Here is a 72,089-nt window from a genome sequence, read left to right on the forward strand (position 1 = left end):
TGGATGCTTAGAGAAGAGAATGTTGTGCACCTGGTAATCAGGATTGTTCAGGGCAGAACAAACATTCCTGCATCAATACAGCAGTTCTCGGGGGACACCTCGTATCTAGACCATAACAGATTCTCTCACTAGTAGTCTATGAGTTCTCAGAATGTAGAGATAGAGCTTCACCCATGTCTGCTTTATCCCTGTGGGTGCTCACTGACTATCTGTTAAATGGAGTTCAGTGGCAAACTGGTATTTGTAGGTGGCAAGAAAGATTGACTTGCCCGCCCCCACAACAAATGTATTTAACAAAGAGGGGCTTGAGCCCTCTTGTATTGTAAACTCTCCTCCAGTATTTCATGACCGGTGTGGATCCATAGAAAATCTAGGTGTGACTCCTCTTTTTAAATGTCTTTATTAGGGCACTGTAGTTATACATAGTAATGTAACTCATCTTGACACACTCGTACCTGCATGGAAGGTAAGTCTCTCCATTTCATCCCCAGTCCTTCTTCCTTCCCGCCCCTCCTCCCTCACCCTGTTTCCCTTCCTCTACTCTTACCCATCTTCCTTGTTGTTGTTTTTAATTTTTTTTTTTTTAAATACATGAAGGTGGAATTCACTGTGGTATATGCAAGGGAGGAACTGCAGAATGCGATGGACCAAATTATGCCGTGTCATTGCTGAGCTCCAAGAATGATAGTCCTGGGTGACTGTCCTCCAGGGACAGACAAGTGCATCCTGACTAGATAAAGAGTGGGGAAGTTGTTGATGGGTGAATAGCCTCTGCAATCACCTTTTCGCCGAGTAAAGAATTAACCAATTGGGGAAATAGAGGCCAGATTGGGGTGTAGAGGCCCCAGTGTACATAATTCTGGGTGAGCAAGAACCTTTGGTGTCACAGAGGAGAGAGTCTTACAAGGGCTGGCACTGGTGATAAATGGTGGCCGGCAGGCCAGGTGGGGAGTTGTGGCGTTTAACTCAAGCACACGATGTCTGGCAGCTGAGGGGTGGGTCAGAGAGTGGCCACGTGATATTCAGGATGTCCTGTATGCCACAGGTGGTGCTTTCTTCCTTGATGCTACCTGGAGCTCTCATGCAGTGTCAAGAGGTGATACGTGTGACCACAGCAGCATGCAGTTTCATACCCAGCTGTGCTCGGCACCCAGTGTGGGTGCGTGAAGCACTAGAGACAGGGTGGCTGGTCATCTGCCTGGGCACATGGCTTCAGCTTGAACAGGGTCAGGCTGTGCCATTTTGCTTGCCTGCTGCTCCTGATCATTTTTCTCTTCTGCCTTTTATTTTCCCCCCAGACCTTTTGGTACCCAATGATTTTTGATTAATTTATTTACCATCGCTGGGTGATTGATGCTGTTTGGTGCTGGTACTTTGTGACTTTCCAATTCTTCTAGTTGTCAACGTGCCAGCTACTTGATGATGAATTAGACCCGTCCCTCGTTCCTTCCATTCTCCCTGTGTGCCAAGGCTCTTGGTTTTCTACAAATAAAAGTATTTCTCAATGCAGATTTAATGATTGAGGGTACCCAATGAAATCTAGAAAGATCTATGATACCTTCCTCCTCCTTTACTTCTACACTGAAATTTAATGTGTTGTTTTTTCTTTACATGTTCTATTTTAGATTTAGGGAATGCTCTTCCTTTTTAGAATCCTGCAAGGTATTTTCCTGCTCTTCTGATGCCTCCTTCTGTGCATGGTTCACCTTACTTACCTTTTCACCTTCTGTTCATCTTGTTGCTTTAGGTGGACTCACTTTCTTTGTGATATATAAGTTTGGGATGATAAGAAAGGAACTTATATATAAGCCCTTACTCTTTGTCTCACAATATGAGATGCACTTTTCTATTAAGGTCATTAAATATTTATCGAGGATTTATTATGTGCCAGAAAAGCTCCTAGAACCTGCATATAAGGTAGTTATGTTTATTTCTATTTCATAAGACAAGGAAGCTGAGGCTCTAGGGAGGGTAATCAATATGTTTTAAGTCATACAAATAGGAAATGACAGAGCCAGGATTTGAGCCCAGTCTTTCTAACTAGATCACTTGTATTATTTTCCCCGACACTAGTTTGAAGATGACCAAGGGCAGACAAAGAAACTCCTAGAGCTTCAAAATTTGGAAGAAATCTGTATTAGTTCATTATGCATTACTATAACAACATCCCTGAGGCAGGTAAATTATTACAAGTTATTACAAAACAGGAAGATTTTGGTTTTGGTTCAAGTTTGATTAACTTATTCCTGGAAGAGTCTCAATGAGGTGCAAGACATCACACAGCAAGTGGCAGGGGGCATGCATGTATGTGTGTGTCTTCTGGTCCTCCCCTTTAAAAAATAAAGCCACAAGTATTAAGTGACGAGGGCTTTACCCTAATGACCTCATCTCATCCTAATCACCTTCCAAAGGCCCCGTCTCTGAACACCATCACTGGAATAAGTTTCTACCCTCTTCATACTTCATGGTGGGTATGAAATTTCAATGCGTGAACCCTTGGGGAATACACTCAAACTTTATCCAAACCACAGAAGATCCATAAACTTTCTCTACACCAGTCATTCTCAAACCTACGTAATTAGATGCCTGATTGACCAGCTACATAAAATCTACTTGGAATGCTTATTAAAACACAGGTCTGGAGGCCTTCCACGATTGCTAAAGAAGCCTAGATTGGCCCAGAACGCTATATTTTAAAAATACTTCCGATGTTATTCTGACTTTCTGCCAGCTTAATGAACAGTGGCTCAGTATCTTGGGAGATGACCATCCAGCCTCTGGAATGGGGGCTCTGCCCAGCAGGTACTTGCCCTTAGTGGGCAATCCTGGAAAATTCTGGAAAATTCTTCCTCATGTTGATTTGCCATCAGTGTCTCTTGACTGCAATCTGTGACACTTATCCTGTGAATGATGGGCATTGCTCACTGGGGCTCACCGTGAATCAGAGACGTGCTGAATGCTGCCTACTTGGCATGCCCCTCAGGTACCACGGCCACTCTCAGAAGTTGGTCTTTTTATTGTTCCCACTTTGCAGATGAGATCATTTCATTCTGGAGCTATATTAATATATTCTTCCTATTTGTTTTGTATCAGTGTTTTAGATTTTTGCAGGTAACATTCCTTTCAGTAACTCTGAGTTTTCAAAATTTAATGTAACAACTGTAACAAATTACCAGTTACAGACATTTTTAAAGGTTAGGTGCACTGATGAAGATCCCTCTTCATAAAGGTCTATAAACTAGTGGGAACATCCATGTGACCTTGAACTCTAACCTGCTTTTGTATGTGAGCCTTGCCTTTTTTAACTGGATCACATTCTTGTGGGAAGAACCTGTAGTTCTCCCCTTTTCTTTCCTACAGTGGAAAGGATTGAATATATAACAGGGACTCAGGAAAGATGTATTGTCGTGGATGGATCTATGAACATATCATGGAGCAAGTCAAGTGATGGAACAGAGAGGAGGTTATGACGTTCTTCTTGGATTCTTAAGTCAATGCCTTCGAGGTACTTTATGAATTTCTCTGAAGTTTCAGCAGCTGTTCTGTGGGGAAATATCTCCCTGGGATATTATAGCTGCCCATGGTATCCTCACCAGGAGGGAATAAAACAGCAGATAAAAATGCAGGACTTATAAGCAAGAACATTGTGGGCATCTTATCTATACATTAACATCTTCCATGATCTCCTTATGCTATGCCTTGACTTTGCCCATCTGCCAAGTGGAAATACCAATTCCTTATTAGTTCTTATGGCTATGTAGAAGGAAAGTATTAGCTAATATTAATGTCCTACAAACTCCTTGGTGACACTAGCTGCATAAATATAGATCTTTTTTGTTTTAAACAAGTGATGCTAAACAAAACTAAGGAATATTAAATTATGAATTTACAGAAGAGATAAATTACAGAGGTAGTTATTATTTAAATTGCAGAAATATTTCTCATTTTCAGCCCAGGGTTCCCCTACAAGGCAATCTGTCTTGTGCTTTTAAAAAAGTAATTCAATTTTAAAAAAATTTGATTTGCATGCAACTTTTTAGAAACATTTATCATGTAAAGTGAGACATCATCTGACTAAATTAGAGAATTTACCAATATATTTTGGCTTAGGATGAATATAAGTTCCTCCAAGAATGTGAATATTGGCAAATTGAATTTCACTTCTCCCTTTCTTAAACTGAGACTATCCAAGTCCATTTTGAGGCATCTGGTCTGAGAATTAGTAGTCTTGGTGGAAATACTTGGATCCATGCTCTGGATCAGTCAATAAATCAATCATGACCCCAGTGAAGTTATCTTCACAAGGTCTCATTATTCTCATCTGGAGAATGGGATTGTTGAAGCCCATGGTCTTGTCTAGCCTTAGAGTTTATTGCTAAAAGAAGTGATCTGAAATCACAAAGCACAAGAGTGGACATAGTCTCAAAAACTCAATGCATCCTTGGATGCATAAAGTCATGATTTTCATTTCTTTCCAAGAGATTCTCAAAATTCCAAACATCAGCTCCAGGCTGATGTTAAAGAAAACAAAAGTGGTTCAGAAAACCCTTTCCCTTCTTTGTGGACTTGACCTCTCTTTACCATTTCTTACATCTTTAAGTCTCGTGAGGAAAAGATTGATTCTATGAACGGATTGGGATCTTGCCGACTGTAATGTGGAGTTAATCCTAGGAGATCGTTCGTGTGACTTTTAAGTTTTGATTTATGCGATTGCACAGGATAGGTGTGAGAAGTGAAGAGGTTCCCGGACAAGGCGGCAGCTCACCCCTTTTCCTCTCCCCGGGTTCCCCACTCGGGCCAGCGCCTACCTTTGCACTGCGCCAGTGAGCTCCAGCCTCCCATCAGCCTCTGATGCCGGCCTCCTGCAAAAGCCCTGAATCTTCAGAGGTCCCGAGAGACTTCTCCAGCTTCAGCTCCTGGCAGAGGGGCTGTTTCTTCCTCAACGTGGAGGGGAGAGTTGCTAAGGAACACCATTAACATGCTGACAGCACAACAATCCGCAGAGTTTTGGCCTCAGCCGTTTGACTCTAATCAGAAAATCATTTTTAGAAAGATTTGTCGGTGTAAGAAAACAAGCTCCTGAACTAAATTAGGATCTGGATTATTTTCCCGTCCTCTCTCGATCCGCGGAGGCATCCCGGTTTGGTGTGCGGTTCATCTGCTTCTGCTGCCCATTTCCTCTCCCCTCCTGTGTCTCCAAGGGCTCCTGTGGTTTTCTTGGGAACAGCCCTCGGAGGTTGGGTGCTGTCTCTCTTCCCCTCAGGCTGGTTGGCTGTGTTGGCAGCCTTGGCTTCAGGACTCTCGAATATGATTTACCACCCTCGCACCCCGCCACCCCCAGAGATGAATTCTCTGTGTATCTCCAGGAAATGAAGGTAATTCATTATACTATTGTCTCGCTATCTCTGCAGCTGGGTGATCGTCGTTAACCCACCTTTGCAGTATACTGAGTGGCCTGTCAGGGCCTTTTTTTTTTTGAAGGACAACTTGAAAACATTTTAATAAATACTCCTTAACTGGATGCTTTAAAAATACACCGGGCCCCATGGCAAACTGCTCAGTAATGACTAGTTCTGCAAGCAAGCTGCCTACTGATCACTCTCTCTACTGCTTCTGTTTTCTCCTCTTCCTTCTTCTATATGTTCCATTGCCCCAGGGACATAGTTACCTCCACCTGGGGCCAGTCTTTGGGAGAACCTCGAATTCAGGTTGTTAAGAGCAGTCCCTGCAAACCCGACCATCTCTCAGGTGGGACTGGGGGAGAGTCCCCCCATGTGGTGTTGTCACTGGACAGTGCTAAAGGACAGAGAAGCAGAGGCTCATTTGCAGGGTGTGCACAAAGGACTGTGTAGAACTGGACTTCTGTCATCCATTATGTGCCTGTGTTTTCATTTCCAAAGCAATTAGGGACCTAATCACACTTGGGGAAGTCCACCTGTCATGTCAGGCTGATTTACTCACCATCGCTCCTGATCTCACCAACCACAGGCCTGAGGCCTGCATGGAATTCCTGGGGAATGGGGGTCCTGTTCAATGCACACATTTTATCTTCTTGCCTCTTGTTCTGTGAAGATAAAGGGAACGTGAACAGTCTCTGGCATGGGGAAGGTGCTCACCCGAGTGCAGTGTGAACCCATCCTAGGGATCAGAAGACAAAGTCAAGGCCAAGTCCTGTGTTCTGACACAGAGGCTTTGGGTATTCCTCTTCTCTGCACTGTTTCCTGTTGCTTAAACACACACACACACACACACACACACACACACACACGCACGCAGTCAGAATTCACTAACCTGGATAGTCTCTGAAGTCCAGGTCTCTCATCTTTCTGTGGAGAGGAAAGAAGCCCTCATTCGATGGCCCGCAGCTTGGTCACAGAGCTCAGATGCTCTGGGGTCCATATCCCAGGAGTTGAGACTATAAAATGTCAAGTATCGTGTTTCATGGGAGAGTCAGGGTGGACCTGTTGCATGCGACGGCTCGAAGCACAACAACACTGTTTTCTGGATCATACTTTTCATGAATAACTCATCGAAACTCATCATTTCCCAACTCCTTTCTATACCCAAATAATAGTTCTTGTGGAATCCAAAAATATCAAACATGTACAAGTGGGGCCATCCCACTAAAGTGGCGTGGGAGATGGGAGATGGGAACCTTGCCTTTGGGTCCTCTCCTTCTCTGTCCCACCCTATGTGGACCCCACCCCGGCAGCTCCCCAGGCCCTTCTGTGAAATCCTAAGACTCAAATGGTGCTTCACCCTTGAACTTCACAGATGAAATCTCTGAGGCTCAAAAAGGTGGTTAAGTCTTATATTATACCAGGCACATAGACTATGGCCAATATATAAATGAAACATATTAATCTTTTTAATTATGAGGAGGAAAAGTTATACTAAAAGAGCCAGGAATGTGCTGTGGATACAGATTTTGGCCTTCAGGTCAAAGGGGAAGGACTTTTGCTCTCCTGTTGATTTTCCCTGCTCCACAATCCCACTCCCTTCCTCTGGGCTCGCCTGCTGCTTACACAGTGTAGCTGGGCCTGGGATGAGCCACAGGAAGGGACCTTCCTTTGGTGCTAATGCAGGAAGGAACATGGCATCGATCTATCTGCAATTATAAGCTCAATGTGTTTCTCTTGAATTTTTAGAAAAACCAAAGGTACTTTGCAAGTGCAATAGAGCTTCCAATTAGGCATTTAAGTTCCCCATTTCTATTTCCCTAATGACTTGCCTTGCTCTCTTGCTTTATGAAATGAAAATAGCTTTATTTGGGCACGAGAATGCTGCTGATTGCATGCTTAATGTGCTTTTGCAACAAGTTCCTGCCTGTTCCTAGTATATGCAACGGACAAAATAATACATTTCCATACTTCTCTCTCCTACATATTCATGTCCATTTCCTGGAGAAATGACCATAGGCTTCAGGCCTCTGCTGACTGCGGGTAGTGCAGTCTGGGTAGAAATGTCTAGAAGGCGGGAGTACTAAGCCTCGAGAAGGAAAGCTGTCCCCAAGACCTTGTTTGTGGACTTGCAGAATGCCACAGGGTGGGAGACACGATGGTGCTAGGGCAAATCCAGCAGAAGACTTGGCCAGAAAGATGGAGAACAAGGGAGAAGGACCAAAGGACATCTGCTGTGCATTAAGAAAGACATAGGAGGAAGAACCTCTCCAGATTCCTCAGAGGTACAACGTTAGGTGTTAAGTGGGAGAAAATAAAAGAAGTGCCTATTTCCAGCATCATCTGTGTAAGGAAAATGCAGCTCAGCTGGGGACCCGCGGCAGTTCCAGCCCTTCCAGCAGAGCTGGCACTCCATATGCCACTCTCTGTTGTGGCTCAACAATGGCTCCCAGAAAATCCACGACGGACACAGGGCCTCATGCAAGAGACTTTATTATGTGGACAACTAACTCCAGGGTTGAAAAGAAGGGAAAAGAGAAAGGTGGCGTGGAGGCTTCTCCCAGATATTGGAATCTCCTGGGCTGGAAGGAACCAATAGCAGAGGAGAATACTTGCAAGCTGACTGATGAACCAATAGCTAGCTAGCATGTTCAGACTGACAAGCTAGGACGTAACATGGGAAGCAGGAAATGGCTATAGCGTAGGCCGGAAATTCCTGTAACGTAAGAGGCGGGGGAGCACAGATTGACAAGTGGTTGGGAGGCGGGAAGAAATGGCTGCACCTGAAAGGGCAGGGTATCGGCTTTGTATTACAATCTATAGCTTTGAATACTGCATGGAGCCGACGGTAGTTTCCAGGAAGTCAAAGGGCATCCCTTTCTTGGCTTTCTGGATTATTGAGAGCTCAGCCTACATCTTCTCGGTCCTCTGAGCCCTGTATAAGCCTGGAGCCGCCCAAAGACACTGCAGTCAGTGCCCTGCAGGCCCATGAACTGTTTCAGTCAGCACTGCGGCTCCAGGGCACTGCCCAGGTAAGGCAGATGCTCCTGTAGTGAACTGCGGGGCACAGGCTAGTATCCCAGAGGCTTGTCACTGGACTGTCAGGAACTAGAAGTGAAATGCGGGGAACACTGGAGCCAGCTCTTCCTTTCTGCCGTGGTGGCTGGCAGCAGCAGTTTGGGAACACCCTCAGATTTCCTGTTGGGTCACATGGCTTGTTAAGGGCAGAGTCACAACCACCGTGTCTGGGGTGCTTTGCAGAGTGGAGCAATCTCTCTCTGCTCTGGTCTACGGCTCCTCTTGCTTTTCTTGTCTAAAACACCCTTGATTAGATCTGAGATTATAAAGGCCCTTGGCCCTTGCTGCAAGACAGCTGTGACTAAAAAAAAGTAGAAAAAGGAAAGGAGATCACACCTGGTTCAGCGCCTCCTTATTCCTGGGAACGCTCTGGGCCTTCCTTAAAGCGCATTACCTGCTCAGCAGTGCTGGCTGGCCTGCTGATGGGAAGGCCTGCTTTACAAGTCTGAAGGAGACCCCGAGGTCATTGTGTCCATTCCCCTGTCTTCAGGCAGGATTAGAGATAAGCTGCCCCTGCCAGAGGATAATCTCTTCTACTTGTAAAAGCTTCCAGAGCAGTCCTGAATCTCTCTCGAGACCATTCATTGCAACTTTTAACAACTTTCACCATCAGGAAATTCTCCCCCATAGCTATCCTAAATCCCTTATGCTGGGGATTAAGCTCCTTTTCTTATTCTATCCTCAGTAGCCACTGCCAAGACTTAGCCTGCACTGCCTAAGAACTCTTCTGATACCTGAAGATTGGATGAAATCCTGCCTGCCTGTCTTTCCCCGATGAATAATCCCATCTTTTTTTCCTCCCAGGCTCTGCTGTCGGCCTGCTTATCACCTTGGAGGATGCCCTCTGATTCCCTCAGAGTGCCAGCCTTGCTGTTGGGGAGCCCAGCTGGGGCAAGGAGTCTAGTAAGTTTCTGGCCCATCTTGGAGGGAGTGAGAGTCTCCTGGAACCTGTGCATGAACCCTACCTTACTGCTCATGCACCCGAGTGGGGCTTGTGTGTTAATGACAGTCCTATTTGTGGTCACCTTGTTTAGCTAGGAGACTGTTCTTATTTACTCCCATTGGATGTTCAGGGCAAATGTGTCTCCTCAATCTAATATTTCTGCATGATTCATCTGCACCAGTACTGATCACTGGCACCCCTGGAAATCAGGCGAAGGGAGAATGAGGACAATTCTGAATGCCTGTGACTTTTGGGTCAGGATTTGATGAAGTAAATACTTTGTAGTTACAGACACGTCAACTTGGTTGAGTGGGGAACTCATGTTCCTCCGGTGGAGACCAGCATTAGGCAGAAGCGCCTGCTTGGTCTGGTTGATCTTCCCTCTCTTTCTCTATGCGTTTTCTCACCTACTGGTCTTTCTGTCCCCTTTTCACAGGTTCCAGGAACCTCAGACCATGTTCTTCCTGTACCGGTGAGTCCCTCTATCCCTATCCACCCCTTCTCCTGCATACTTGGCCTCAATCCTGCCTCATCCCTGGCTAATTCACATTCGCTGTTTGTGACAGATCTCAATTCCAAATCACTAAGGAGTCCTGAGGGATCTGCAGAGTCAGAATGTGCTCACTCCTTACTAGGTGGGGACAAAGATGGTGAGACAACCAACTTCCTTAAAGGAGTGTAGGAATATACAGGCACAGAACTGACCAACTGGCCCATAATAGGAAATGAATGTCAAAAGGAAGATCTCTGAAGGGGGCCACTGGGCTAGGTAGGCATTCAGTGCAGAGGAGCCTGGTTGCATGTGAGTTGGGCCTTGGGCACAGGTGGGTACTGGATGAGCAGAGGAGAGAAGGTGAACTTGATTGGCTTGCAGTTGCTATTTTAATCTTGCCACACCCCAGTCCATCAAATTCTTTCCATCTTTCATTTCTAGAAGAGACCATTTTCTTTCTTTTCTTTTCATTAATAAACCACAATAACAAAATACCCAGTGAGCATCTTCTCAGTGCTGGACTATTCTAATCCCCAGGTTTCTAGTAATGTGCTATGGACACTGGTGGACCGTGATTTCATTCAGGTGTGTGGGATTTGGATTCCCTTGGTCCCTAGACTGGATTGCTGAAAATACCTGAGCTGGCCACAGCTCTGGGGTGCTGGTCATCTCTAATTGCTGAGCAGTCCTGCTGTTTTATCCCACTGTGCTGTGCAGCAGTATCTTTTGCATGTGCTCTGTGTGGCTGGAGGCCCCATTTCTAGGCCTGGGTTTGCAGAGACAACAGGCAAGCAAAGAGCTGAAGGTGCTTGGTAGGCAGAATTCTAAGATGACCCTAAGGTTCCCACCCGCTGGTATAGATGCCCCTGTGGCCTCCTCCCCTTGAATGTGGCTACGAACTGGGAATATGATTAGTTTGTTATGTGGCAGTGTTGACCTTCGTGGTGTGTCTCCTGGGTGTGCCTGGCATATTCAGGTGGGATAGGGATAGGCATTCAGTGCAGAGAACCCTGGTTGCATGTGAGCTCTTCTTGGTGGAAGATACTCAAACTGTGAGCAGAGTTCCGTGTGGGGAAAGTTCTCTGCTTCTGGTTTTGAAGTTGGAGGGGTCTCTTGGCTTGGAATGTGGACACCCTTATGGAGCTCATGGAAACCTTAGTCCTGTGACCACAAGGAACTGAATTCTGCCTTCTGTGGTTTGAATATTTTTTTTTTTTTTCTTCTAAAGTGTAGGTTGCACTTTAATCTCCATTTTGAGGTCTTAAGAGAGTGGGTACTAAATCCAACTATGTTGTTTAGAGGTGGTACCTTCAGGAGGGGATGAGGAAATCAGGTCAGCGAGATGAAGTCCCATGTTGAACCCTGGTTGCTTTATAAGAAGAAGGAGAGAGAGCAGTAAGATACACGTGCTCCCTGTCTCTTGCCACGTGAAGCTCCACACCACCTTGGGGCTCTGCCAGCTAGAAGGCCATGCCTCTTGACCTTGGACCAGGACCATGAGCCAAAATAAATCTCTTTCCCTCATAGCTTACCCAGTCTGTGGAGTTGTGTTACTAGCAACTGCAAATGAACTAAGACACTTCCACAGCCATTGGAGCTTGGACGAGGACCCCAGGCTGGAAAGGAGAACACAGCCATTCCCTGCCTTCATTTAGCCTTAGGAATCCTGAGCAGAGAACTCGGCAGCTCGGTGTCTGGACTTCTGACCTACAGAACTGAGAGGTGATGAGTGGGCCTTGTTCTCAGCTGCTCAGTGTGTGGCAGTTTGTTTTGCAGCAATAGGAAATGAAAACACAAGGGAATGGAGAAAAGGTAAACAGGGAAAATTCAATTGTGGGAAGACTTGTGCCAAAGATTCAAAGTCAGAAATGCAATGGAGAGTGGACTCTGGATACGTTACAAGGGAAGGTCACAGGAGGCCTTGCTGAGGTGCTACTGAGGTTGAAGGACAAGAAGGACCTGCCTGGCCTGGCGAGGATGAGGAGAAAGAGCCATCCAGGCAGAAGGAACAACCAGGGCAAAGGCACCGAGGCTGCGACAGACCTGGTGTTTTTCAGATACAAAAAAGCAGGTCAGTGTGGTTGGAGCCAGTCTGCAGAGGGAGGGCTTTCTAGACCAGACATGAATTTGGAGTTTATTTTTAGTGTGGAAAAAGCCAAGGAGAATATTAAGCAGGGGAGCAACACATCTGAACAATCTGATCTGTGTTTCTCTTTTTAAATGTATTTAAATTTTTAAATTTTTGCTCTTTTTAGTTATATATGACAGTGAAATATAATTTGACTTTTTTGCACAAGCATGGAGTACATCTTATTTTAATTGGAATTCCAGTCGTATGGTTATACATGATGTAGAGATTTACTGTGGTGTGTTCATATATGTATATAGAAAGTAATGTCAGAATCATTCCACAGTCTTTTCTATTCCTGTCCTCCCTCCTTTCCCTTCATTCCCCTTTGTCTACTCCCCTCCTCTCCCTTGTTGTGTGTTAGCATTCACATATCAGAGAGAACATTCAACCTTTGGTTTTGGGGGATTGGCTTATTTTACTTAGCACAATACTTTCCTGATCCATCCATTTTCCAGCCAAGTCATGAAGTCTTTCTTTTTTATGACTGAGTAATATTCCATTTTCTTTATCTATTTGTCTGTTGTAGGACACCTAGATCGGTCCTATAGCTTAGTTGCTGTGAACTGAGCTGCTATAAACATCCATGTGGCTACGTCACTATAGTATGCTGATTTTAAGACCTTTGGGTATATACTGAGGAGTAGGATAACTGGTTCAAATGGTGGTTCCATTCCATACTGCTTTCCAGAGTGGTTGCACCAATTTGCATTCCCACCAGCAATGTATGAGTATACCTCTTCCCCCACATCCTTGCCAACATTTATTTTATTTATTATTGTTGCTTGTATTCTTGATTATTGCCATTCTGACTGGAGTGAGGTGAATCTCAGTGTAGTTTTAATTTGCATTTCTCTAATTGCTAGAGATGGTGAACATTTTTTTCATGTATTTTTAGACTGTGAAGTGTATTTTGAGTTCCTTTGCCACTTATTAATTGAGTTATTTGTTTTTTGATGTTAAGTTTTTTGAGTTCTTTATATATCCTGGAGATTAATGCTCTCTCTGAGGTGCAGGTGGCAAAGATTTTCTCTCATTCTGTAGTCTATCTCTTCATGTTCTTCATGTTGATTGTTTCCTTTGCTATGAAGAAGCGTTTTAGTTTTATATCATTCCATTTATTGGTTCTTGATTTTATTTCTTGCACGTTAGAAGTCTTGTTGAAGAGGTCAGTTCCCAAGCTGACATGGTGGAGTGTTGGGCTTACTTTTTCTTGTAGCACATGTAGGATCTCTGATCTAATGTCTAGCTCTTTGATCCACTTGGAGTTGAGTTTTTTGTAGGGCGAGTGATAGGGGTTTAATTTCATTTGCTGGATATGGATTTCTAGTTTCCAGCACCATTTGTCTAAGAGGCTGTCTTTCCTCCAGTGTACGTTTATGGCACCTTTGTCTAGTTTGAGATAACAGCATTTATGTGGGTTTGTTTCAGGGCATTCGTTCTGTCCCATTGGTCTTTATGTCTGTTTTGGTATTGATACCATGCTGTTTTTGTTACTATAGCTCTGTAGTATAATTTAAGGTCTGGTATTGTGATGCCTCCTGCTTCACTTTCCTCCCTAAGGATTGCTTTGGTTATTTTGGGCATCTTATTTTTTCAAATGAATTTCATGATTCATTTTTCTATTTCTATGAAAAATGTCATTGGATTATTAATGGGAATTGCATTAAATCTGTATAGTGCTTTTAGTAGTATGGCCATTTTGAAAACATTAATTCTGTTTAAGAACTTGGGAGATTTTTCCATTTTCTAAGACCTTCTTCAATTTCATTCTTTAGTGTTTCATAGTTTTCATTATAGAGGTCTTTCACCTCCTTTGTTAGATTGAGTCCCAGGTTTTGTTTTTTTAATTTTTATTTTTGAGGCTATTGTGAATGGGATAGTTTTCCTGATTTCTCTTTTGGCTGATTCATTGGTGTATAGGAACACAATTGCTCTATGGCTATTAATTTTATATCCTGCTACTTTGCTGAATTCGTTTATGAGTTCTAGAATTTTTCTGGTGAAGTTTTTTGTGTCTTCTAAATATAGGATCATGTAGTCTACAAATAGAGATTTTTTTTGGGTGGGTACTGGGATTGAACTCAGGGGCACTTGACCCCTGAGCCACATTTCCAGTACTATTTTGTGTTTTATTTCAAGGTAGCATCTCACTGAGTAGCTTAGTGCCTCGCTTTTACTGAGGCTGGCTTTGAACTTGAGATACTCCTGCCTTAGCCTCCTGAGATGCTGGGATTATAGGCATGTGCCGCCTTATCCAGCAAGAGGGAACATTTTTAGCTCATCTTTTCCTATTTGTATTCCTTTAAAATCTTTCTTTTTCCTAATGATCTGGCTAGAGTTTCAAGGACTATGTTAAATTGAAGTGGTAAAAGCAGGCATCCCTGTCTTGTTCCAGTTTTTAGAGGGAATGCTTTCAGTTTTTCTTCATTTATAATTATGTTGGCCTTGGGTTTTGCATATATAACTTTTACAATGTTGAGGAATGTTGCTACTATCCCTAGTTTTTCTAGTGTTTTGAACATGAATGGATGCTGTATTTTGTCAAATGCTTTTTCTGCATCTATTGAGATAGTCGCGTGATTCTTGTCTTTATGTTTATTGATTTTGTGTTGAACCAAGCTTGCATTCATAGAATGAAACCCACTTAATCGTGGTGCACTATCTTTTCAATGTGCTTTTTTTTTTTTTGTATGAAATTTTCCAGTATTTTATTAAGAATTTTTGCATCTATGTTTATCAGGGATATTAGTCTGAAATTTTTCTTTCCTTCATGTCTCTTTGGGTTTGGAATCAAGGCAATACTAGCTTCATTGAATGAGTTTGGAAAGGTTCCATTCTTTTCTATCTCACAGAATATTTTGAGGAGGATATGGTGTTAGTTCTTCTTTGAAGGGCTGGTAGAACTCAGGTGAGAATCTGCTGGTCCTGGGTTTGCCTTTCCTGGTAGGCTTTTCATGGTGTCTTCAACTTCATTGCTTGAAATTGATCTGTTTAAATTTTGTGTCCTCCTGGTTCAATTTGGGCAGGTCATATGTCTCTATAAACTTGTTGATGTCTTCAAGATTTTCTATTTCATTAGAGTATAAATTTTCCAAATAGTTTCTGACTTTTATTTGTATTCTAGTAGCATCTGTTATGATATTTCCTTTTCCATAATGAATTTTAGCCACATGATTTTTCTCTCTCTTCATTAGCATGGCTAAGGGTTTGTCAATGTTATTGGTTTTTTTCAAAGAACCAACTTTTTGTTTTGTTGATTTTTTTTGAAATTTTTTTGTTTCAATTTCATTGATTTGTCTGTGATTTTAATTACTTCCTCTGATCTATCGTTGTTAGTGTTGATTTGTTCTTTTTTTCCCCAGGGACTTGAGATGTAATGTTAGGTTATTTATTTGGGGACTTATTTATTTATTTTCTGTTTTTTTAATGAAAGATCTCAGTGCTGTGAACTTTTCTCTTGGAACTGCCTTCATAGTGTCCCAGAGATTTTGATATGTTGTGTCACAATTCTCATTTACCTCTAAGTATTTTTTTTATTTCTTCCCTGATTTCTTCTGCTAGCTATTGATCATTCAGTAGCATGCTATTTGGTCTCCAGGTGTTAGACTAGCTTCTATTTTTTATTATATCATTGATTTCTCATTTTATTTTGTTATGATCTGACAGAAATGCAAGGTATTATCTCTGTTTGTTTGTATTTGTTAGGCATTGCTTTGTGGCCTAAGATGTGGCCTATTTTAGAGAAGGATTTGTGTGCTGCTGAGAAGAAAGTGTATTCATTCATTCATGGATGAAATATTCCATATATGTCTATTAAGTTTAAATGATTAATTGTGTATTTTAGTTCTATTGCTTCTTTGTTTAATTTTTGTTTGGACAGTCTATCCAGTGATGAGAAAGGCATATTAAAGTCACCCAGTACTATGGTGTGGTGTTGTGGTCTATTTGATTCTTGAAATTGAGAAGAGTTTTTTTGATGTATGTAGACGCTTCATTCTTTGGGGCATAAACATTTACAATTGTTATGTCTTCTTGGTGTATAATTCTCTTAAGCAGTATGAAATGACCTTCTTGGTGCCTTCTTTGGTTTGAAGTCCACTTTTCCTAATATGAAACCCCTGCTTATTTATAAGATCCATGTGTCCATGTGAATGGTATGTTTTCTTCCCATCCTTTTACCTTCAATCTGTGGATGTCCTTGCCTATGAGGTGAGTCTCTTGGGTCTTGTTTTTTTTTTTTTTTTCCTTTATAATGGAGGTAACAGGGATTGAATTTAGGGGCACTCAGTCACTGAGCCACATCCCCAGCCCTAATTTGTATTTTATTTAGAGACAGGGTCTCTAAATAAAACTCCTTTCTTTTGCCAAGGCTGGCTTTGAATTTGCGATCCTCTTGTTTCAGCCTCCCAAGCCACTGGGATTATAGTCATGTGCCACTGTACCTGGCCTTGGGTCTGCTTTTAAATCCAATCTGCCAGTCTATGTCTTTTGATTGAGGGGTTTAGGCTACTTAAATTCAGTGTTATTATTGATAAATATTTTTATTCTCTGTCATTTTGATTTATTTCTGGTTTTTAGTTCAAATTAGTTTCTCTTTTGATTGACCATTCTTCTACTGTATTTCCTCCCTTTTCTGGTTTTTCATTTCTTCTTCACCAAATATTTTGTTATGTTTTTTAGTGTAGCCTTCCTGGTTGTGAATTCTTTTAACTTTTGTTTATTGTGTAAGGTTTTTACTGCATCATCAAAGCTGAAGCTTAATTTTGTCAGATAGAGTACTCTTGGCTGGCGTCCATTTTTTTTCAGGGCTTGGTATGTATTATTACAAGACCTCTTAGCTTTCAGGGTCTTGGTTGAGAAATCAGCTGAGATCTGGGTTGGTTTCCCTCTAATTGTGACCTGTCATTTTTCTCTAGCAGTCTTTAAAATTTTATCGTTATTCTGTATGTTGGGTATTTTCATCATGATGTGCCTTGTTGTAGGTCTGTTGCAATTTTGTATGTTTGAAGTACTGTAAGCCACCTGTATTTGATTTTTTATTTCATTCTTGGGAAACTTTCTGACACTATTTCATTGAAAAGGTTGCACATTCCTTTCGTTTGTATCTCTGAGCCTTCATCCATCGCCATAAATTTTAAATTTGGTCTTTTCATGTTAGCCCATATTTCTTGAAAGTTCCGTTCCTGCTCTTTTAACATCTTTTCTTCATGGTCAACTTTGTATTTTCAGATTACATAATTTGTCTTCATAGCAAGTGATCTTGTATTCTGGTGTTGCTTTCCACTAAATATTAAATTTGGTTTACTAATTTCTTCATTTTGAGAATTTCTGATTGATTCTTTTTCATGATTTCTATCTCCTTATTGAAGTGATCTTTCACTTCTTGGATTTTCTCTGATTTCACTCCTTATATAGTCTTTTATCTTGCAGATTAGTTTAATTATGAAGTTTGTAAATTCCTTCTCTGACATTTCCTCCACTATGATATCATTGGATTCTGTTAATGAGGCATTTTGATTTATTTGGCATGGTGTGTTCCCTTGCCTTTTCATGCTGTTTGTATGTCTGCCCACTTATCAGTAAGGATCTGAGATGACAGAGCTTCTACTTTTTGACTTTATAGTTTTTCTGAAGATTTCTAATACCTCGTGTTTTAGGGGGAGACAAATAATAACCACCACCAATGCAATCAATATTCACCATTAAACTAAATGCTTAGTTCTACAATGTTAATTGGTACTAGAAACAGGAATGGTATGGTAGACAATTGCCGACAGTAGAGATATTTTGTTTAAAAAAGGGTTTGCTATTTCAAAAAGGTGAAGAGGGAGAATGCAGAGGAGATGTAGGATGAATAATTGAGAGGGAGTATGAGAGAGAGTAGTGGTAAAGAGTTAAAGGAAAAGTGAAAGAGAGAACAATAGAATTTGTTCACAAAGAAAAGAGAGGAAGAGAATCAAGGGAAATATGGGAAAATCAATAAAAGGAAACAATAACAACAACAAAAACTGTAAAACCAAGCTATACTAATCAAATATCCTAATCTTAAAAGACAGAGTCATAAAAATAATTACCTTCAAGGAATGCTAGAAATAAGAAGACTGAGACAAATATGTATATGTACAGATGTCCAGGGACCATTCAGCACATAAAAATTAGAAAAATAAAAGGTTCTGGATGGAAGATTAAGGAATTGTTTCCATTGCAATGGTCAAAAAGTTGTAATATTTTGTCTATAATATTACATGTTGGTTGTTAGTTCTCAATTGTCTTTCTCTTTTTTTCTTGAGAAAATATATTGCACACAAGGGTAGTAGTTAGTCCGGGACTGTTAATTCTTTCTGTGGTGCTAATCAGGTTGCCGAATCCCAACTTCCCTTCTCAGCAGTATGAGTTGGGGTGGGTTGTAGGGTATTGTCTACTCCACTCACAGTGAGGAGTTGCTGTAGAGCTCTGAGAAATGGGTTCCCAGAGGCAGAGCTCCTAGAGAGAGGGTTTGGGTCTAGCTAAACCCCTGGTTCTTGGCCGAATGATGTTTGATGAAGCTTTTAAATCAGTACACCTCCAGAGCCCGGCTGCTTCCATTTGGCTGTGTCATTATTGCTTGAATCTCCCCTGGGTTCCACTTGAATGGGGGTAAGCCAGTCCTTTATCCCCACCCCATGGCTTCTATATCTCAGCCACCTGGGCTCAGTACTAAAGTGAACATTCACTCCCTACACCCCCACCTGATCAAGTCCCCGGGCATCCCCTGCTGGTCCTGTGAACAGTGAGATGCAAAGAGTGAGAGACATCTAGGATCTTGCAGGTCTGAGCATCTTGAATTCCTCTGGGTGCAATACTTTCCAGGTCTGAATTTCACCTGGTTTTCTAGTCACACTCTGGGTCACGTAGTGGGTCTCTGCCAGGTTAGGTTTTTGGACCCAGCTAGAATTACACAGGTCTGATGTCTGGGTTTGCAGCCACACCTGCCTCCATCGCACAGTGGGGAAAGAAGGCAGCTGTCTTTGTTCTCTGCAGGTCACCAGAAGATGCTCAGGGTCTCTCTCATACAAGAACAAAGTGAAGCTCACCTACTGGATCAGCTCAACAATGTCCCTGATCACTGTCCTCTCTGCTTCAAGACATACCTTAGTGCCACCTGAAATGCAGGTTCTGTCTCTTTCTCTGACCTGCCTGCGGTGAAGCCCTATTGGCAGTCCTGCTGGTGGTGGTTTCTTTCTTTCTTTTATATTTAAAAATTTTATTCTCTCCAAATTTCTGAGTCCCTAGTCCATTCTGAGAGTTCAGTATTAAATCTCAGTAGGACTTTTAAAATTTTTTTAGTTTTTACTTTTTTACTGACTTCAAAGAGAAACTGTTCATCCACTTTCCTGGTCCAGGGCCACAGAGCAGTTTGGAAAGTAATCTTTACTCCACCATCTTGACCCCCTTCTGATCTGTGTTTTTAAAAGATCACTCCAGAGCTTGGCATGGGTTTGCACTGTGACTGGGCAGATCAGGGAATCTGGTGGGAAGGACTTTCCAAGTGAGCACTGCTGGGGTCTGGGACCAGGAAGGTAAAAGAGAGATGGTAAACATAGACTCAGATGTTTTTTCCTTATCCCCTTTCTCGACTTCCTTTTTAGTCCACTCCTGTTCTCCATCCCTTCTCCCCTCATACATTTGTGCACCTCCCTCATGTTTGCTGGGTAAGGATATAGAATAGCCTCATCTGATCAGAGTGGGAGGCACATTCCTGTTCCTGCTCAAGGATGAGCAGATGCAATGGGTGGGTTCTCCATTAACATAAGGCAGAGGAGCAAGGGCATTCCTCAAGGGCAAACTCCTTTGGACTGGGGCAGTTCCAACCCAAAGACTGGCAACTCCAGTGAACACAGCCCCAGCTGTGCCAGCCACTGGGCATAGAGAACTCTGATCTCACAGTGCTGGTGGTTTTCCCTTTGTACCTTAGTATTATCCTTCCCCAGAGGAATTTGAGGGTGGAAACTGTACCTTCTGATCAGCGTATCTGTTCCTCACCCATTCCACCTGTACTTTGAGCATGGGAGGTATTTGGTGAATGCTTGGTGGTAGATGGTGGCAAAATTTGTTCTCCAGCTAGTGTTGGTTGAACTGCCTTGGGTCAGAAACTACCATGTGCCAATTTGATTCACTCATTCCTTGTTTATTCTGCAGATATTTCTTGAATATCTACTGTGTGCTTTACCTTGTTTGAGGCTATGGATATCTCGTTCCATGGACTAAATGTTTGTGTACAACCCCTCTGATTTACATGGTGATGTTCTAACCCCCAATGAGATGGTATTAGGAGGTGGGACCTTTGGGAGATAATTATATCATGAAGGTGAAGATGGGATTATGGCCCTTAGAAGAAAAGAGAGAGCTTGCTTCCTCTCCTTCTGCTTTGTGAAGACACAAAGAGAAGGCACCTGTAAACCTGGAACATGATCCTCATTAGACACCAGATTTGCTGGCACCTGATCTTGGACTTCTCAGCTCCAGGACCATGACAAATAAACTTTTATTGTTTAAGCTGCGTGGTCTATGGAATCTTGGTATTATCAACCTGATCTTACTCAGACACCATATCAAATAGACAGTCTACTTTTTCTGAGGAACTTAGATTTTTAAAGTAAAAAACAGTGAATCAAAGAAAATAATAACAAATGGAGGTGAATGCTATGAGGGAAATAAAGAAGAAAACAAAGTGCATGGGCGTGGAGATTCTCCAAAGGACTAACTCCAAGTTTTGAAGGTATAATTTAATAAACAAACAAATGTATGGATCAATAATTTCCCTGTCCCTGGATTTTCTGTATTCTACTCAAATCCTGTGAGGAGGGTGGGCAGATTTGAGGGAACGGGTTTCAGGAGAGAGTAGCAAGCTCCCTGTGCCTTAGGGCCAACTGGCTGCACAGGGTTAGGTGGTCATGTGCTAGGGTCCATGTAAGAGGGTGAGATGGGGAGGAAGATGGATTCGAGGGACACTTAGGGGACATAAGAGGCAGAGATTCACTGGTTAAGGGAGAAGGTGGTAAATGGTGGAGTGTTAAGGGTCCTTTCTGGGTCTTTCTGATTTGGGCAAGTGGCTAGCTAGAAGTGGTAATTTACCTGAGACATTAAGGGTAAAGAACAAAGGTGGGGAACCAAGGGGATTTTAGTTTGGGATAGGTTTTGTTGAATGTTCTCGAAGCTTGTTGTACCTAAGATGTGCTTACAGTCAAGAGTGGGACTGGGGTTCCAGGTGTCATGGTGATTAGCATGTAGTTGACGGAAGCCAGGAAAGTGAGCAAACAAACAGGACAGAAGGACTGATTTAAAAATAGAAAGAGAATGGACCTGGCAAAGGAAAAAAGTTAAATACTCAGAAGAGAGTACAATTGGGGAAAAAGTGACTCTCCTGGGGAGGCTGTGGAGGGGGTTCTGGATCACTGGGGAGGCTGTTCCGGGAGGCTCCTTGCTCTGTGGGGAGGTGGCGGAGGTGCCCATCTGACACTTCCTGCACTCACTGCAAGGAGGATGCGAGCTAATCTGATGATGTGACTCTTCCAATTTTCCTTTTTTTAAAGAAGCGAACTTCAGCACAATACAGGGCTCTCAGGAGGAACCTGCAGCACCAGTCGGTGAAGGTGTGGGAGAGAAGGACAGCACAGGAGGAGGGCCACCTCTTCCATCTTTTCAGAGGAAAGGGTACGTGGGGGTACGTGTGTATATGTGACCTGTGCTTTGTGTTGTGTGTGCTTCTTGTTGTGCTGTGAGCTACACGTGGGTCTCTGCATTCTCAGGGCTGCTACTAGTGTCTTGGCCGTTGCCCTTGGGCAGTGTACAGAGGGGAGGTCTGATGACACTGAGTTTGGGGCAGGAGGTGGATGGCAGGGTGGAGCAATTTCAGTGGAGGTGGAGGAGCCCCATGTGGGACACTACACGGCATGTTTTGTAAGTATGATGTCGTAGACCAGGACCCCCAGAAGCAGGGCGAGAAGGGGATTCCTGAGAAAGTGACTTCCCGAGGGAGTGCTCTTGGAGCAAGGGAAGACAGGGCAGGGGAAGAGAGCCAAGGCTGGGTGTGTTCTCAAGGCATACCAGCCTCCCCGGTCCCGCAGCGGCTCTGGAGCAGGTCATGCCCCAGTGTTGGGCGCTCCTTGCCCAGCTTTGCCTGGGGAGGCCCTGTTGTAATTTTCTCAGTTGTCCCCAGTGGGTCCCACTGCTCTGTGTGCTGAGCTTTCTTTATCTACTGACCTTGTTCATTCATTCAACAGTGCACATGGTGACCGACTCTTCTTTTTATTCTTGCACTTCTAGTTGTTTTAGGACATATTTTCTGTAAATTCTGAACTAGTCACCAACAGCCAAAGGATTTATTCTTCCAACAGCACCAGGAAAACACTCTTTTGTCTTTGAGTATCTGCTGGCCCTAGCTCACCAATGTATCATTGGCATTTGCGCCCCATCTAAATAAGTCAATGGAGTGGGAAATAAGAGAACAGGAGAGAACCGGCTGCCTCAGGAAGAGTGAGAAAGAAGGAAAGGGTGAGGGAAGGGGCAGGATACGGTCCCTGGGCAGGCTTCCCGATCCTTCCAGTTGCTATGAGTGGTACCCTCAGGGTGGGAAAGGTAAAGAATTCATGAACTTTGTGGATGGAGCTCACGTGTCCTTCATGAATAATGGCAAATTCAGGTTTTGGATTGGTCCATTGAGGCCAAGGCCACCTAGAAGCTTGTTAACTATGGAACTCCCACTCAAAGCAGAGAGGCTGTTTTCAGGATGTGAGCATCATCTATGTTCTGTGAGTAAGACTTATGAACTCATTGTATGGTGTCAAGGAGAGGTCACCATGTGTCAGTTACCCCATTGTGGACCCAGAACCCCCTTCTATACCATGGAAATGCCTGGCCACTTGATCTTCAAGCTCCTTTCCAGGACTGACAGCCTCTGTCTCAATGATTTGAGGCAAATGATTTAGGACAGTTGTTCTAGGCCAGAGGGGACATATCTGTTGGCATGTCAGGAAGTTCTCTGTGTTCAATATTTATCAACGACTTGGATGATGGAATGATGGCAAGCTGCCCTGGTTTTGGGGGAATTGACACAAGGTTGAGAAGATCTGCAATTGTGTCTCAACCAAGACACACTAAACCTGAAAGGCTGGAAAATAAACCAAAACCCAAAAGATAATATGCTGCATTTTTAAGCGAAACACTCCCAAGTGCACAAATACAGACCAGGTAATCCTGGCCCATAAGCAGTTTAAGTGAGAAGACTTAAGAGTTTTAGTTCAGGATATACTGTATTTATTTATAAGTTCAATAAATATTTATGGAGTCCCAGGCACTGATCCAGAAGCAAGGGACCCAGCGGTAAATAATATGACATCATCCTCACACGGCTGCTGTTCTAGTACTGCCACATGATGCAATCCACAATCTACGATACGCAACCCAAGTGACCTGGTTCCATAACTAGTGTTGGCAATAGCGAGTGGCGGGAGCCGCAGGTGAGGGGGGCAGAGGGTAGTGTGCAGTGGGTGGTGAGGTGCTCTTTCAGATGGGGATTTGGGGAAGACTTCTGTGAGTCCATGTCTGTCTGAGTAGCTATTTGACATGGCTGCTGAACAATGCAGAAATCCTGGATTCTATGAATCATTAGTTCCGCTAATTGGAGTGACCTGTTGGAGGCTACCACCTACCTAAGTACAATGACTCCCCAGCTGCAGGCTCAGCCCTACAGGCCAGTCTGGGTCTTTCAAGAAATTACCAAGCCAGTCTGTCTGACCTTGGCCTCATTTCAGTAATTCTTCATCTCTGGGTCTCTCATGAGCCACTGCCCATGTGGGATCCCCTGTCACAGGCCACCTCCAACATTGCCACCCGTTTTCTGTGGGAAGGCTCCAGGTACATCTGTCTGGATTTCTTCTGGCCACAACCTGGGGCCACCACGGTGCCCACCCGGCACAACCCGACCTGACCATCCACTCCTTCTTTGTTTCAAAGTCCTCTGCTGGCATTGGCTGCCAGATAAAACTCAAAGGGAACATTTTCTGTTTTATTAATGTTCATCTTCCTAAGTTTGCACAGTGTGTGGGATAAATGCTAATTTTTCTAGGTGGGAAAAAAGTTTTCTCCCCAACTTCTTACAATTTTATTAATAATGTAGCAAATGAGACAACATATTCTGAGGGTTTAGTCAATCCCGGGGAGGTGGCCTGGGCCTCTGAGCACCTGCGTTGTTCCTCCTGCTGGCTCTGTCTCTCTCTCAGGCGGGTAGCTGCAGCACTGAAGAGCAGAGGGCAGGGAATTATGCATGAGCAGAGAGAGGAGACGCTGACCTTCTGTGTTTAAAGGTTAAAATGATTTCTTGGGAAATGGAGCAAGCTCACTAATCAGAGGCTGTTCTGAATTTTTCTGCAAAAATTAGAAACTGTGGCTCTGCTCACGTGCTCTGTGTGTGAGGTTATATGCATATATATGCACCAATAAGGCAAATTCACTCTCAGTTTATTGAATACCTACTATGTTCCAAGTCCTAGCATGTTAGGCAAAAGGGAACACAAAGAAGTACACCAAAGCCTTTGGTCACCAACAACTCCAGTTACAAGAACACACAATTGACCAGCTTTTAACTTCATGCTGCTTGAAAGGAATGATAGATATTCTTATGCCAGGGATTTAGTAAAAGGCGAACATGATCAGGGCACATCATGGGGTCCGTCCTGCCTCCACAGCCATGGTGCAGATGGTAAAGTCATGCTCAGGATGAAGGTCACAGACCCTGAGATCTTAGCCATTTTGCTGAACTGAAGAGAATCAGGAGAAAGCGGTGGGACACAAAGTCATTGTTCATCCACTCACCCAGTCACTGTGCCCTGAGTGCATTCTCTGTGTCTAGAACTACAGGGGCCATTGGAGATGAATATAAGCAAGACATGCATCTACCTTCTAAAACACAAGCCCAATAAAGATAGGGATATTTTGCTCTGCTGTTTTCCCAGGATCTAGGGCAGTGTCTGGTGTTGAGCAGAAACATTATGCTTGATGAATGAATGCGAGTCTCTGGTGGAGAGGGTGGCAGAGAGGGAGACATGAATATGCGTGTCAGATGTGTCTTGTAGTTCTTAAACAGTGTGTTTGTGTGTGTGCGTTAGGGCATGGTGGGGCATGAAAGAGAGATTGGTTTTCCCTGTTGGGCGGAATAGGATGTGAGAAAAAACTTCACAGGTACATCTGGATTCTTAGGGTCAGAAAACTGAAATTAAGTCTGCTAGATTAAGCAGAAAAATGAATTTATTAAAGAACAGAGACTGGTAGAAGTTTTAGGAGATGGGGCCATGTTCAGAACTGCACAGCAGAGCTGCATCGTCCAGTGGAGGTGTCGGTACCCGTTAGCTGGACACAGTGACTGGCACAGCCACCAGAGCCTGGCAGTGGTGCTATGCTTACACCAGTGTGGATTCTAGGCTGTGCATCCTTCTTCAAGCTTCTAATCTCAGATTCAAAACCTCATCTGGGTTTCCGACTGGCGAGGCCGAGGTGAACCTCAGGAGACCTGCACCCTTGTTTCAAGGGAGGCTGGGAAAGTGAACATCCGGTTTATATTTCCTTCCCCCCATGCGGAAGTGAGGAATGTGTGAAATATGGAATGGCATCCAAAGGTGTCAGGTGGTCAAGAAGAAAATGAAATGTTACAATAGGACAGATGGTCCCAGTCTGTAGGGGATAGAGTTGGAGATATGGTAGGGGCAGATTATGTAGAGCTTTTTGTGCCTTGTTCAAAAGTTTGTATTCATTTTTTTTTTTCGATTCTTCCTTCAGCTTTATTTATTATTACTATTATTGTTTTATTCTTTACAGACTGCATTTTGGTTCATTGTACACAAATAGGGTACATGTTTTCATTTCTATGGTTGTGCACGATGTAGATTCATACCGTTCGTGTAATCATACATATACGTAGGGTAATGGTGTCTGTCTAGGTCCACCGAAAGTTTGTATTCTTATATGTACATAGGAAAATCATGTAAGATTTATTCCACTGTCTTTCCTATTCCTGTCCTGGCTCCCTTCCCTTCATTCCCCTTTGTCTAATCCTCTGAACGTGTTAGTATCCACACATCAGAGAGAACATTCAGCGTTCGTTTTTGGGGGATTGGCTTATTTCACTTAGCATGGCAGTCTCCAGATCCATCCACTTACTGGCAAATTTCATAAAGTCATTCTTTTTATGGCTGAGTAATTTTCCATTGTGTGTACATATCACATTTTCTTTATCCACATATAAATACATCACAGTAAATCTCCACATCATGTACAGCCACAAGATAGGGATCCTAATTAGAATATGATATACTACATGTTTGTATAAAATGTCAGAATATACTCTATTGTCATGTATAATTAAAAAGAACAAATTGACTGGCACAGTGGAGCACGCCTGTAATCCCAGCAGCTCAGGAGCCTGAGGCAGGAGGATCGCAAGTTCAAAGCCAGCCTCAGCAAAAGCAAGGCACTAAGAGACCCTGTCTTTAAACAAAATATGAAATAGTGCTGGGGATGTACCTCCATGGTTGAGGGCCCTGAGTTCAATCTCTGGTACTCCCTTTTGCCCCCCACAAAAGAACAAATTAAAAACCATTAAGTTTGTATTCTTATCCATAAGCAATTGGGAGGCATGGATGGGTTTTAGGCAGGAAAGCAACATGGTCAGATTTGCATGTTGGGATGATGACCCTGAAGGCAGAGTGGAGAGGATGGGTTGGAGGGACTGGTCCTGGAGGCGGGGTGACTGGTCGTGGGGAGGAGGGAGGAGGGAGAAGAGGAGACGGCCTTGGTAAGAACGGAGGATGGCCTGACTAGGCAGTGGACATGAAGTGAATGAGGGGCAGTGAGTGTTATGAAGCAGGGACTTGGGGGCTTGTGAAGGCGAAGGAGACACTGTTACCAATGACCCCGGAGAGGGAGGACGGGGCGGGGGCAGGACAGAGGGTGGGGTGAGATGGACGTCATGACCCTATCATGTACCCGTACGATTACACGAATGGCATGAATCTACATTGTGCACAACCATGGCAATGAAAAGTCGTACCCCATTTGTGTACAATGAGTCAAGATGCAGTCTGTAAAAATAAAAATAAATAAATAAAAAACTTTTAGACTTAAAAAAAAATGGCCCCTTGGTGTCTGTGGCCTGGGTGGCCTGGGAGGGAGATGGTGGCCCTGCCAGATAGAGGGAGTGAGTGAGGAAAGGGGCCAGGAGGGAGGATGAGAGCTGGAAGTCCAGGAGGGTAGCTGGGGGTGCTGGGGGGCATCCCGAGCAGGGCAGGGGATGTTGTCTGGAATCGGGAGGACTTGCCTTCCTCAGAGAGGAAGGGGATGTGAAGCCAGCGGCGTATGTCCATGCATTTTTAGACATGGGTTTGGAAGTAAAGGAGCTCATGCCTCACAGACTCATGTTTTCCAAGTTCCTTTGACCCCAGACCCACCTTCCTTCATCTTCTGTATGTAGTGTCTTCCTTTCCCTATTTGTCTGACTCGGGGTGAGCAAACTTTTTCTTAAAGAGCCAGAAGATAGATGTTTTTGGCTCGTGTGTGATGATGTCTTTGTCTTGAATTCTCATCTCTGTTGCTGTGGATTGGAAGCAGCTATAGATGGTCCATAGATGGAAGGGGAGGCTGTGCTCTATTTATTTATTACAACCAGCCAGGCTACAGTTTGCTGACCCCTGATCTCACTGGCTCTGACTCATCCTGACCCTTCGGGACATGCTCCCGTTGCACTTTGTACTTTTCCTTCGGAGAAGTCATCTCAACTCTAATTAATTATTTGTCTAATTATGTGTTTACATGGACTCCCCTGTCAGTCCTAAGGCAGGGGCCATGCTTGGCTTGTCTGGTGGATTCTGCGAGCTGCACAGGTGGGGGCCAGCTGGTGTCTTGTGCTCACTGTGTGCCTCTGTTCTAAGTGCCCCTCATTTACCAGCTCATTCAAACTGTCTGGCACCACCTATAGGTAGATGCTGCTATTCTGCCCATTTTACAGATAAAGACTCTGAGACGGAAAGAGGTGAAATGACTTGCTTGAAATCATACCACCAGAAATTGGAGGATCCAAGATTAAATTTATTGGAGATTAAATTTATTCAGGCTCTGCCGAGGGACTGTTTTATAATAAAACATTCTGCCTTTTGATTAGCTGTTGATGAAAAGCAAATCAGGCGAATTAGAAGCTAGCAAAGTAGGAAAGGGGGCAGGGTAAGATAGGATGCTCAAGGAGAATGATGGGAAACTGGCATTGTCTCTGGGACAAAGGGGCTGACTACAGGCAGGTGGCAGTTTTGCCCTGTCTCTGGGTAAGGGCAGAGGAATGGAATGGGGCTGCTTCCCAAGCTGTGGACTTAGCTTTCCAGATGTGTGTAGCAGCTGTGGCAAGGGAAGAGCAGGCTGGGGTCTGGGCGATGCAGATTGGGGGTTTGCCAAGAAGTTATCTGGGATCAGAGCAGCACCTTTGACAGTGTTTGGAGCCTTGGTCAGGAAGCCCTAGGATCAAGCTCAGGTTTGGGCGTTTACAACCTGTGACATGGACACGTGGCCTTGTCTGGGCCTTGATTTTATTAAATACAAAGTAAGTCCAAGAAGACCATTGCTACAGTGTTGGTGGTGACAGGATGGCAAATTCATCTGAAGTGCTAACCTGTAATAGAAGCTCCAGGTATTGGTTCTGCTGTCTTTCCAAGGGTGTTTTGCCCGGGTGTCCCCATGAGAACAGTATTCCTTGAGAAGATGCTCCCCCTGCTTCACTGTGGGACCCTCCCTTTCTGGCTCCAGCAAGAGTTCTCAGGTCTAACCAGACAGTGTGTGGCACAGATGATTTCCTGCCTGCTGTGTGCCGTGGGCCCATTTTAATGTTGTACTAAGGTGTGTACAGGTATGTATTAGGAGAAGCATGTACACTGTGCCTTTGCTTTCATGCAAGTGGACACATTCCTGTATGTGTCTTTGGGGATGCATTTATGTATACACATGTACATGTCATTCACATCGCAACCCTTGGATCTTGTGTTTGAGATGAATTCCTCTCATGATGTTATTGATAAGGAAAAATAAAAAGACAACCTGTGGGACCAAGTTGATCGAGTCTTTGGAGTGTAGGGATCACGCTGTATAATAAACCCAGGGATGAAACAGGTTGTAAAGAACCGAAAGGAGAGCGTGTATCTAATGAGATGAATATATCATTTTGTAAATGCAAAACCTACGTAAATATATACATGAGATCATAGAAATAATTGTTCAAGTCTATAGCAGAAGGAGAAAAGGCTGAGTAACTGTTTAGGTCAAGAAACCTTCAAGGTTTGGTTGACTGAAAGCTCAATAACGGTGGAAGACTGAGATTTGGGGTGAGCCTCTGTCTGCTTCACATGCTCCAAGCGATTCTGCCCAAGACAAGGTAGGAATGCCCAAGTAATGAAATTCCTGACATAGTGCTTTATTTCCTAGGTCATTTGCTCTTGGCAAAGAAACTGTTTTGAGTCTAGAGAGTCAAAGTAATACAACTCTACTGAAAGATTTTCTGTATCTCCGAAAATCACAGTCTGCAAATTAGCAGTGTGATCTTTGGCTGCATTGGTAAAGGTAGGTGTGAGACCTTGTAAGGGTGACAGTTCTAATATTCTGTACCAATCAAGCCCATCCAGAAAGGTACAACAGTGCATTGTTCAACCGAGGTGTCTGGAAAGAGTCAAGGAAATTGAGCAGATGCCTGTCAACAGACCATTCTCCATGGGTCTCCTGACTTGTGTCCATCTTTTGAAGAAAAGGCAGTGACAATTTTGTTGTGGACTAACTTTTTAAGGGTGTTGTATTATTGTAATAGTTTTGGAGTAGATATAGGGCATCGATCTGGGAGAAGGGAGCAGACTTGTTTCCTCCCTAGGAAAATAAAAATGATATCTCCCCATCCCAGGACAAACGTTGGAAAAGTTTTCTAACCTCGAATGGAGGTTTCTGGAGCTCAGGTTTCTTCAGCTGTGACAAACTTACAGTATGTACAGTGTTCACCTTACCCCATCTCCCATCTGGTGCCTTTTGAGACTTGACAAGCAAGGAGAGCTGATGCAAAATGAAACTCATGTTTCCTTCAGTGCCATGAGTAATAAAGCCCTTTGTCTCTGTCCCAGGGGTCTTATGTCTCTGGCCATCATCTTTGAAATTGTGGGAGGTTAGCTTGTTAACTTGTAAGCAGGGTAAGATCTCAGACTTTTCACAATTCTTAACCATGAGAAGATTCAGAATGTTACATAAAGAAGATTTTGTAGAAAGGAAGTTTAATTAAAGGAAAAAAAAAAAAAAAAAAAAAAAAAAAAGAGTGACAGAACAGCCAAGAATTGTTTTCAAATATCTTATGGATCACATGATGTAGCACTTGGATCTCTATTTGACTTCAGCGAACACTGGGACTCGGGGACAAAAATTTCATGAGAAATAGTCTGGTTGGCCTCAGGGGAGTACTTTCTAAAATGTGGAGCTGTGCAGCAGGATTTTGAGGGGTTTTTGTGTAATTTGCATTTGTCAGTCCATGTTGGAGATGCTTTAGAAGGGAATTCTTGACTGTGTCCAAGAGTGGAATAAACAATCCCTGAGACCTTTGTGGTTATGTGTTTTTGGAAGTTGATACTTATATTGTTTAGCAGTTCTTCAGCTGAGAGACATGATTTTGAACCTTTGGTCTCAAGTGAAAATGCTTCAGGAATCTCAGTGCCTTGCCATGAATTCCATGACCTTGCATCAGCACTGGCTTGGACTGAAATGCAGAGGGATGGGAGTAGCATGACAGTAAGTAACAGGGACTCCCCTGTGAGTGAGCTCCAGACCTCTGCCCCATCCAGCCCTTCCTATTTTATCACCACCAGCAAATAACAACTGAATGTCGTATTTGCAGCAGAAATTAATGAAATGTAAGGTTTACTCTATGACATTTTTGTATGTATGTTACTTTTTACATTCAATTTGCATACAATTATTGAAAACTTACATTGCACTAAAACACAAAGGCTAATAAAGCATAATTCATTCCTTAAAGAATTCATAATGTATTTGAAAAGACAGGATTGGTACACAGGAAAATATCTCAAATGCATGCTTATGGTTTGAGTGTATGATATATAAATTTATGAGATCTGTATGTTCACAGGCATTGCTCTTCCCCCAGAACTCCAAAGAGGAGCATATTGTTGCTCTCCTGATCTCCCCTCTGAAATAAAGGAAGAAAGCAAGCCTCATGGGCCGGACAAGAAGAGGTATTTTCTAGGGAGATATTGAAGAGTGTGCTGCTGGAGTATTTTCAGGATGGAAGGGAAATTGACAAAAGAGTGTTTTAACAGACATATCTATAAACTATGCATTTGGGAACTTTTTGATATCCTTTGAAAGATTTGAGTAGAGAATAAAATTTCTTTTTCATTACTTTGGTAGTTGAAGCTTTGCTTCTTGAAATTAACCCTACTCAGATAGAAGCTCCTGGCTACCAATGATGTACATAATATTGAACAAGTATCGTTATGGTAGACCTTAGGAACTGAACTGGAGCCTGGTGTCTGAAGATGTGTTTTAGAGGCCAGACAGACAGAAGGGACAAGGGAGGACATAGATGGTAGAGGGCCAGGGGATCATGTGAGGAAAATAACAGGGAAAGTACTGAGGAGAAAATCCCAGATTCCCTCCAGAGTCAGTGGAGATTTACGTAAAGGAGAGTTTGGGGAATGTAACTTGGCTCTCCACTTCTCTGAGGGCTGTCCTTATCTGTCAAGGCTTCCTCCTGTGCTTCCTACAGTATGTTGCCCACAGAGAATCAGCATGCAATGATGGTGGGTCTTTCTTGTCTTCCTGGCATTGTAATCCATTGACTAATGTCCTGTCCATCTTTCTTTACTTTCCTGGCTGTGGCCCTGGCTATAAGAATCCTTATGCCCTGTTTCATTCCTATGAATTTTCAAGTCTCATATCTAGGACTTTTTTCTAAGTGACAAAGACAGAATTGCAGAGTCACATAAATGGATGAAATATTTATGATGAACCTGGGAAGTTAGTTTAATCACATATATCTCTTTCCTCTTGTGTATTAATTAATCTGATAAATCCCCCACCTTTGTTCCCTCTGCTACATCAAAATTTCTCAGAATAGGCATGTATGTGGAAGACAAGCTGAGGGGGTTCAGATCATCTTAAATGAACAAGCTCTACATATTTCATGAGTATAGCAGATCTATCATCAGAGAATATAATTATGGTGATTTCATGGTAAACATGCATTTTTATGTCCTAGAAAACTGCCCTGAACTCACTCTGCTTGATTATTGAGAACTTGTCTGTTATTGCAGAAACCCCATAGGATGAGTCAGATTTGAATCCCTCAGCAGGAACCCTCTGTTCTGCAATTAGCACCTTCTAAGTCATTGTGTGGTCCAAACTGTGTGGTTATTTTATGCCAGAGAACTCGGAAACATTGGGAAGAGGCATCAGGAATTATGATTCTCTTTCATAGTCCCAGCAACTATGATAAAGAAAACCAACGCCACGTCCTACCTGCCACTCTGATGAACTGCTGCAGATGAATCTTAAGAACTTAATCTCTGTATTTTTTTCTTGTTTGGATTCATCAAAGTTCCTCTAATTTCCAGAGTGTTTTTTGATTTAGTGGAGAGGTGGTATTTTACACTGGTGATTTAATTCTTGATCAAAATAAAGCCATTTTGCCATCCATGCTCAAGGGAGGAAAAGAATCATTGACTTCAGGAGGCAACTGTGAAGCACAATGGGAAGATCTTGGGGCAACAAGTAACTAACACTATCCTTTACTTCAGGTTTCTGCAGATGTGGTCAGAGAGACATGGAATGTGGGAAGGCAAGGTCTGCCTGAGAAAGCCCCCGCTGTGATGTAGTCAGGGGAGGGTGTGATGGGTGAACACTGGCAGAGCGGCAGCAGAAGCAGTGCAGAGGGCTTCTTATGCCAGTAGTTCTCAAGCCAGGCTGCTCGTGAAAACCTCCCGGGAAGCTTTTTAAAAATACCATTGCCAAGTCCTATTTCAGACTGATGTATTTTTAATAATTTATGCCTTTGAGTGAATTAATTCAATTAGATTGCTTTCTCTCTCAACTCGAGTTGAGACCACTGAATAAATGGAAGTTTTGTTTGGGGGAGTTAATTAATCTTTGAGCGTGGATTAATTAATTAATTAATCATCTCCATGTTATTTTTCTAGGCGTTGTGCTAGAACGAAGACATAAGGAAGTTGTGCTGCCATACGTGGAAGAGCTCCCTCACCAGCAGTGGCTTTACGGTAGGCAGATACACAGATGTTTTAGGACACTGGTCTGACATCAACAAAGTCCTCTAGCCAGAGAGAATCCCAGGGCTTTTCAGCACACTGTCTTTTACAGTCACGTCGTCATCCTCATAATGATCCTATCTTGGGGTCTTTCAGGGCTGCATCCAGGTTCAGATACGGTGGGGAGAGGGAGGGTCTTTCCCTTAGTGTAAAGGCCGATACAGAAAGATACAGGAAGTCATGTTCCCAAGGGGTGACAAGGCCCATCCAAGGAACTGGATAGTGTATGGAAGCCAAGTTTGGAGTCAAAGAGAATGGAAGATAAATAGGAAATTAGTAAATGGAAGGGCCAGAACTGCCAGGCTGGAGGGCCAGGAGACACCCTGGAAGGTTTGCTTTTTAAGAGTTTCTCCTTACAGCTAATGTGGGCTTGTCAGGTGTATTTAAAAGACTGAAATAGAATGGGTAGTAATTACCACATATGTAACACTTTTCTTTAAGAGAAATGCATTTTGTATGAAGAAAGCAAGGTGGAAACCCACACAGTTGGATTCAAATAAAAATGGTAGCTATATTGATGTTTTTTCTTTGCTTCATTAAGTAAATGGAATTATGAAGTACCAACATGATATGCTTACTTGACTTTTCTGCATGTAGACGAGGAAAGGAGAACTCATTACTTCAATTACCGCTGAAAATATTTTAAGAATATGTTAATGTACTTTCTGCTTGGTGGTGGGGTAAGGTGGATATAATGGAATATTTGTTTCTCTGAACCTAAAAAGACTCACTGATGTTTTATTTACATACATCCTTGTGGTACTTTCTAATTACATCATGTATGAAACTTACCTTCCTGAGGAGTCTGTGAATTCCATGAGAAGCCATATACATTTCCTATTCATGTCTTCCCCTACATCCTCACTCATTAGCTTAGACATTAGCAGTGAGCCATAAAAAATCATGAATCAGATTGGAATGACAAAGTATCACCAGTTCTTGAGTTGTTTAGTTTTCTGATGAATGAGGTACTGTGGATGCTTGCTTATTAAGGGATGGTGATCACTGGAAGATGTTGCAGCTAACATATTATGAATATGAACCATAGCACATTAAAAACAGAACTTCTTAGTCTAGGCATGAGGTGAGCCTCTGAAAGTCAGGTTATTAAAATGTGTATCTTCCTCCATTAGAATGCTCATCTCTGAAGAGAAAGCATCGCTGGATGGTTCCTTTATTCAGTGGGCACCTAATGGAGATTTCTGGAGACAGGTTACCATGCAGTTATGATCCACTCAGGTGGCTCAGATACTGTTTGGGCAGAGGTTCAACTGCTTCGGCTCCCTCTTTGTTTGAATAGCACTCTTGCTGACAAAGGTTGGATTTAAGCAGCTAAGTCTAGACTTGGGAATCTGTAGGGAGGAAGGGGGAAACAAAGCTTCTGTAGGAAATATACATAGGCTCAGTATTTTGGCTCAGCATTCTTTTCCTGCTGAAGGAAGATAGGATTAGTACAAACCCATGTCCACAGTGTAATGATTTTATATCTAATACATATCACAGACCATACTGTGCAGAACTCACACACACACTTAGATGTGCATGCATACACACACAAAAATTCACACACACACACACACACACACGCACACACACACACAGCACATGCACACTCTCTAGAGTGAGTATAGGTGATTTGTCTTTGGGGCATAGGCAAGAATCACACTGTGGACTGGCGTTTACTAATCTGTTTTCATTTCCTTGCAAGAAAACTTTGTTACATCTAGTTTTGTTCACTTGAAATGCAGTTCTTGAATTTTGCCTGCATATCTAGAGGGTGGAAGGCCATGGAAAATGTATGCACTCTAACTAAATCCCAAAGCAAAATCACATCAACTGAGTCACAGACAGCTAGGGACCCTCTTTTTCTCCAAGAAAAAAACTAGATTGGAAAAGAGAGTTCTTTCTACTCTTGAGAAGATGAAAAAAATGTTAGAAGTGAAAACTCAAAGCAAAAATCTGGTATCCAAAAATATGACAAAAATCCCAGCAAAATGTTATAAGAAAACTTACTTTTGCATTAGTCCAGTTTCAAATTATCACATGACCCTTTATAGCTTTGCCTTCTCCTTTCTGTTTTTGTTAAATAAAGACTGTGCCTTATTCCCATATGATTTAAGTGATATGAATTGGGGTTTTCAATCATATCCAATGAAAACTTACTGTGATAAAAAGAAAGGGGTCGTCGAGAGTCTGACCATTAGGAACATTCCAAAGGGTTAGCTGTTCTGAGTTGACAGCAGTGCTTATGGAAAAGCCTTCCAATTAATTTAAAAGAATGATGAACCCACTCCTAAAATACTGCAGATAGTTTATAAGAACAGATTACTTTGTGAAGAGAACATCTAGTGATTGGAATTTATAGAAAGAAAAGCTAAAATATAAAGAAAAATAGGTTTGAGGTTTTTCTAATGTAGAAAATATGGGAAAGATTAAATTCAGCTTCTGAGAGGTCAAGTGAATCAGCATAGCACACAAAGCAACCAGTGATAAAATATCTTATGTTTTATGGGATTGGTATAATGCCCAGCAAACCAAATGTGCTTAATAAATTTTAAATGGTATCAATTATTCCCTGGCTGCTGATAGAAAGTTAATGTTATCACTTTGGGAAGCCTTATTAACCCTTTAACTATGGCTATTTCATTGAGTGAAGAGCGGGAAGGGTTCACTGGACAACAGTGGCATGGTGGAAATAATCTTTCCTCCCACAGTGAACGTATGTCTCGCCTCTCATCTGGATAATCGATTCTAATATTATTAAGCACAGGCCCAATAAATCTGCCCTTGTATTTTTCTGATACAAATACAATATACCTACCACTGCTCGATATCTTTCATATGTGAGGTAATAAAACTGATTCAATATGAAATCTTGTACTTTACATGTAAATTGGATTGCTATGGGCCATTAGACTCTTTACATAAACAATATATTTTGTTTAAAAGAAAAAAAAAACTGTTCTTGGTTTAACATTCTGAAAGTTCATAATGTGCAAAATCACATTAACAGAGTAAATGGTGTCGGGAAGGAATCTGTGGTGTGGCTAACAGAGGCACCCAGGAGAAAGGAACCTTAACTTCCAGTAAGGCAACTTTCTTCCTGTGGGTGGTTTTAAAAAGATGGCAGCCAACAGGTGAAAGCTCACTAATGTCAGATGTAATTAAAAACCTTAATTCCAGAAGCTTTCTCTGAAGCATACATAGTGTTCCATGCCCAGGGGCTGAAGCAGAGAAGCCTACCAAGGCAGCAAATGATTTGCCTCTCCTGGAAGACAGCAATGGCTACACAGAAAGGTGATGACATATTGAGGCCAGGTCCGGCCATGCAATATGAAGTCACAGGATCCATTTCTGATACTAGATTATAGCCTTCATCCTGCAAGGTCAGTATCTCATTCCTTGGCTTATTTATGTCCATTATGTACAAAAATCTGCAAACCAGAATTCAGTCCACAAGCCTTACCCAAGTGTACTGCGATATTTGCATCTTGGCCTCCTTGTAACACTGATCCTCCTGCTCTGCCACAGCTGTCAGAGTAATGGCTTTTTTCCCTTTTTATCTGGGTTGGCTTTATTCCCAGATTCCAAATGAAAGAGACAGCATTTTACTTGACCACCCCATTCCAACCGTTAAATACTGTGCCTTCAGGCTCCGATGCTCTAATGGTCGATTAAAGTTGATAACAGTCTGTCCAATTTCCATTTTTAACATTCAGTCTGCTGAAATTGTAATATTGTGAAAATCTGAAGTCTTCAGGACCTGCCTGAGAATCTGTCTGGATGTCAACACATAATAATAAGCAAGGGAAAAACAGTATTGTCAACAGACCTTCGCATTTGCAGAGCTTAGGTGGGCCATGCGGCCTGGCCACGTTAGTGTGGAGTTGAAATAGATGTTAGATCAACTGGCCTACCAAACAGGGTGTGGAGTGGAGCCACTCAGAGTGTGGTTTGCCTCTGCAGAAGCCAAACATTCTCAAAAACTCTTTAAAACACCGAACAACATGTACATTTCCCTTCCTACCTGCCTTACCAAGGGATCTGTCTTTCTTCGTCTTATTAAGAGCCTTCCTTAGCTTGTTTGGCAGATATATAACTCACAGCTCCTTGATTTTGTTGTTTGGGCTGAAGGGTCACAGAGGTACAAACCTAATTGAAATATTTTCAGAAATCTAATTTCTCAGTGGATTGGAATAAAATAGTTTGAATCCTTTTTATTTTCTTTGTGCTCCCCAACACACAGTGAGTTTCCTTGAGCTTTAGAAAAATAGAACTAAAACCAAAGATTCAGAGATGGATTTGTAGACCAGGAGAATTCTGAGCTAAGCAGTTTGATCCTAGTCTTCTAAGTGATGGGAAAAAATAATAACTTCACCACGAGCCCCACTCCCTGTATTTGTTGTATGCAGTCTCCACTCAGTTCCTTTCATTGTGCAAGTCAGCTTGCCTTTCTTAGCCATGCTTGGATTCTTTCTCTGAACCTGAATGATCTCCCAGAGTTCTCATCTTTGGTAGGCTTGCCTCATTTTTTTCAATCAATTGCTGAGCTCTAGGATGCTTTTTTCATGTTGGGGAAGCAATTGCCCATTTGCTGAGCCTTTGCTGCTAAAGTAAGTGCAGATGAGTCCTCCAGACTCTGCCAAATTTATCACCACCGATAAATATGACATTTCTGTGAATGTGGCTTCAATCTCCCTTTCTAGCCAGGCTGAAATGAAGACTGGGGAATTTGAAGGGCCAAATATTTGGTTCTCCATGTTATTACCACATCACAGAGGCTGTGCTTCTTTTCCTTAGAAAAAAATCTTTACAACTAAAAGCATGGATATTATTGCTAACCACCAGACCAGCCTTTACTCTTCCCCTGCCCAATAATTTGAACCCTAGCTCTGGCATACTTCATTCCTGTTACAGGGGAGGGGGGCATTCTCTTCAAGGGATAGGAAGATTCAAATTTTCTCATAAATAAATGAGCTAGAAGAAGAGCAGGTAGAAATTAACATTAAAAAAATTGATGTGACTAGAATTTACCTTTCTCCTGGTTTTGGAATATGGTAGCACAAAGATGGCCTCACATAAGTACCCATGAATCTTATCTTTTTTGTTCTGTTTTATGTTGATGAAGATGCTGGTGTTTGATGTTGGTTGCTAGAATGATTTTGAACATCAGGGTGCTCATGACAATGGGTATAAACAATGTGCATAAACTCAAGAGAAAAGAAATACTCCATCTTCCAGCACTGTCTTCATTTCCTACCATTAGCTATTAATATTTGCCAGTAGAAATTTTAGATAATTAATTTTCTGCCTCAGAACTTCTCCCTTTTTTGAATGTTTGCTTTAGTCTCATAAATTTTCTTCTACCTCTCCAGAAACTCGCAAAAAATACTGGCATTTCAGATGCTAATAAAAATAATATTATAATAATGATAATAATAACAATTTCAGCAGTTAACACCTGTATAGCACTTGAGCATGTGCCAGACACTCTTTTTGGCATGTTGCAATGATTAACTAACTTAATCCTTATGATGATTCTGTGAGATAAGTGCTGTTGTTCTTCCCATTATACAGAGGAAGACACTGAAGCACAGACGGGTTAACTGTTATGAAACTTGTCCAAGGTTGCATAGCTTGTATGTGGGGGAGGTGAGGTTTAAACCCAGAAACTGTGACTTGAGTGTCTTCTGCTTAGTTGTCCTGTGGGTGAACTTCTGAAGCCCTCCTGTTTTCCAGAACTTTGTCTGGGATGAGGGGCTGTCCTGAAACTGATGTTGGAACTACTGAGGGAAGTGTAGATCTTCTGTGTGTCTCTGGGTTGTAGCATTTCCCCAGTTTCTGTTGGGTGTGTTCAGCTTGTGAGGTTTTCTGACTCATTATCCCTCTACATTCCTTGCAGAATGTGAACAGTGGCTTCAGTGTGAGCTTTGTGTTGTGTTACTTCAAAAAGTTCATTATCCTCTGGTTTAGATCCATCTCTGAAGTGCCTTCTATAATTCTTTAAGGTGATGCTTGATCATGCAAAGTGAGTGGGAAAGAGAGAAATTACAATAGGAGTTTGGAAGAAAATAGAAAATAATTAGAATAATAAGTAGAAGAAAGCAGGGGGGGAAAGCCTGTTATGCAATGTCTTCTGAATTGGATAATTTATAGGAAAGTGTTTGAAAAGGCTTCAGTGCTCTCTGGTGGGAGGTGTCATTATTATGATAATTTTTGTTTTTGTTTTATTATTCTCACCTGGGGATTCTGATTTATGCTAAAATTGAACATAGAAATAAATCAGTAAGTGAACTGGAAATCCTGAAGACTGGGGTGCTGTTGAACAACCATGGGTTGGGGGAGCTGTTTTCTTGGGGCTTCTTCCTACCTAGTGAGCATCTTGAAGATCAAGGGATCATTCAGTCTGGTTCCTGAAGGAGCAATCAGAAGCTGAATGGAAAAGACACACCTCTGCTGAAATCTGGTGAGGGTAAGGTCCGATTCCCAAATCAAGACCAAGCTCCATCAGTTCAAATTGCAGGGAAAAGATACAGGCCACCAAAACAATTCCAACCTGGCAAAGGGGTTAGAGAGAATCAGAAACACTCTTGCAAATATAGCAGAGAAAGAGGAGAGGCTGGAGAAAAAATAGGCCAAGTAATAAGCGCAAAAGGGATTGAAGCTAGGAACGACTCAAAAATGGCTGAGCTGCCGAACCTATTTAAAAATCCTCTTAAAAACAGAAGCAGAGAAGAAAAGGAACATGGACAGGAGTGGCACAGGGATGACCTTGAAGAATAATTAAACCAAAACCAAGCAAGGGGCTATTTTGCTGCTCAGAACATAGAGAAATCAGTATTGGATGGCAGGATTCCGAAGGCATTAAGGGAGCTTGTGCTCTCTAAGCTAATTAGTTCACACACTTACAGTTATTTTGGGGAAAACTAATAGGGATCTAAAGATGCTAAGAAGAGAAAGGGGAGTAAAAGGTGGTTTAATCTTGAACCAAGACAGAAGCCTTATGGAAATACTGTTCAATACAGCTAATGTCAACACGCAATGGGGGATGTGAAGGAGGGACCCCAGCATCCAGAGGGTAATGGGATCATTGGCAAGAACCATGATTGATTTTTTTTTTTTTTTGAGAACAAAGCTGGTCCAACAATTGATTTTTTCTTGTGCACAGGAATTGGCTGAATTTTAAAAGATAGCATAAATCTTTGAACTTTGCTCACACATTTGGCACCGGGGTTTACGTCTTTTATTTCAGAGGTAGCTATATGGAGTCTTACCACATGGATTGAGAGTGGCCGAAAGATCATAGCAAAGGGTGAGGTAGATGTCAGTTCATAGCTCATGGTTAAGTGGAGAGTAAATAATTCAAGTTAATGAAACTTTCAGGCGAATCTCCATTGGAGGATTCTAAAAGATTCTTTGGGAATGTGAAATCCCGAACAATGAGATTAGGAGGGTGGGAAATGAGTTGGCTAACAGTAAACCTAGATACTCTATTAATAATGTCACTGGGTTTGAAAAGATTCTTGCCTTGGTTGGAGAACTGGAATGCATAAGTTCTCATGATCCTTACATGTTTGATAATTTATAATCCTAGGCATAGTAGTATCATAATTTTTTAACAGGGAGGGAGTTAGCAAAGAGAATATCTGAAAGTTTATTTGGAATGCCAAAGGAAGATGAGCTATCCCAGGGTATGGAAGATCACAGACTCCTCAATACTCTTCTTTCTTCATCTCACACTCTGCCTCAGTTCTGAGATTTAAGTGCTGTTTCTATGGTCCTGTTGGTCTCAGAGTCTTGTACTTTTAATCCTATAACCTATGACACATCTGACCCCTATGTGCTTATTATTCCCAGCATGAGCATGACTCCTTTTGAGGCAGTGTCTACCCTGATAGTGCTGCACAGGTAAAGTGTTAAGCCTCTAGAGACCAAAGGAATCCATAATCTAGTACTGCTACAACTTGATTCAGAAATTCTCACAGAAAAGGACACCTAAGACTATGAGATGATGAATGAGTGGAATGAAAATGGGATCAGTTTGGATGAAATACAAGAAAGGTAACAGATCACACAGAATGTCCTGTCTCATGATCCTCCAAGAATCCTTCTCTCTATACAAAAACCCCTGAGACAGTCTTTACCATTCTTTAGATGAGAATATTGAAGCATAAGCCAACAGACTTCTGGTTTCAGATCTGACCCATGAAAAACTTGAAAGTTGTTGTTTATATACTTACAAGAAGAAAACTAAACAAACTGAAAATCAGCAACTTTTCTTAGACTTATCAGAAAATGAGGTTGCAGAGTAAATCATCACTTTGGAGAGAGAGGTGAATACCAAAAAATCCCAGCTGAAATCTGCTTACCTGAAGTAAAAGACACACAAGTGGTAATTATGATAAATTTTCTGGAGGCTGATTGTAGACTAGTATAAAACTGAAAACTCACAGCCTTAGGGATGTCTTATGCTTCTGTGGGTTTTACTTCTATGAACCCTACCAGGTTCTCACAGTGAAGAATCAAGAGAGATCTCATGGCTTTGGCAGGTGGAGATGAAAAGTTGCCATTATGAACTCAATTCAAAGTATCCTTCATTGGAACAGCCTCATTTCCTGTGGTAAAGACTTAAGCAGTGACTTTTCTCACCTGGATGGAGAGCATTTAACTGACTTCAGAACCCTCTAGACTTCCTGTCTCACCAAGGAGAAAAAAAGGTTAAAAACAGTTGTGAATGTCACCACCCAGGGACACAAGCCTATGAAAAGCCCGAGATTTAGTCATAATATTATTCCTTCATATCTTCTTATTAAACCAACAGGGCTCCGGTATTACATTGGATTATAGTTGAAACAGCAAGAAGCAAGACGGAGTAGATAGAAAAGCCTGAAGACAATAGGGGAGACAAAAGCAATGTGGGATTTGAAGTCTCTATTATCTACAGATTAAAAAAAAACAAAAAACAAAAAACAACAACAACAAGAAAAAAAAAAAAAACAAAACATTAAACACAGGGTAAATTCTAGCCAGGATAACACAAAACCTCAAATTAAAAGCCAGTTTACTTCAGTTACTATTGTCCTACACATTATTCCTGACTTCCCACTAAACACTACAAGACATATTGAAAATCATGAAAAATCTAGAAAAGAAAAAAGTCAGAAGAGAAAAAACTAGTATTAGAGCATGCACAGCAGCATCAGATAACATGTAAGAACAGAGAGGTGGAAACATTAAGATGGAATCAAAGGGAAATATAAGTCAAAACTACTGTAATGCAAAGAATGGCTTCAGTGGGCTCATAAGTAGACAGGGCACTACCAAGGCAAGAATCAGTAAACCTGAAATACACCAATAGAAAATATTCAAACTGAAATGCAAAGAGAAATAGAATTAAAAAGCAAAGCAGACATCCAAAACCAAGGGCCAATTTCAAAAGTTGAACATGGACCTAAGTAGGATACTTAGGAAGAAGAATGAGAGTAAAGCTAAAGAAATATTTGAAGTAATAATGTCTAAGAATTTTTCAAAATTAGTGACAGATACTGAACTATAAACACATGAAGCCCATAGAATATCAAGCAGGATAAATACCCAAAAAATCTAAAGATGGATATATAGTCAAATTGTGGAAAACCAAAGAGATAGAAAAATCATGAAAGAAGTCAGAGGAAAGAAAATGTCCCCTCATTTATGGAAGAATGCAGATAAGACTATGGCAGACTTCTTGTTAGAAACACACGAGCAAAAAGAGAATGGAGATCAAAATGAAAGAAAAAATACCAGTCTACAAGTCTATATCCAGGGAAATTATCCTTCAAAATTGAAGAAGAAATAAAGGCTTAGGAGAACAAAAACAGAGAATTTATCATTGGTAGATATTTCCTGCAAAACAAAAAAGAAGTTGTTCAGGGGTAAGAAAACCCATAAAATAGGTTAGAAACCCATAAAATTCTTTATGTCTTTATTCTTAATTGATCTAAAACATAACTATATGTTGAGTTTATGGCTTCTGGATAAGCAAAGTAAATAACAGTAATGTTACAAGAGACAAACAAGAAAGAAATTGAAATTACTGTTATAAAGCAACTTTACTGAATGTGAAGCAGTACACTGTTATTTGAAAGTGGGCATAGATTAGTTAAAATATGCCCCTTGAACTCTAGGGTAACCATTAATATTTTTTTTAAAGAATAATTGATATACATGATTTGAATCATGTAACAGATTTGGTAAAAAAATCACAAAAAGGGGACAAAAAAAATAACAAGTGCAATGTATACAAACAGTTACAAAGATGGCAGATATAATTCAACTGTATCAATAATCACTTTAAGTGTCAATAGTCTAAATCTACCAATTAAAAGAATTCGTCAGACTGCCAAGGAAACAAAATTCAGACAAATAAACATCAACAACAACTCAAAAAAACCCCAAATATATTGGTCTGTAAGAAAGCCATTTTAAATATAATGAACTCTGATATGTTATAGCAAAGGAAAGAAGAGCAGGAAGAGAAAGCCTACAGTGTGGGGGATCTGATAGGGCATTAATATCCAGAGTATATAAAGAACTAAAAAAAAAAAAAACACCAAAAAATCTAATTAATAAATAGCAAAAGAACTAAATAGACACTTTGCAAAGGAAGAAATATAGTCAAAAATTTTATGAAACAATATTTAACGTCTCTAGCAATTAGAAAAATGCAAATCAAAACTAACATTGAGATTTCATCTTACTCCAGTCATAATTGCAATTGTTAAGTATACAAATAAGTGTTGGTGAGAAAGTGGGTAAATAGGTACACTCCTACATTGTTGGTGGAACTTCAAATGAGTACAAGCACTCTGGAAAGCAGTATGGAGATTCCCTAGAAAACTAGGAATGGAACCACCATATGACCCAGCTACCCCACTGCTTGGTATATATCCAAAGATGTAAAATCAGCACATTACAGGGATACAGCCACAACAATATTCATAGCAATAGACAAGCTATGGAACCAACCTAGGTGCCCTTCAGAAGAGGAATGGATAAAAAAAAAAAAAATATGGTATATATACACAATGGAGTATTACTCAGTCATAAAGAAGAATGAAATTATGGCATTTGTTGGTAAATGGGTAGAACTGGAGATTATCATGCTAAGTGAAACAAACCATACCCAAAACATCAAAGGTCAAATGTTTTCTCTGATATGAAGAAGCTAGTCCAAAATAAGGCAGGGAGAGAGAAAGGGGAAAAAAAATGTGTGTGTGTGTATGTGTGTTGGGAAGGCAGAATTTCATCAAAATAGAATAAATATGGGTGGACTAGAAAGGGGATTGAGGGGGAGGGAGGAGTGTTGGAATAGGGAAGAAATGTGGAATAAGTCTAACCTAACTTTCCTATGTATATGTATGAATATTCCACAGTCAATCTCACCATTATGTACATCCACAAGACACTAATTAAAAATAAACTAAGTAAATGGCAGAAAGATTAGTAGAGGGAAAGGAACGACGGGAGGCAGGAGGAAAGGGAAGGGGGAAGTACGGGGGACTGATTAGAGCAAATTATACTCCATGCTTTTATAATTATGCTAAAATGAATCCCAATGTTATGCATAACTACAAAGAACTAATATAAAAGTAAAGAGATAGAGAAAGATATACTATAGTAATATTGACCAAAGGACAGCTGGATTAACTATAGCAATTTCAAATCAGAGTACAGAACAAGAAGAATGGTTAAGAATAATAAAAGACAGTATATAATGATTAAGGAGTGAATTCTGTAAGAAGATGCAACAATCTGTACTGCAACTAACAAAAGATTACAACATTCATGAGGCAAAACTCATAGAACTCTAAGAAGAAATGGACAAATTCACTATTACAGTTGGAGACTTGACCACCCTTTTTCTGTCATTGAAAGATCAAGCAGGCTAAAAATTAGTAGGATATGGTAGACCTGAACAGCACCATCAATTGACTTGATCCAACTGACATTTATAAAAGAGTTCATCCAATGACACTATTATACATATTTTTCTCAAATTCACAGGTAAGGTTCATCAAACAGACTACATTCTTAGCTATCAGACATACCTTTACAAATTGAAAATAACAGAACTCAGACCAAGTATGTGCTCAGATCACAATGAAATTAAACTAGAAATCAATAACAGAAAAACAGCTGGAAAATACATTTGAAAAACTAAACAAACACTCATAAATAACCCATGAGTGAAGAAGTCTCCAGAGAAATTAAAAATTGTTTTGAACTGAATGAAAACGAAAATGGACTTTACCAAAATTTGTAGGATTTGGTGAAAGCAGTGCCTAGAGGGGAATTTCTAGCATTCAATGCCTATGTTAGAAAAGAATAATGATCTTAAATCAATAACCTCATGAAACTAGAGTAAAAAGAGCAGTCAAAGGCTACCAATCAGAGAAAAGAAAGAATAAAAATTAGAGCAGAAATCAATGGAATCAAAGACAGGAGAACAATAGAGAAAAACAATGAAACCAAAACCTGGATCTTTGAAAATATCAATAAGATTGGTAGAACACCTAGTCAGGTTGACAGTAAAAGAGTAGGCGGGGGGCAAGTGATCAAACTCAGAAAAAAAAAAAAAGGTGATTCTATCAACATTAAAAGGATAATAAAATAATACATGTATAACACTATGCCCACAAATCTGATAACTTAAATGGGCCAATTCTTTAAAAGACAGAAAATATCAAGGTCTCAGAAGAAAAATAAATAGATAATATGAATGATTCTATATCTATTAAAGAAATAGGTAATACTCTTCCAAAAATAAAGCACCAGGCCCAGACAGTTTCACAGGTGGATTCTACCAAGCACTTACGGTTGAAATTAGACTAATTTTCCACCATCTCATCAGAAAAACAGAAGCAGAAGAAACACGTAACTCATTCTATGAGGCCAGCATTACCTGAATAACAAAGCCAGATGAAGGCCTTATAAAAATGGGGACAGATGAAGAAGAAAAATCATATGATAATAGAAATGCGAAAAGCATTTGATCAAATCTGACAACCATTTATGATACAAATTCTCAGTAAACTGGGATTAGAGGAAAATTTCTTCAGTTTGAAAGAGAATACAAAAAACCCACAGCTGACATTATATGTGAGAAGCAGGATGCTTTCCACCCCAACGGAGAATGAGTCAAGAATCTCCAGTCTTATCATCTCTCTTTAACTTTGTATTGAAGTCGTGGTTCGTGCAGTGAGACAAGAAAAGGAAATAAAGTTCTACAGATGGGGTGGAATGAGAGAGAGCTGTCTTTGTTCACAGACACCATCCTTCTCTATGAGAGAATTCTCCAGAGAGTAGAAAACCGAACTAAAACCTTCTGGCTAAGAAGTGAACATACCCAAGTCACAGAACACAAGAGACAAATGCTTTTTTATATATCAGCAATGAATAATTGAAATTTGAAAAATTGCCCCCAGATGAAATGCTTAGGTATAAAAACAGAAAAGGAATATAAGACCTGTACAAGGAAATCTATAAATAAAAGATGTTCTGTGCTTATGAATTGGAAACAAGTTAGGGGCAAATTAAGAAAAGGGATGATTAGCTGAGCGAGGTGGCGCATACCTGTAATCCCAACAGCTCTGGAGGCTGAGGCAGGAGGATCGTGAGTTCAAAGCCAGCCTCAGCAACAGCGAGGTGCTAAGCAACTCAGTGAGACCTTGTCTCTAAATAAAATACAAAATAGGGCTGGGATGTGGCTTAGTGGTTGAGCAACCCTGAATTCAATCCCTGGTATTCCCCCAACCAAAAAAAAGAAAAAAAAAAAAAAAAGAAAGAAAGAAAAAGAAAAGGGACGCGATTCAAGCATTTTTAGATCCTTAGGCCAAAAAGCAAAAAAAAAAAAAAAAAAAAATTAAAAACAACTTTAAAAAATTAGTGAATGGAGGAAGGAAGCACTGTATAGAGGGAAAAGAGGGGTAGGAGGGGTGGGGGAGAGGGAAAAAAATAACAGAATGAGTCAAAAACTTTTACCGGATGTCAATGTATGATTACACAAATGGTATGCCTCTACTTCATGTACAGAGAAACAAGATGAATCCCATTTGTTTACAATAAAAATAAATTAAAAAAAAAAAACAAGAAACAAACTCCAAAAAAAAATTACATTGGAAATGAAAGTCATGAATATTTAAATCTTATGCCTTCTTAATTGTTTTTCCTAATTAAATTTATATTACTTAAAAAATTAGTTGGTGAATTGTCAGACTTGTTAAAAGGCAATGCCTGCTCAGGGTAAAAATTTCAAGCAGTATAAAAAGTTATGGAAAACAAGCTTTCCTTCATTTTAAGAAGCATCTATAGTTATCAATGTTGGGCATGTTTCTCCAGAAATGTTTAATCATACACAATCTGTCAGAAGGTAAATCAGAGTTTGTGGCTAAAGATGTTAAGGAGAATGCTGATTGCCCAGTTTGTGGAATCTTCGCAAACCATACCTAGATGGCACATTTTATTTTTTGGTTGGCGTCATTGTAACGTCATAGTTAATTAACTCATAGTTAACTGGTAAATACTAATGTTGTAGTTAACAGCTACAATTTATGGTTTCTACTGTTCTCTGTTCAGTTTGAGTGAATAACCCAAGAGTGGGATTGGGATTGATAAGGCTTGACCTGTTTTTCTAAAGTTGAAAAGAGTGGTTTTTAAGTGTGAGTGTGTACAAGGAGTTTGGAAAGGAGAAAACATCTAGAAAAGACCCTTCTGAGAGAGAAGGAAAGAAAGTGTTCTTCTCTTGGTCTGTCTCCAGGACTGTTTAATGGTTCCCAGGCCGTGAGGTCATCCCTGCGGGCAGCACTAATCTGGAAAGTGATTAGAAGCAGCAATCAGAGCCTTAAACCTGCCACAGGACTTGAGAGCCTAGCGTTGCGATTTGAGGCCTGAGCCTGTATAATTTTCTGGTTTGCTTGTGGCTGGAGAAATTCTACATCATGGAGAAGATCTTGCTGCCTCCCCACTTGGGGTCTCTTTGTCTCCTTCATTCAGCAACATGAGCACAAAGTGAAAAGTGACATGTTCAGAAAGTGGTAACACATTCTTATATTCATTATTTTCATTGACAATAATACCTGGTCTTGATGAAAACCCATTCTGTCTTTCTATTTACTGTGTTTTGAAATTTTTTGCAAACCATCGCTAACATTTCACACTTAGGAAAGCAAATTACATGCCATTTTAATGAATTTAACAAATCAGTTCCTTACGTAGAAGTGGGATATGCAAGAATGAACATTCTGGCAATACTGGTGCATGACAGTTGCCTTGACCAGTGTCACAGATGGACACTTTCTCCTGGGAATTCTGCATGCTCCGTAGTTGAAAGCAGACATGAACCTGTTCCCTCAGTCACAACACAAGCATTAGTGTGGGGTCCTCAGGCATAGTGCTCTGTGCTGAGACCAGGCTGAAGCTAGGTTTGGGGCAGGGATTTGAAGGAGTAGAAGGCACAAGTAATTGGAGAATTACTTTCTGCTGCCTGAAGACTTAAAAGTCAGGAAGCGACACAGATCACTTGAATAACCTTAACAGCATTATCTCAATAAAAATCAAGTCATGCATCGATAGCAGGTAGAACCTTAAATCTGTGTGGGAATACAGAGAAGCTCTGGGGATGTGGTTGGGAGACATCACACTGCACAGGGGTCCCCAGGGAAACTTTTATTTTGTGATTGTCAGGCTGTCGTCAATTCTCTATTCAGAGCCTCCCTATAGCAAGGTCATGTTCCCGAATGGCTCTGCTTTTGGAGTTTAGCCAGATGTGGCCACCAGTTTTTGCTTGGAATTTGCTCGGAATCAGGTGCCCTTTGGCTTAGTGACATTTCCTGTAATGTGGCACTCTGTGTCTATACAGTCACGTGCAGCCCCTGACAGGAGCTCCAGGGGGATTCTGGTGGTTCTTGCGTTTTAGCCTAACCGGCTTGAAAAACAATATGCCTCTCTTCCTAGACAATGCTGGCCTTCATCTTTCTGCTGCTCTTGTTTTGGCGAAGATAATATAATTGTTATTTTTGGTGCTCATCCTTTCTCATAGGAGTAATTGTGTTTTCTCTGCCTTGTAAAGAATGCCCTGGACTGTTCTGAAATAGCATGATCTGAGGCCAGTTGTCCATCATATCTGGGGATGTGTGAGAGGGCAGGCTCGGTGAGTCAGAAGCCTCCCGTCACCAAATGAATCACCAGGAAACCTTATTAGGAACTTTCCAGTGACAGGCTCAAATATATTTACTTGACATTACTAGGTTCTTCTGACTTGAGCTGGCTCATCTCAGAAAGCAGAAGGGTGCTGTTGAGTGCTGCCAGCTGTCTTTGTTTGTCTGTTCTGGGGAGCTCGCGGCTGTGGAAGCATTAATCTGTTACCAATGCATTTGTATAGTGTAAAGTTCAGAGAGGGAAGGGAGCTGATGTATCTAAGCCATACCACAGCTTCCAGGTGGGAAGCTGCTCCTGTCTCCACACTGAAGTATTAGATGAAGACCTACTACTTATGTCATGCCTACCTACCCTGGGCCAGGCACAGCGCTTCACCTTTAGCTCTTAACATTTGACATTAAGCCCATCTTACAGACAGTGAAACTGAGGGGAAATGTAAAGACAGCTGACTTAGTTAACTGACCTAGCATATGAACACCAGAATGCATCAGAACAGCAAAATCACCTGAACTCAGTCTCTAAGTGAGATGTTGACTTTGTTACTCTTTGCAAATGCTTAATGTGGGTTCATTTTAAAGAGCTCAGTTCAGGCTTATTATCCTTAAGCAGCATGTGCTGCATATGGGGTATAGATTGATTAAATCACCACTGAAGATGTTTGAGGACAGAGAGATTTCGATTCGCTCTTCACCTCTTTCTCCTTTTTTTGAAAGCACAATAGTTCACCAACTTTATCCACCACCTATGACCTCTCTGAAACATTTATCATCAAAGCTTCCACTTTTATCTACTGTTCTAACTCATCTGTGGGCTCATATACAACCATTATTTCTGTTTTTCTCAAATTGAACACTTGTTATTTGCCTCCAAACTGGAGTTCCTGTATGATTAAGCTGTTTTTGCATGTTATAAGGTTACCCTGGGGATTGACGTTTTCCTGCTCTGTGACATCAATAAAGCTCAGCTATATTCAGTACCAAAAACAAAGCGATGGCTTTGTTGTTCCTTCACTAAGATCTTCACCCTTGCACTAATGTAGTTTGATTAAGACAAGTTCAGGTCCATGCCAGCCTTTTTCATGTATTTCTCTGGGCCTTAGTTTTGATCTCTATAAAGCAGGGATTGTTATGAAACAGATGGGTCCTATCAGCTCAATGCTGTTGTCAGGACAAAAGAAGATCTATCTGTCTATCTATCTATCTATCTATCTATCTATCTATCTATCTATCTATCATCTATCTATGTAATGAATGAATGTGCTTTCAGAGAACTTGGGATATATACTACTTTAAGGTCTTATTGGGAATAGTAGCATTAATCCCTCTCTTTTGGTCTCCTGCCTTTTGCTCTCACCCATTCTTTCCTGCTCTTCCTTCAGTCTCAGATACATCGTTACATTTCTCTGAAGCCTTTCATTGACTCACTGCATGTATTAGTTTGCTAGGCCTGCTGTAACAAGCACCTCAGCCTGGAGAGCCTAAACAGTAGAGATTTACATCGTCACAATTCCAGAGTCTGCAAGTCTCACATCAAGGTATCTGTAGGGTTATTTTCTTCTGTGGCCTCACTCCTTGGCTTGTGGATGGCCATTTTACCTGTGTCTTCACATGATTTCCCTCTGTGCATCTGTGTCTCTTCTTATAAGGGCGCCAGCCATATTGGATTAAGGCACATTCATATGAATTTGGGGGATTTGGGGGTGGAAAAATTCAGCTGATAACACCCCATGTTTTTCATTTTCCATCCTTCTAAGATTCTCTTCCTGTGGGTTTCAGTGCATCCTTTATTTTTTCCCTACCTTGGCACATACCACTGCTATAATTTCCTATTTACTTGTTCAGATTTCATATTAGATTCTAATAAATCCCAGACTAGATCTCTTTTGTGTTCTCTTTGTATCACTCCTTGCTGAGGCCAATGGATCCCTATTAATTCTTGAATATTTGTTGGTTGATTGAATTCTCATATTATGTGAGATAAAACCAAATATTTAGTCCATATTCATCATGTCTCAGATAGTTGATATAGCCTGCTTTATGTAAAAATCATGAGTTCTATAAGGTAAATATTGTTGCTAAAATCCTTGTTTTATAGTTGAGGAATTTGAAGCATAGGGAGGTGGAATAATTAACCTAAGGACAAAGAAAATGTGATACTGGCGAACATGGGACTTGAACCCAGAAAGTATGGCTTCAGAGCCTTCATGCTTAAATATAATACTGAGATGTTTCTTGGTAGAACAATAGTGTGTTTTACAGTTTTCCCAGCATTTCTGAGCTTGGCCTAGGTCTCCATCTAACGCATGTCCTAATAAAAGGATTTCTCACAGTTGTGTGAGGGACAACATGGAGATCAAGTGAGGGGTGGAGAGAGAGACAGCTGGGGGACTGAGTTTGGAACCAAGTCAGAAGGAAGAGACAGAACATGAGCTGTAAGTGGATGCAGTCTAGGTGGGAGCATTCCATCCACCTTAGAGATGGTCGGCTTCCTTGTCTTTATCGTCTTCAAAGCCCTCTTTCTTATTCATCACTTGTGATTTTCAAATCAACTGATGTAAGCCGAGAAGGTGCTATGACTTGTATTTTATTAACAAGGTAACGGTTTGAGAGTATTTAAGTACATTGTCTAACATTGCCTGGATAGTCACTAGAGGGCTCTGAAATTAAATTCAAATCTTTCTGCCTTTCTGTCCCTGGAGTTGAGTTTAACATGGAAAGGGAAGAGAGAGAGAGCTGCATTTCAGGAGAACTCTTACAATCAGGAAGGAAGTGGAAGAGGTGTGACCTGCAAAGAAGACTGAAATGCACTGGTTGAAGGAGAACAAGGACGATGCTGGTGGCAGAAATCAAGGGATAAGAGAATCTCAGAGTTGAGGACATGTGATGACACGTGTGGATTCTTCATACACAGGAGTGCTCATGAATGCTTCAGTAGCTGGCAATTACGACACCCATGGTCATGTTCTACAACAGGTTCTCAGTGGTGTGGTACGACTCTGCCTGAGTCGACATCCAGATGTGCTCTTTCTTTGAAATCAACATCCAGATGTGCTCTTCTCTTTGAATGAAATTTATTTCTTTCTCTTGAATTTCCTTAAGTTGAATAACACCAAATTGCTAGATACATTTTTTTTTTCTTTTTATTTTGATTGTTTTAGTTCTCTCTGCCTGAAGACATACTCCTCTTTGGTCTTTCCTCAAGATGGGGTCCTTTAGAGCAAACATGCTTGCAACACCAAAGAGCATGTTTGCTCCTGCCTCCCCTCCTGTATCCAAGGTTTGTGGTCATGCAACCAACACTATTATTTAAAAATGTCTAATTCTGAGATGTGTCATCTTAATTTTTATCTTGACTTTCTTCCCTGCAGTCCTTCCATGAACTAGAATTAAAAATTAGGCATGTTTTAGAAATATGCCTAGAATTAGAAATGAGGTGTTTTCTTCTTTGTACCTTGCCTTCCTTCTTCCCTCTAATCTGTTTTCTGACTTTGTGATTTTTTGTGCTGTGGTGGCTGCTCTGTGACGTAGTCTAACTTGTGATCAGGATGTGGTATGTATAGTGTGGGAACTGCAAGTTTGCAATGAGGTAATTGAATCAGGACAGGTTAACAACGTGTTATTTGTAAATCCTTGTGGATTCTCGTCAGAATTGACCTGCATTACCAGCATTGCTTATTTTCTAGGATAAAAGCAGGCTCACTTGAGGAAAGGCTGTCCTGGTTAACTTCACAGATAATCAGGAAAAACAAAAGGTGAAAGAACACTTGGTTTATATGTTTATCTCCATATTAGTAGACTATCCTACTATGGCCAGAAATTTAGAAATTTAATTTTGATACTGGAAGTCATCCAATTTTGGGACAAAGTAGTTCATCACAGTGCTGATCTACAGAGCTGTGAGCATTCTCTGCTGCCTTGACTCTTGTCCTTATGTGAAGATCTTGGGACTATTCATCTTGTATCAGGTTCTGAGTCAGGAATTTAAGTTTGGATAGGACATTGCTCTCACCAAAATATAATTTACCCTGCCTTTCAGGGTTTTTTTTTTTTTGATTTTTTTTTAATCACCTGAAAAACTTGCTTCCATTTTTTTCCTACTGAGTAAATCCTACCTGTTGTTTCAGTTCAGTTAAGGTGCTATCTCCTGCCAGAGGCCACCTCCAGATATGAAAGCCAACAGTCTTTCTTAGTGTTCCAATAGCACTTGTCTCTAGCTGGGGTCTAACACTATTGTCAATGTGTTTTCACCATGCTTACTCTTTGCTACTAGATTATAAACTTTTCAAGGACAATGGCTCTGCCCTTTCCATCTTTGTATGACCAGCAGCTTTCCAGCATAGACATTTGTTTGTAGTAGGTGTGAAATAAGTGTGTGATATTGGTTGATTTATGAGTATATTCTATAATACAAGACATATGGAGTTTATTGGCTTGGTGCTTGAGTGTCACCACCCCCACACTCACCCCTTTCTCCAAGTTATCCTCTTGGCCTGGCCCAGCTGAAGCGGTGGAAAGTAGATAAATCACCCAGCTCCTAGGTCAGACAGCTCAGAGACAAATGAACACAGCAGGTCGTTGCCACCATAATGATGCAGTGGCTGTGCTGTTTGCCAGTTTCTGGACAACAATAGATTGTCTTCCTTCTCTTGACTTTAATTCCATTTCTCATAAGCCTGAAATTGCACTTGCTGTTTTCCAACTTCTTGTCCCCCCACCCTGCCCTAGTTCATGTCAGTGTTTCCTTAACTAACATTTTTATGGCTTGAAAATCAATTCTGCACCAGATATAAAGACATACTCCATCTCTGGCCTTTGTTCTCAGCACTGGCCTCTGTATGCTCAGTTGGTACAGTGCTGTTGTTTCAAACCCACTTGCAGGTTTCTGGTCTCCGATTCTTTTTCATTCGAATTTTATTTAGATCTGGGTTGATGTTGATGGAATATATTTTCTTGCTCCCTTCTCACAGATTTATCTATGAATCTTTGGAATTACAAAATTGAAATGATATTGTAAGTCTCATTTATTTTATCCTGTTCAATTTGAAGGTTTAAGAAGAGAGAAGAGATTATGAAATTAAAACAGGAGGTTTGAAAGAGATGTCACTGATTTGCAATGATCAGGCTCAGATTACTACTCAAGACCCTTTGTTATCTAGATTCAGATTACTTGTCAGGTTTTCTTTATGCCGGTCAAGCAGGCCTTTGCCTTCAGCACCACGGACAGAGGCGGTTAGAACTCACACTAGTAACAATCAGGGAGAAACTGCCCAGATACAAATGGTCACCCTCAGTCTAAGGGATGACATTATTTAGAAGCACATACACTGGGAGTGGAGGAACCACATAAAGGACGCCTTTGGTGCTCTGAACCATCACCTGAACAGAAGTAGCATTCACTATAATGTATGCACTTTGGAATAAAAATATCAAGTCTTGAATTTTAGATGTATATTTACTGTCTGCATAATTCTGGGCCTGCACCTTTCTAAGGGACGAGTTTCGTCACAAGTAGATTTTGGAAGCTACTTAGATGATGTAGAGTATACTTCTAAGTATTGTGTTGGAGCTCTGGCTCTATTCTTTACTAGCTTTGGGACCCAGGGCAAGTATTTAAATTCTCTATGCCTGTATTCTCATCTCTTATGGAGAAAAAGGTGCTTTTTTCATAGTGTTGATGGAAGCATTTAGTGAGATAATAGATGTAAAATTCTTGGAGTTCTACTGGCATATGGTGAGGGCTCAATTAATTATTACTAAAATTCCTTAATAAGGTTATTATGAAAATTAAGTGAGATAAGATATGACAAATATTGGACAGGGATTAGGCATGTAATAAATTCTCATTATACTTTCTTCTCTACTCATTCATATTTAAAATCACCCTTTAGTTCTTTTGCATTATATGTTGCCTTCTAAACTTTGCAAGCACTCTTGGAATCCTTTTACACCTGTGTGTCTTTGAATTAGTTCATCACTTACTGAAGGACAGGGAAGCATAAAGATTCTGTGTGCTAAAACTGGGTAGAGTAGACCAGAAAAGGAAGAGTGGAAACTTGTTATACTGTTTTCTGGTTTGGTGAAGTGATGAGTATAATCTAGAGAACTAAAAAATAGGAGTCCTTCTTATGAAGATATGCACAGTATTTTGCATTCACATATCATAGCTGCAGGCCTGTGATTTTTCTGTGTGATACTCTGGAATCTGGTCTAGCATGGAAAGGAACATGAATGATATGGATAGAAATTCAGAAACTCAGACCTACAGTCTATGAAATTCTACCTATACATAGGGGTGATTTTGCTTGATTCATTCATTCATATCTTCATACATTGCTTTGTTCATTTACATTTGATTAGCATCTATTTATTATTTGCTATGTCTAGGCATAATGTTAAGGATTATAGAGAAGAAAGATAATTTAGAGTGAAGGTTACCACTAGACAGTAGGGGAGGCAAAACACATGAAAGTCATTAATTAAATGAATAAATATTAAGTACTTAATATGGTTTCTGATGAATAATTGAGATTTAATACTTGTTATCTGAGTTTATTATGTTATTACTATTTATGCTATGGAATTTAGTGAATAACTGTCCAGGTATGGGGTTTAGAGTCGGAGAGAGAGATTGCTATTTTGGGGGAGTGAGAGGAAATATTTTCTGGAAGCAGTTAGAATTTGGGATGGGCCTTGAGGCATGGGTATAACTTGGTCTTGAGCAAATGGAAAGGATTTGGGTCCAGATGAAAAGTACAGTGTGAATGAAAGTGGCAGGGGGCAATCGGGAACTGATGATAATGGAATAACAAGTACTTCAGGGTAGAAATATACTTATTTCAAAGGGTTGAAACATTATGTACAAAAATATTGGGAGCTGAGACTGGGAAAGTAGGTTTGATGTTTATCTTGGTGGCTTTGAGTGCCTGACAGGACTTTAGGTCTTGCAGTATGAATGATGGGACACTATTCCAAGTTTTATTTTGTTTTCCTTTCTCCGGGAGAACAACCTGGTGTCAATCTGTTTTTATGATTAGAAGAAGAAAAAAAAAACAAAACTGACAATAGTCAAAATTAGTGCCATATATTCTATCCTATTTAATGAAATTTCTCTGTGAGAATTCCAAGTATATAAACTGAATGCACATAGCCCAATTTTGGATTATGCTCTCTTGATTGGTGATTTTCTGTTTACAGATGCAGTCATTTCTTCCGAGGACCCAGCAACCAAACTTAAACCAGAGAGCCTGGGACGTCAGCAACTGGGGCCCGGGGAGCATCTGGTGGTAATATTTTTGCTAAATTCATGCCAAGAGACTCCTATTCTTGTGGGATAATTAGTAGTTTACTTCTATTTTCTTTTCTTGTTTGTGAGCTGATACTACAAATACACATAAAAATTAAGTTTATTTCTGTCTTATTTCAGTCTCTATCTAATCTGTTTCTGATGAAATGGGATTCTGTGCAGATGAGTGGTATTAAAGGAAGTGATGTATGAGATTAGACCATTCATTTTCCTGTTTATTTCCCTCTTGTGTTAGTCAGTGTTCTGTTGCTATGACAAAAATGTCTGACAAAACAACTAAAAGGAGGAAAAGTTTATTGCTCTGGGTCTGAGGTGAGTGGAACATCCTGGCAGAAGGGCTTGGTGGAGGAAAACTGCTCAGATCCTGGCAGCCAGAAAGCTCAGAGAACATGGGCAAGAGTTGGGGCCAAATTATAACCCCTGTGACCCACTTCCTCCAGCCACAGCCCATCTGCCTGCAGTTACCACCCAGTAATCCTTTCAAATTATTAATCTATCAAATAGATTCATCCATTGGTTAAGTTCTTGCTCTCATAATCTAATTCCATAGCCAAACATTCCTTCATTGCCTCATGAACTTTTTGGGGACACCTCATATCTAAACCATAACATCCATCTTCTCTATTCTTCTGTTCCTTTCAATTCACACATATACATACAAATAAAATATGGAGCTAAACAGAGGCAAGTTCATAAGAAGACAGCTGAGGCCTGCAGCTGAGTGTTTGGCTTTGTCTTCAGCCTATGGTCCTGTTGATAGGGGACAGATAGACATAAGTGGTGGGAACATGAGGTTAAAGGAATAATTTTATAAAATTGGTCCACTTCACTGACCCCCCCATAAGATTTCTTTCTTAAAAAGCAATTTACCTGCAGCCCCGACTGGCTTGAGTCTACAGGATATGTTATATCCCTCAGCAAACTACCTGTTAGCTGCAGAAGAAATTCAGGCCCAAAATGATGATAAATTCAGGGTAACACAAATTACCCTGAAGTGGGGAACTTTTGTGACTCTTACTCAGACCAGATCCCAGAACTCAGGAAGATAAGGATAGTTCCCCATAACCATAAAATCTGTAAGAACAAGTTTCAGTTAGATCCAGTCAGCATGGGTCAAAGTCACCTAGAGTTGTCATGGCAGTGGGAACTTGAAAGTCTGATGTCATTCTGTTGGACCTAGGTGGAATTGCCTGGAAACTTCCCTGGGACCCCCAATAAAATTAGAGGGCATGAGGGGTTTGTCACTCCTCTTCCCTGAGAGTTTCCCTTTCCCCACCTCTTCTAATAAATTTATGTCTGTTTCTCTGAGCAACATGTCTGAAATCTTTTGGGCATGATTGGAAGAATCTGGATTTGAAGAGGGAGTCTCCATGCTGCCTCAGTTTCCTGGCAGGCCACATGCCCTGTAGCCTCTGACGCTCTTTCAAATCCATCAAAAGTAGTTTTCAGGTTGGTTTGGTGAGTGGTGACTATGAGGTAGATTGTAAAATAGAGGAGGACAGCTCAGCTGTCTCATTGACCCTCTGAGCATTTCAGAGGGTGTGTAGAAATGAGGATGAGGTATAAAGCAACGACAGAAAGTAGTTGAATTTGGTGAAGAGTTTTGACAAGGAATTGAACCCATTCCAGTACCTCTAAATAGCTGTAATTTCCAAACACATGTTTAGGTTGTCCTTTGTGTGAAATGTGGCACTCCAGAAATTATCTCTCTTTGCAAAATGAACAACCTTGTTTATTTAATCAACCAATATCCTAGTACCTACTAAGGACTGTGCTGGACCTCAGAGAGACAAGACAATGAAACTCCTGTGCTCATGGAGGTCACTTTGTGGAACATGTAGGAATCACCCCAGAGGCTTGATTTCCAGAGGACACAGTCTACTAACTGTTCTCAATGTATTTTAGCAAAACACTTAAACCCAGAGATGGGAGATGGGTCAACCCTCATTCCTGTGACTCGCGGTGTCAAGGTGCCAGACCTGGTCTGCTGAGTAGATTTAAGCAGAGGATGAGGAAGGAAGCCTCCATCACAGGATGGGTTCCTGGAGAACTGGCCTCTTCAGTTGTTTCCTAACTGTTTTGAGTGTAAATAAAATGCAGTGGGAGACAAGAAGACAGAAAAGACAAATGCCAAAAGTATTCAAGGAAAGCTTAATGAATTTTTAGGGGGTTAAGTTGTCCTCCAAGTGGTAATTATACAGTAGGTTGACATTGGATTGACTACAAATTGGGTTGAGAGAGCACAGGCCCAAGAAAACCCCTAGAATGACAAGAATTGAGAAAATTTGCCTTAACCTCGAAGGTCTGTCTGTAGTCTGGGACTTTCTCTAGTGTTTATTTCTTCCTGCCCTGATTTGGTTTGGCTGATGGCACAGCCATTGGTGTCTTTCTGTGACCGCTTCACTGTCCTGTCTCCTACCAAAAGCCACATCCTAGTGTATCCCAGCACCCGTACCTGGCTCTCACCTGACACAGTCCAGCTTTGTCACATCAGATACAACACAGACAGTTCTGTTTCTACCAGAGATCATGCAGCAGCCTGCAGCTCAGAGGCCTCTGTGGGCAAGCTATGCAGAGCTGGGCCTGCTGGTTCTTTTGTTTGCATACACCACATTTGAGATGGGCTATCATTAACCAAATGGAGAGCAGCTGTGCTTACTGAGAAAGTGTGCTTCGTCAGATTTGTGGACATGTCGACTTTTTTTTTTTTTTTTTTTTAGCCAGAATGTCTGGCTCTTGAGGGCTCAGGAACATGAGAATCAGCCTCAGTTAATATTCTAGAAGACCCTCCTTCTCTCTGGTGTTATATCACCTGGGCTGACCTAATGATGAAGCTGTACATTCCTCAGTTGTAGAATCATGCCTTTGGGATGAATAGGGTTTCCCTGTTAAAAGGCACATCCCACTAATAAGATCTCCCACTAAACAGTTCCCAGAGAGTGGCCAATTCTTTATTGTAAATTAAAGGCCAGAAACTTCCTCTCCAAATTAAGCAAAGAGCTGGGAAGGGAACAAATTATGGAGATACAAGTCCAGAGCAGGAATCCCCTGACCTGGAGGACAATAGCGGTTAGAAGTTTTCTTGATGTTGTGTGTATAGGACTTAACATGTTGCTGCATATAACCATAGTTATTTCATTCTCATTGTATAGATACCATGATTTATTTCTTCAATCAATTATTTATTATTTCTTCTTTTATTAGTTCTTTCCAGGTTTAAATTGTTATGATGCTGATTTTAACATTTAACATGTTTATATAAATATATGCATACATTTTTTTGTGTAGATATCTTGGAGTGGAATTTGTGAGTCATAGTGTATGTAATTATTCAGTTTTGGTAGATCTTGCCAAATAGTCTTTCAAAGAAGTTTTATTGTTTAGTACATGCCTCAACTGTGCAGAAGAGTTGAAGTAACAACTTGGTATCATCTCTCTTTCCCATTTTAGCCATTCTGATGGTTGTGCAGTGGTATTGACTTATGGCTTCAATTCACCATTCCAAGATGACCTTGTCCTTTGACCTTGGCCACGTGGGTGTCTTTTGTGAAGTGACCAGGGTATGCCTTGTGATTTGGAGGTGTCCTTGTACCTCTGGATTTAAATTCTTTGTCAGACATGTGGATTGTAGAATCTCTTCTCAATCTGTGGCTTCCTTTTCACTCATTTAATGGTGGTAACTTATGATGGACAGAAGTTCTTAATTGAATGCTGTCAATTTATCAATCTTTTATTCTTAGTATGAGTGCCTTTAATGTCTTAATTGAAAGGTTTTGCCTGTCCCAAGGTCAAGAAAACATCTCCTATTTCCCTCAAGGAGCATTAATTTCATCATTCAAACCTAGATCTACAGTCCATATGCAATTATCTTTTGCATATAGTATAAGGTAGGGCTTAAGATTCAATTTCTTTACAGATGGATATAAAATCAATCCAGCACAGCTTACTGAAAAGACCAACATTTCTTCCTTGTACCGCAGTGGCAGTTCTGTCCTAAGCCAAGCAACTGTGTACACGTGGGGCTGCGTCTGGATTTTCTATTTTGTTACGTTGGTCTGTTTATGTCAACTCTTGTGCCAATACTACACTCTCTTAATTACTGGAGCTCATGATCGGTGTTGGTATCTGATATAGGGTATATCAGGCTTCTCTTGGTTATTATTTGTCTGGTTTATCTTTTTAATTCATTTACTTTCAACCTCTTTTCAATTTTTATCCATCCAGCCCCACAAGATTGCCAGAACCTCTGCTGTTTCCTCTGCTGCTTATCAGTGGTCCTCTGCCAGGTATGTGTGTCTAGAATTGGCTATTTCTCCCAGTGGGAACAGGGCCAGTTCACCTCCCTCTGCTTTCCTTTGCTCAGGGATTTTGGCCCCTCAAGTCTTAATTTCTTTTTTCTTCTCTTCCTCTCTTTCCCCCCTTTCTCTTCTCTTCTCTTCTCTTCTCTTCTCTTCTCTTCTCTTCTCTTCTTTTTTCTTTCTTTCCTCAGCTATTAAGAAGGTGCATTGCTTTGCCCACAAACTATTCCATCCTAGCATACTAGCTGGAAGCAGGTGTGCTAGGATCCTGCTATTTAATTTACAAATAAAAGTGGATATTACATTATAAAATCTATCAATGTTATTAAACATATTATTAAACCAAAGATAAAGTACATTATTACATTAATAAATGAAGGAAAAGATCCTTTGGTAAAATCAACACTTATTTGTAATGTTATAATTTTCTTGGCAAACTAGGGATAGAGATTTCTTCAATCTGATAAATCTTTTTAAAATTAATTTTTAAACTAATACATAAAATATAAAAATTGTACATATTATAGCATACCATGTGATATTTTGATGTATGTATACATTGTATAATGTTTAAATAGAGTTAGGCATGTCTATCTCCTCATTTATTTTTTTTATGGTGAAAATATTCAACATTTTTCCTTCTAGTTTTTCAAAATGTGTGGTACATTACTGTCATCTATATTCCTCCTAGTGTGCAATAGCACACCAGAACTTCTTGCTCCTGCCTGTGACTTAGAACCACTGAGCTGCCTCTTCCATCCTTGCCTCTCTCCCTTTTCCAGTGGTAACTACTTTTCTACTCTTGATTTCTATGAGATCAACTTTTATATTCCACATAGTGAGAACAGGTAGTATGTGTCCGTCTGTGTTTGACTCATTTCACTTAATGTAATAATCTCAATGAAAGTCTGATACTAAGAACCTGATGCACACATTCAACATTTCTCTCCCTTTACATTTGCTCCCTTTAAAGTTGGAAAGAATATCATTGGTAATTTGATTGGGATAACATTGAATCTATATAGTGCTTTTGGTAATATGGTCATTTTGACAACATCGATTCTGCCTATCCATGAAGATGGGAGTTTTTTCCACCTTCTAAGGTCTTCAATTTCTTTCCTCATTGTTCCATAGTTTTCATTGTAGAGATATTTCACCTCTCTGATTAGATTTATTTCTAAGTATTTTTTGAGGTTATTGTATATGAAATAGTTTCATGATTTCTTTCTCAGCAGGTTCATTATTGGAGTGTAGAAAAGGGATTCATTTTTATATGTTCATCTTCTGTCCTGTTCCTTTGCTGAAATCATTTGTCAGCTCTGGTGGAGTTTTTGGATCTCCTACAAATAGGATCATATCATTAGCCAACAAAGAAAATTTGACTTCTTTTCCTATTTGTATCTCTTTAATTTCCTTCTCTTGCCTGATTGTGTTGGTAATGTTTCCAGAACTATATTGAATAGGAAGAGTGAGAGGGTATCTTTCTTTTGTTCCCGATTTTAGAAGAAATGCTTTCAGTTTTTCTTCATTCAGTATGATGTTGGCTTTGTGTTTGTCACATGTAGCCTTTAAAATGTTGAGGTAAGTTCCTTCTATCCTTAGTTTCTTCAGCATTTTTATCACAAATGGTTGCTGGATTGTGACAAAGGCTTTTACTGCATCTACTGAGATGATTGTGTGATTCTTGTCCTTAATTCTATTTATGCGGTAAATTACATTTATTGATTTGTTTATATTGAACCAAACTTGCATTTCTGGGATGAAGCCGACTTGATCATGGTGTACAATCTTAATCTCTTTGCATGCAGTTCACTAATATTTTATTAAGGGTTTACATTTATTTTCATCAAGGGTATTAGCCTGAAGTTTTCTTTCCTTGTGTCTTTGTCTGATTTTGGTATCAGGGCAATATTCCAATATTCGTTCTAGTGGAATTCTTCACAGAACTGGGAAAAACAGTCCTAAAATTCATATGGGAGAATAAAAGACTCAGAAAAAACAAAGAAATATGAAGCAAAAAGGGTGATACTGGAGGCATCACAATACCTGATCTCAAATTGTACTACAAAGCTATAGTGACAAAAACAGTATGGCATTGGTATCAAAACAGACATGAAGAGCAATGGAATAGAATAGAAGACAGTGACAAACCCCATAATACAGTCATCTGATACTCAACAAAGGTGCCAAAAACATACATTGGAGAAAAGATAGCCTTTTTAACAATGGTCCTAGAAAATTGAATGTCTATATGTAGAAGAATGAAACTAGATACTTAACTTTCACCCTGAACAAAAGTCAACTCAATGTTGATCCAAGATCTGGGAATTAGACCAGCAACTTCAGGGAAGAAAAACAGGGTCAACACTCTTAAGAAACTGGTGTAGGTACTTATTTCCTTAAAAAGATCACCAAAGATTAAGAAATAAAACCAAGACTCAGTAAGTGGGACAACATCAAATTAAAAGGCTTCTGCACCTAACAGAAGAAGCAATTCACATAATAAAGACAGAGCCTGCAGAATGGGAGAAAAAAAATCTTCGTCAGCTACTCCTCTGACATGGAATTAAATATCCAGAACATATAAAGAACTAAAAAACTTAAGACCATAAAAAACCCCAGTCAATAAGAGGGCAAAAGAATAAACAGACATTTCTCAAAAGGAGAAATACAAATGACCAAAAGAAGAAATACAAATGACCAAAAAATATATTAAAACATTTTTCAACATCCGTAGCAATCAGTGAAATGCAAATCAAAACTATACTGAGGTTGCATCTTATGCCAGTAGAGTGACAATCATCAAGAATACAAATAATTATAAATGCTGGTGAGGCTAGGGGGGAAAGGTATACTCACATATTGTTGGTGGAACTGCAAATTAGTACAATCACTTTGGAAAGCAGTATTGATATTCCTAAAAAGACTAGAATAGAACCACCTTATGACCCAGCTATCATCCACTGCTTGTTATTTATCCAAAAGAACTAAAATCAACATACTATAGTGTTATAGACATATTAATGTTTACAGCAGTGTAATTTTTGACAACAGTCAAGTTATGGAACAAGCCCAGGTGCCTACAAGCATATGAACGGATAAAGAAAATGTGGTGTGTACACACACACACACACACACACATACACCACTGGGGTTTCACTCAGCCATAAAGAAGAATAAAATTATGACATTTGCTGATAAATGTATAGAACAGGAGAACATCATGCTAAGTGAAATAAGTCAAACTTAGAAAGTCAAAGGATGAGTATTTTCTCTCATATGTAGAAGCAAGAGAAAAGTAAGAGAAGAAAAGGGGGATGCCGGGCTGGGAGATAGCTCAATTGGCGGAGTGCTTGCCTCCCAAGCACAAGGCCCTGGGTTCAATCCCCAGCACCACAAAAAAAAAAAAAAAAAATAAATAAATAAAAAATAAAAAAGGTGGGAGGGATGCCATGAAAATAGAAGGGAGATCAGGGAAGTAGAAGAAGAGGATTGAGAAGGAATGGCAACATGGAGGAACCGTGGGATGAAATTGATTAGTTATGCCATGTACATAATGTGCATATGTGAATGAACCATAGTGAATTCCACCTTTATGTGTAACTATAAGCACACATCAAAAAACAACAATAAATAAATATATGAAAGGAAGACCAGTATAATAGAGGAAGAGTAACAAAAGGAGGGAAGAAGGTAAGGAAAGTGGAAGTACTGGAATTGGAATGGAGCAAATGATATTCCATATACAAATGAATATGTTAAGTGAACCCCACTATATGTATAATAACCCCATGACTATGCACTAATAAAATCACTTACTTAAAGTTGGAAAGAAGACAAGATGCCCACTATTGACTTTATAGTACATATAGTTGGCAAGGTCTGTGCCGATGAAGTAATATGAACATACAGAGATGCACACACATATTTACATACACACACATTGTGAAAGGGAAGATGCAAAACTATTACAATTTTCTAATAAAAACTATAGGAATCAATAAATCGGATGGCCAGTTATAAGGTTGTCACCCACTTACGTTTAAATTTCCTGATGATGAGATGATTCCATCAGTACTATCATCTGGTAGGGACCCTCATGAGTCCTAGTGCTCAGGCCTGACATCCCTCTGCCCACATGCATGCTGCTTCACAAGACCAGGTGAGACCAGGTTCCCCTGGACTGTCACAAGGTGCTAGATGGGATCCTGCCTCCCATAATAGGAAAAGGAAGATAGTGGTTTCTGCTACCCTCAAGATTGTGCATCTAAAATCTCTGAGAAGGTCTGCCTGCCTGGGCCACACAGTTCATGAGGTTGGCCAGAAGTGCCAGGCAGTGGCTGCTGGATGGGGGTAGGCTAAGGTACATTATTGGAGTAAAAATCAACTAACGAGGCTATGGAAATAGTCCAGAAAGAATGTGGAGAAGATAATTGGCAAATGCACAGAGCTTCTCAAGATCCATGAACTCCTGGTCTGAGTCCAGTTAAGTCTTCTTCAAAAGAAAACGAAACACAAAAACAAGAAGAAAAGAACACAAACTACTAGAAACAATGAGAGGATCCATTTTTATTTCCAGCAACAAGATAGACAAAATATGTAATGTCCATCTATATTGGAAGTAATGAAATTGAAGAATGTATGAGACACAAAGGGAAAAATAAATCTATCAAAGGACATATAAGAAGACATTTTTAAGCAGGAAAAAGAAAACAGCGTGTATTTCAGTGGGCACTCATTATGGAGATATTTCACCCCAAATTAATCTGTGAATGTATTTTATGACACTCTCCCCAGACAGCTCAGGTGGCAGGCTACACAGAAGGGATGACACTTGAAGAGAGTGAAAAGAGGAAAATGGGGGAAGAGGCAGAAGCAGATTTTACAGAGGGTCCAGAGGAGTGAATCAGTGGCAGTGAATGACAAGGTTGACAGCAGGGAAAGGCAGAAGCAACGAATGGATTTGGAACCACCTTGGTCGATGATGACTCATGTCTGATGGCAGGAGACTTGCTGAACGATGCTGAAGGATACAGGATGCCACATAAACATCCTTCTTACCATCTTGTATAATGAGGATCTGATGGCACAATGGGGTATTCCTTGAAAAATTCAAAGACACCAGGCACCATTTGGGGTGACATTTCAGCTCTCTTGCTAATCACATCCGAAGCGATGAGTGACAGTTCTGAAGATCAGAAATACCCAAGCTTCCCATCTCTTTTGAGCTACCACTCAGTACTACAGTGAAGGGTCTCAGAGGGGCAGAGTTAAATTGCAATCAGTGTCTGATTTAATAATAATTTCAGTAATTTGGGGTCGTGTCTTAATCTTCCGTTTAGAAATATACCTCTGAGAGACTGCCTCTCCTTCTAACCTGAGTACAGTAGAGAGACGGCTGACTACTGGCAGTCTGTTCTCTATTAAGCCCACTTTTGTTGGATGGGGGGCACATGTTGCAAATTTGCCTTTGCAGTTGACTGGGTGGTTATCATTAAAGGACTAATTCCCACCGGGAAGGTAGGATGGTCCTGTTCAAGGTTCTCCATGGGAGTAGACTCCAGCCAGAAAGGCTGAGAATGGAGGATTCTCTTCTGGGATATAATCTGAACACATTTCATTAATATCTTTTTTTGGATCAAATGAAATCACTAAGGAAAAATGAACTTGTATAGCGACCATGTCTTACACTTAGAGGTTGGGACTCTTAACGATGAGAAGATGGAAACAAGAGGGTGAGATGTGATGCATCTTTCTTAACATCTTATTTTCATTTGTTAATTAACTATAATAATTAGTTAATGAATTCTTACTGTGTGTCAATACCTGTGTTGAGGTGTATTTTTAAAACTTTAAAATGATATACTTTTTTGAATCTCAGTTGCCACATCTTTCAAAAATTAGGGGAAAGCGAGCAACCTCCTTGGCTAGTCAAGCTGTCTTAGGAGTAGAGGGTTGGTCTCTTGAGTTACATCTCAGATCACTGGCTAGCTTTTTCTTGGAGTTTTGTGCTTCTCTGAGAAGACTTACACAGTTTATTGCTCACGTGTCCCCATTCCCACAGACCAGCAGGCTGAAGGGGATATAATTGGAGGGGAGTGAGTGCTACAAATGATCTTGGCTTAGTACAAAAGTGAGAAAGCTCTCAGAACACTCACATTGGCTGCTCAAGCTTAGCTTAGAAAAAGTGACCTAACTCCCTTGGTGAAGAAGAAGGGATCCTTGGCTTAGAAGTTGCTAGAGCACATTGCAGCATCCTTGACAGCACATAATCACTTCTTGGGTAGAAACATAAAGTTACTAGAAGTCTAATTATCTCCTGCTCACTAACAATCCTGGCCTGTGTCCTAAAGACTTGGCAGTTAGTGAGAATTCAAGATGAAGACTGTTGCTAAGTTAATGTGGGCTGAATCTTGGGGGCTGAGGAGAGAGACCCAATGGAGCAGTGATCAGCCATGTTTCTTCTTGTTTATCTGAGCCTCTCATTGTGCCAGAAGGATGTAGAGTGTCAAGCAAAAAAACGTTTGGAAGAATATCAGAAAGCTGTTTCCTGTTCAGAGGATCATGTGTGTGAATGTCCCTCCACATGGCATTTCTGAATATGGTGCTCTTGGGTGCTACTGTGGACAGAAGCTTTGTCCTTTCTGAATACGATGTAATAGCAGCAGGAGGTATCTAGCTCCATTTCCAATAATTATCCCATATCCAATTCCAGCTACAGCTTCTGTTCTGGTTTCTCCAATTGACACTTGGATGAATGAACCTGGTAGTAGGCAATACACGAGGGAAGAAGAGATCTTCCAGGGAACAACTCATTCCTGGAGAGATGCAGTCCTCCATGTCTTGCTTTCTCTGTTCCAGAAATACTCTTTCCACCCTCATTTCACCCTGGGTTTGGAGCAAAGGGGGTACTGGTCTGCTGATTTCCCCTTTTTAACATTTCTTCTGCAAGTCATTTCTTATCCTCAGTGAGACAAAGAGATAAAGGGTGAAGAGATACAGTCTCTCCACTGTAGCTGTTCCTGAGTGGCACCAGCTCACAGTTCTCAAGAAGGCATCAGGGCACTGAATGTCAAGTGACTGGGCTGACAGTTGTCAGGAGGTGGAAACCAGGCAGGGTCTTCCAAGGCAATGAGCTTGTGTGCATATGCATGTATGCATTTCTGTGGCTAAAATTCCAATTAACATATATAAATTGATTTTAGAAAGGTTGTCTTTGTTGGAAACACATGCACTATATCAAAAGTGACATTCTCATGGCTGAAAAGTTTTAGAGCAAGAGCAGGAAGATATCAAGACTGCAGACGTGGGTAGAGATCTGAGAGTTTTGAGCAGTTAGCTAAGGTTAGAAAATGCTGAGTGAGGTGGCAAACCTTTTCTGATTTAATACAATTGGCTTTTCTGCACAAGGCTTGTGAGGAGGCTTCTTCCTCTAAGGTGCAAGCCTATAATTTGGGGTGTATTGTGGGCTGGTAAATGGTGGTACCACATACAAGGCCCCAGGGTCCAAACAGAAGTTTATATATGGGTGTGGGTCAATGGAGAAAAAGATTCTTATTTTTCCAGTCAATTAGAACATTTTTCCCAGAAGAGATTAAAGTCACAGACATGGCTGTGATTGTTGCCTTTCTGTTTTCTGCATTCGCGTGAGCACAGATGTGCAGGACAACCTGGTGGAAATGAACTAGAGAAAATGGTGGGGTCACTGATGATCTCAATTGGCCTCTGAGGAAAACAATCCGCTTGTGGCTCAGGAACACAAAGGCTGTGGATGAGCTGCCGAAAAGGCTTTGGATGTCAACCTGACTTGCAATCTGGGAGCTTTCCTGGAGGGATTGTTTTTGAAATAAAAAAAATTTGGATAAATTGGAAGGAAGTCCTCTGATTAAGACTGGAAGTAAGAACCCAATTAATGAGTGGAAAAACAGTCTGAATTAGTGAGAGAGACACCAAGCCTATCTTGGAATCTATTTAAAAATGTGCTTTTTAATGAGTGTTTATTGCGACATTTCAGGTTTGAGGAATGGCCTGCTTTGATTATGGAGAATTTTGAGTGTAAGTAAAGGTGGACAGAATCTTTTACTGAACATGCTTATACTCATTCACTGCCTAGTCCTGGTGGTGATTTACTGAGGCCAAGCCCATCCCTCCACATCCATGCCTTCTCACCACTTCCCATGTTCTTTTTCGAAGCAAATCCCATAAATCACATCATCTCATCTATAAATATTTCAGTGTGTTTCTGTAGAAGACAAAGCATTGCTCCTTTAATAAACAAGGTGAAACTTTTGCTCATCCATCCAAGCCTGTGGAGAGACAGACTGTTTGACCTGTGAGATCATACTTCAGGGGACTCAGCTCCCCTTGGGGATTCAGACGCACTAGCCCTGAGGTTCCTAACTTAGAAACGTAAATGACGAACTGAATGGATAGTGATGCTGTGTGTAACAGCCCCTCTGTTGTGAGGGCTGCTCCTGAGTCAGTGCAGGGTGGTCGCCATCAGGCTGCATTAACTGGGTCATTTAGCTCCAAGCAGACTGGAGTTACTAACTGCAGAGGAGGGGAGGAGAAACGAGGAGGTTTAATAACATCAAGGGAAAAGGGGTGGGCTCTCGTTTGAGATGTGCTTTCATTGCCTGTGAAAGGGCAGGATGGGCCTAATTGGAAGTGGAACCACACAGAAGCCGTCAGCACAAACAGGCCGATGTGTTTTCCTGCTTTAGGGGCTGGACAGAGCTGGCTTTGGAGTGTGATCTTTGCACTTGGCGAGCATCTTAGGTCTTGCATGGAACTCTGCCTTCCCTTCTGCTTTTGAGGGCCAAGGTCAGCTATAGGGAGGGAAGAGAGTGTGACAGTCTTCCCAGGAGGGGTGGGGGCTGCATTAAGCAGAGCTTGTGCAGGCTCCTTTTCCTCCAGCACACACTCTCTGCAGGCCAGTGATGCTGTTTGTGTTTTCGCTTTACAATGAGCCTGCTGCTGAGGCAGCGGGCCAGAGAGCAGGGGTCGCAGAGTTGAAGATGCAGTCCAGGGACACGCCACTGATGTTGGCTTAAAAAATAAGATTCCACCCTCTGTTTCTTGATTTCCAACTATGAACAAGGCTCTGATGGGACCTACAGGCAGTCTTGCTCGAGGCTGAACCCCTCCCTGGCTTCTAAGTGGGGCCAGGTCTATGATGAATCCTTGCCTGGAAAAAGTGGGCGTATCAGGCTGTTAATGACGGGATGCAAGCCCCTGCTGGATCGCCCCACTCGGGCCTCTGTAGCTCTGGCTTTCTGGGTTAGACGGTGCTTCAGCTCAGCTCTTACCTGGGAAAAGAACTGTCACCATTTCCCAGGCCTGCAGGGAACGTTCCATTAGAAAGCTCTCCAAGCCCCACCGAGAAGAAAAAGAGACGGAAGTCAGAAGGTACACGTTGGAGTCCCAGATCTAACGTTGGTTAACTTTCAGATCCCTGATTTCTCACCTGTAGAAAAGAACAGTGGTAGGGGCACCCCGAAGTCTGTTGTGGATGTCAAATTAGATGACGTAATCTTTATGATCATTATGTGTTTTATTGTTTTGTTGTGTCATTATTATTTTAAAAATCCTGGATTTATACATCAAAGAGGACAGTGGTCTGTTTCTCTCAGTGGCATGACATTACCACATCTAATAGCTAAGTGAGAAGGAACATTTCAGTCCTGCTGTTCATTAGCGGTGTAATTTTAATGAAGACTACCACTCCTTCCTTCTTCCTTCCCGTAAAATATGTATAAAAATCTCCTGATAATTGGTTATAACAACACTAATGCTAAATTCATTCTTGTTTTGATTTCCTGGCCCCAAGCCAATTCTTCCTGATTGGGCTGGCTGCAGTGTTTCTTTTCCTGACTGTCTTCTCCCTAAGGACACAGAACGTCCACAAAGTACGACATTTTCCTTTATAAAGATTTTTTCCCCCCAAAATTCAAGTGTTATTAACGGGTTCTCAGTCCCTCCTGAAGTCAGTGACCCAAATAACCAAGATAATTTTAAAGCCAGAGAGTCACATAAAGTCCTTCCAGTTTGTACCTGTGTGTCCCCTTGGATCTTTCTGTTGTCTTTGAGTATGTAGCATATCTTTAGAAAGTCACATGGTGGTGTTTACTTGAATGTGATGCTTATTATATTTTCTTGCCAACTTGATGATGGGTTAGAAGCAATTGAAACTCATTTATGAAGTACTCAACTACTCTGTAGTAGTTTCTTTTAAAAAGTTCATTTATTTGCTTCTTCAACAGTTTGTTGAGTGTGTACTGTGCACTAAGCCCTTTGCTAGGCATTGCGGACATATAAAGACAAAAAAGCTTAGGTTTCTTCCCCAAGGAGCATACATTTAGGGAGCAGGTAGGAAAAGCAGCAGAAGGGTACAACTTGGGGAAGACAAAGGAAGCGCTGGAAACCCAGGAGGGCTGTTCCCTGGCTTAGTGCACTTCCTACTGTCCACATCCTGGACTGACACTTCTCTGCTCTGCGTCCACCCATTCCATCTGACCTCACTTCACAGTCCCCTGGAAAAGACACCTCTCAACAGGAACGGGCGGTGAGGCCTCCTCCTGTCTCCTCATGCCATCTGTCTCATTTGCACTTTCTCTAGCTCAGAGATTGTGTCCTATGACCTTTGGCTGTCTGTCCTGAGGGATTCCAAAGCTTTTCCAGGAATGTTTCTGGGAAGGAAGCAGAGGGTTACTGAATTGTGTAACCACCCCCCTCCCCCCACCCCCTTCCTTTCTATTCTTTCCAGCTAGCAAGGCTGCATAACCAGGGGCTCAGAGTCTTGGTACTGTGGGAGTCTTAAGAACTTTCTGAATCCCAGGACTGTCCTGAATGTGATGGAGGAGTGGGAG

The 72,089-nt window shown here is 41.0% G+C and overlaps 1 long non-coding RNA gene across 1 annotated transcript; it reads left to right on the top strand.

The window, feature by feature from the left end:
* Positions 1-2,088: 2,088 nt before the first annotated feature.
* LOC306643835 lies at positions 2,089-20,775 on the top strand. Its single transcript, XR_013759077.1, has 6 exons — positions 2,089-2,178; positions 3,361-3,463; positions 9,282-9,380; positions 9,857-9,892; positions 19,065-19,254; positions 20,223-20,775. It is a non-coding gene; the product is annotated as an uncharacterized lncRNA (long non-coding RNA).
* Positions 20,776-72,089: the final 51,314 nt, after the last annotated feature.

Source organism: Sciurus vulgaris, assembly GCF_902686455.1.
Source record: "Sciurus vulgaris genome assembly, chromosome: 14".
Lineage (NCBI taxonomy): Eukaryota > Metazoa > Chordata > Mammalia > Rodentia > Sciuridae > Sciurus > Sciurus vulgaris.